Raw genomic sequence first — 60,948 nt, forward strand, 5'->3', positions numbered from 1 at the left:
GCAGAAGGAAGAGGTTGGGAACTACAGGCCAGTAAGCCTAACTTCTGTAGTAAGTAAATTAATGGAAGCGCTTTTAAAACAGAGCTCAGTGAAGTTTTTGGAATCCAATGGCCTACAGGACCCGAGGCAACATGGTTTCACTAGAAGCAGGTCTTGTCAGACAAATCTGATTAATTTCTTTGATTGGGTGACCAGAGAGTTGTATCGCGGGAGAGCACTAGATGTGGACTATTTAGATTTTAGCAAAGCCTTCGACACTGTTCTGTATAGATGACTAATAAATAAAGCGAGTGCCCTCAGTATGGCCCTAAAGTGACTGACAGTGTTAGGAACTGGTTGAGTGGAAGGTGACAGACCGGTAGTGGTAACGGGAGCTCACTCTGAGGAAAAGGATGTTCCCGATGGTGTGCCGCAAGGTTCACTTCTTGAGACAGTTCGTCAACATTTCTGGTAAGCGATATTGCTGAAGGACTGTTGGTAAGGTTTGCCTCCTTGCGGATGATACCAAAATCTGCAATAGGATGGACACCCCTGATGGTGTGGATAACATGAGGAAGGACTTGGTGAAGGGAAAAGAATGGTCGGAATTTGGAAAGATTAGATTTACTGTTAAAAAAAAAATACAGGGTTATGAATTGGACTGCAAATCCCGAGGGAGTGGTCCAGTTTAGGGGATGAAGAATTTTTGTGCACGATAAGCGGAGCGACATGGATTGTGAAGTGTATGTGATGATCTTAAGGTGGCCAAATAGGTAGAAAAGGCAATGGCGAAAGCTAGAAGGAGCTTGGGTGTACAGGGAGAGGAATGGTCAGTAGGAAAAAGGAGGTGATGATGCCCCTGTATAAAAGACAATGGCAACACCTCATTTAGAATACTGTGTACAATTCTAGAGATGGCACCTTCAAAAAGATATAAACAGGATGGAGTAGGTCCAGAGGGCGGCTACTAAAATGGTCAGTGGTCTTCATCATAAAGTGTATGGGGACAGACTTAAAGATCTCAATATGTATACTTTAGAAGAAAAGAGGGAGAGGGGAGATATGATAGAGACAATTAAATACCTAACTATTAGATTGTAAGCTCTTTGAGCAGGGACTGTCTCTCTTTGTTAAATTGTACAGCGCTGCGTAACCCTAGTAGCGCTCTAGAAATGTTAAGTAGTAGTAGTAGTACACAACATAATGCATAGGAGGCAGGTCTCTTTCATTTGAAAGGAAGTTCTGGAACAAGGGGACATAGGATGAAGGTGAAGGGGACAGACTCAGAAGTAACCTGAGGAAATACTTCTTCATGGAAAGGGTGGTGAATTCCTGGAACGGTCTTCTGGTGGAAGTGCTAGAGATGAAAACAGTATCTGAATTAGAGAGCTTGAGACAAGTACATAGGATCTCAGAAGGAGTGATAAGACGACTAGATGGCATGGATGGGCAGACTGGATTGGTCCATATGGTCTTTATCTGCCTACATTTTTCTCTGGTACCATTTGTCAGCTCTTGCCAAACAATGTGGCAGGACTTTGCAAGTCAAGATATCAGGTATGATCACCCCAAGATTCTGTTTCTGTCTGCTATCAGTAGCTTACTCCTATCATGTATTACTACCTTGATTTATATAATATCTGGCAAATTCGCAACCTCTCCTCAAGCTCAGTTCACTCATTGTTAGGGTTGCCATCTGGCTACAGGGTTGATCTAGTTTGATTTTACCCTACTTTTCTTGCATTCTCTAAGAAAAGTGTGACTACAACTGGGAAATCAGAACTACTACCAAGTCCCCACATTAAAACAGGGTAAACTCAGAACTGGATCTACCCTGTTGGACAAGAACAGAGCCATTTTGGCAACCTACTTATTTTATTCCTCATCTTGAGTGGGTTAATAGAGTGGAGACAATCAAGGTCAGCTTACCTCCAACCCATGTCTTGGGCATGCACAGCCCCTCCTTCTAATGTTCCAGGTCTCCCAGACTCAGGCGCTTGGCGTAGAAGTGCCCTACAATCTTCCGAGGACTCTCCATGACCAGGAGCTAATGAAATCATTTTCAGTTCACGTAGCAAGCACTGGCCCCTGGCCCCAGCTCTTCAGCCAACTCCCGGTTCAGGCCCTTCCTCCAGGGAGCCATCCTTTGCATCAATAAATCCACCCGGGAAACCCAAGCATCCATCCAAAGCGCATCTGCATCTATGTAAAGGGCAAAGAAAAAGTGATCAGAGATGCCACACACCCCATTCACACAGCTGCCAAGTAGGGCAGGATCATTCCTATATGACCAGGTAAGGCAACTGGCTCAGGGCGACAGCGGATAAAGGGTGACAAAATCCCACAGTCCAGCAACTCTCCCTCTCTCTTCCCCTTCCCCCCTGGTGGGAGGGGGAAGAAGAGATACTGGACCAGGATTCAGAATTTTGCCACCCGTTATCACCAGCAAAGGGGAGAGGGCTTGAGAGAGGGGGGGGGGGGAGCTACCAGATCACAGTTGAAGGTGCCAGCCCTACACTCAAATGCCTCAATTCAAGAAGAGAGAATCTGGTCAGTCTTGATTTTTTACCTTCCATCCTAGTACACCATAGTACTTATACTCTCTTGCTTTTTAACATGTGAAATCAGTTGAGCAGGTAGTACCAGAATGTACCAAGACAGGGCACTCAAAAGCCTTCAAATCTGCACAGGCAGCAGTAATGCATTCCATGACACCAGTGTTTCACCCCATCAAGAGCTTCTCTAACATCATAACAACATCAAGTGCCAGGACTCTGTACTGGGGACAGCCAGTCACATTCTCAGTCTCACACCACATGCCAGGAACCCCAATAAGCCATCAACCCTGCACCCCCCCCCCCCCCCCCCCCCCACCAGCCACGCTTGTTTTTTGAACTATACCCCTATGCACTTTTATTTTATTTTTAATACCCTGCATTCAAGATTCCCCAACTTCCTGAACCAGCTTGTGCTCCTCAAGGAGGTTAGATTGAGAACAGGAGACGGAGTGAGCTTATCTATACCATTGTATGAGCTGAAGCTGGAGCTTGCCACCATTTTCGCTCACATAAAACAATAGCAAATGCTATTGAAAACAATAGCAAAAGATTAAACCTTTGTAATGGAAGTTGCTTGCTTTCTCTTGTTTCTAATGTTTTTATATTTGCAATAATTCAATAAAAATCTGGGGGGAAAAAGAAATAATGGACTGCCTAAGCATGGTCCATCTATAAAAGTCAAAAGCTGTTCCAAATGGATAGGCAGTGCCTTAAGATAGAGGCCCAAAAGATTTTTTTTTAATTTGACAGCTTTTTAATTAATTTGAAAGCTTCCCATATGTTGATATAAATATCATTAAATAAAAATTGAATATCACTAAAACTGCTTTAAAAATTATTGTAGCTCGTAGAAACAGCAGTTATAAACTCTGTATTTTGTGCTCATTTTCTACACAATATAGGAAGCCAAATTTTAGTGAGGATATCTTGTTTCCCGAAGGGTTCATTTTAACTATTGTTGTAATGTACTTTGGGAAGCCTGGTGTTATAAAGATAGAATATACCAAAATAAAATGGAAGTAAAATGAAACTCTTTCATTGGTGCACATGGAACCACATTTTCATCCATTTTGTAGAAGTGTACATTTTAGATACACGAATGGATTATTCTACTTTGAGCACATTTCAGGGACAAGTGGCTTTATAAATCAAAATAAATATTTTGTTTCAAGCAGATCTTTTATTTAAACATAACTAAATGGGCTATAGGCCCCTAATGCAGTCCATTGGTTTTCTTATATTTTGTTCATGTGATTACTTATACTGTGGCAAAACAGACAACTCTTATCTCTTCTATCTGGTCGATAATAAAATAACTCATTGCAGTGGCGTAGGAAGGGGGGGCCGGGAGGGGCGGTCCACCCGGGTGCACGCGCTCGGGGGGGGGGGGGGTGCCGGCCCCGCTGGTTCCCTGCTCTCTCTGCCCCGGAACAGGTTACTTCCTGTTCCGGGGCAGAGAGAGCAGGGAACCAGCGGGGCCGACGCAGCTCTGAGTGACGTGCACTCGGGGCGGATCGGCCCTCCCGCATGTAAGAATGCGGTCCGGGGGGGGGGGGGTGCGCTCCAGGGGGGGGGCACGCCATGCTGCACCTGGGGGGGAGTGCGCAGCGGCGACCCGCCCGGGTGCCATTAGCCCTCGCTACAGCACTGACTCATTGTGAACGTTATTCACCCTAAAGGTTGTTTTGTGGCTGTATATAAGGCACTATGATATTGACAAAATAAGAATATGTTTTTTGTTCCTAATCATGCATCCAAAGGTTATATAATTGTGAGAAATGTGTAAATATATTGCTTTTTCACTTAACATAATTGCAAAGATAGAATATATGGTTTAGGCCCTAACTATACTTGTATAAGCGCCTTCTAAAATCACTAACAAAAGGAACTCTGTTAGTTTAAAGAGACATGTGCAAATTGATAAGAAGCTGAGACAAGAGAGAGAGAAGGGGGGGGGGGTAAAAAGCCCAAACTGCTGAAACACAGAGAAACAGGAAAGCTTCAAGGACAGGCCTTAGAGCTAAGATAAAATGTAGCCAGGCATGAGACCATGATTGAACATCTGCAAAATAAACTGTGAAGAGAGGGGAGCGGGGGGAGGTGAATCATTCCATGTGCGAGACTGCTAAGGCAGAGCTCTCACATGGAAGTCTCAAAATAAGAAAATGCAAACCGAGAACTAACAATGGACAGAGGCTCAGGCTTGGTCAACGGAAAATGTTAGAGGGGACTGTCATATGATAATTAGCAATGATGCAGTGTGTGTGTGTGGGGGGGGGGGGTGGTAAATGTGATCAATATCCAATGAGAAACTTAGGGGCAGACACTTAAATTTAACCAAGAAAGAAAGGGTATATAATCTGTAAACCTTAAGGGAAGGTGTGCCTGCTTGCTTTTCAGAGACACCCATTCTTGCAAGAGTGTATTTTTGAAATAAACTAATTAAGACTTGCTTCACCAATCTGATTTTGTAAGTCCTTTTTGGTATGGGTTCTCAGGTTATCTGGGGACTGTTTATAACATTATCATTTCAAGAAAGCCGGTTAACTTATTAATGGAACATAACCACAAAGGCATGGTTGGGTCACATTTTCAGTATGGTAATACTAGAGCCCAGGTAAGGAACAGGTTACTTTGAGTTAGTCTTCACTGGACCAAACTTGCTTTCCTTGTGCCATCACCATCCAGCTGGATAAGCAGTGTCTTAAAATGTGGAGGATAAAGGATTTTTTTTTTACATTTATATCCCAAGCAAACTCGGGTTCAATGTGGCTTACATTTGAAATACAGTGAGACAGAATAATAGAATTCAGTTCTATCATGGGAGCAAGTAGATGGATATAACGGTAACGGTACCTAGATACACCATCTAGTGCACTGACAATTTTTCTTTTTATTAAAAGCCAACTGCTGATGTGTTCATAAAGAGCTTGAGGATGTTACTCCTGAGGTTTGTCTGGTCCAGGACTAGTTCCACACCTAGATATACCTGAGCTGGTTGCCAGCAGTGGCACCTGCTATTTCAGAGTCAATTTTAGCAGTTTCTGCTCATTTACATTTTTAAAACATAGTTATGTTTTTGTGTATATCCATGTAGGTTGTTTCCTATAGGTCATTGCAGATTTTAGTGCAAGTTAGATACTCTGTAAGCCGCACTGAACCTGCTATCGAGCAGGAAAGAGCGGGGTATAAATGCTACAAATAAAATATGTCTGAAACATTTAACAAAGATGAGATTAGCATATATATCAAGCTGGGCATTTAAAAATCTGTTCTGTAATGATGCTCAAGGTTCAGAAATCATAGCCACAAGTACAGACAGTTATTCAAATATTATCACATGTATACACAAGAACAGGCATCCATACACACATTGCAAAAGTAAACAACTTTTACAATGTACATCCAAAACTTTATTTTTATTTTCTCATTTCCATCTTCCAAAATTCCAGACAGCAGTCCAAAACAAGTCAGAAACAACACAGTTTATACCTAATTGTTCAAACACCTTAGGATTCACTTTTGGGTTTAAAAAGCAAACCATGTGCATGTACGGACGGGATAAACAAATTAAAACAAAGTTTAAAGCAAATGCCTTTAATATGTAATAATTGGTAGCAATAATGAAACAGTGATGGAATAGTCATATAGCAGGCAGCCATAGAAATGCTAAATAGTAGTAGTAGTAGATAACAGATTTATTTTCCATTGAACATAATGAACTTTGTATGAACTTGGCGGCTAATAGTGTGCTGAACTGGCCAACATTGGCACATTTAGACTGACTAGACAGAACTTCTGCATGAAGGAAGCTATTCCCTCATTATTCAATATCTCTCTGTGAAATGGTAGTAATAAAAAAGACACATGCATTTTTATAATATAATACTGCAATCCACAAAACAAATGGAGCAAGTTCTCACATACCATCTTTTTCTTTTGATGTAGGCACAGGAAAAAAATGTTAAATGCTCCCAGGTTTCAACCTGTGTTTTTTTTTAAACTGTACTTATAAATAGTAAGTTTAATTGTTAAGCACCTGATTCTCATAACATGTTGTCTGTTTTGGTGGCCCTTTACTGGGTGAAAACATCTCTGCATCTTTTTCTTTTGATGTAAGCACAGGAAATGTTTTAATACTCCCAGGTTTCAAACAAATTAATGTTTAATTGTGATATGTGTCAAAAATAAGTAAATAGATAGATAGAAACTCTGAATGTTGAGCACCTGATTTCATAACATGATGTCTGCTTTTGTGGCCATTTACCAGGAGAAAAAAATATCTGCACAAATATAACACATGCTAAGGTGTCCCTATAACCAGCCCCTCCAAATGACACACTGATAACAATTTATAAGCACTTAAGCACCACCATACTGGGAAAAGACCAAGGGGCCATCAAGCCCAGCATCCTGTCTCTGACAGCAGTCAATCCAGGCTTCAAGAAATTACTACTATATATGAAAAGTTATTCCATTATTATACTTCCTCTGTGTACATCCGTATGCTGCAGAAGCTGGCTTGTTTGAAAATCTAAGTGAGATAAATAAAAAAAAAAATGCTACCAACAATAAAGAAGACAACGTGGATGCAGTAGCTCATGGGTGTAGGGCAACGACGGCTGCGCAGGGAAAGGGAAACTGAGATTGACCTGATTCGCTTCAGCGTTTTGACATCACTTCGTCTCATCTTCGTCTACCCTCCTTAGATGTACCTAAATATTCCATACCCTGCCCTTTCTCACCAGTACCACGTGACGAATCGGCACGCGGCCAAACAGTTGCTGGGGCTCGGAGCGTGCAGCAGGACGTGGCCAGCGCGCTTGTATTCCGGCCCCATCTCCGAGCCGGCCCCAGGCGCCGCTTTCCTCACCGCAGCCATACTGACAAGCACGTGAACGATACTGTCTACCACATTCTCACATACGTGTCTGCCCAATCCATGCCACGTGACGCACGCCACCACCTCACAGGTCCACCGCTACTATAGAATAGAGTGGGGCGAGGTCGCCGCCGACAGAAGGATATATCCAATGGGCAACAGGAGGTCGTTTGTGATTGTCCAACTGGAATCGAGAACTGTCATCAAATCAGAATTTCCAGAAGGAAGTTTTGGGATATTTTTTTAGCCAATCAGCATCAGAAATAGGGCATAGCCTCATAGGCTCTTCTTATTGTTTTGCAGGGTTTTTTTTTCAAATAATCTTTACATCAGCACTAGATGATACTTGATACACCGTCGTGGGTACGTTAACTCGCCACCCTCCCCCCCCCACCCCACCCTCCCCCCCCCCCCCCCCCCCCCCCCCCCCCCCCCCCCCCCCACCCCCCCCCCGACAAAAGAAAAAAAAAATGTTTTAGCACACGCTCTCTCTACTACTACTATTTTAACACCCAACAGAAAGGACTTAACAAGGATCTGGGGTTCCTAGTCCATTATAAACCATAAAGCTGTATGTCTCTGTTGATCACCCACCCTGTTAGAATATCAATGATATGCTTTGATGTCCCCATGCATACTTCCTACCCACCCCCCTCCTCCCACCCTGTAGACTGTCATAGTAATGCTTGAATGTTTTCACTTATATACACTGTCAGCTAGCACATTTGCTTATTTCCGAACTGAGGAAGAAGGGCAACCTTCGAAAGCTAATCAAGAAATGTACTAAGTATGTCCAATAAAAAAGGTATCATCTTATTTTCTTTTCCATGTTTTATTTTGTTTGATTTCTATTGATAACCTTAAGAGTGGACTAACACGGCTACCACACTCCTCTACTACTACTATAAATCACATATCGCTACCAGTCGTACGCAGCGCTCTCTCAGTAGTAGATGGAGGTGAGTTACAATCAAGTACAGTGGCTCCCGAGTCTGATATCTCAGGTACACAGAAAATGGGACTGACTTGATATACCACCTTTTTGAGTTTTTGTTTTTGCAACTACATTCAAAGTGGTTTACATATGTTCAGGTACTTATTTTGTACCATGGGAAATGGAGGGTTAAGTGACTTACCCAGAGTCACAAGGAGCTGCAGTGGGAATTGAACTCAGTTCCCCAGGATCAAAGTCCACTGTACTAACCACTAGTCTACTCCTCCACTTTGATTTTAAGCATTTGATCAGGTAAAAGTATAAAGAAATACCAAGGTGGTTTTATGACAGACATCATGACGTAAAAAAATTTGAAGCCGCCTCCCCCGTGCAACCTCCATATTTGCTAGTTTATGATTGCTTCTATGTGTGTATTTTGTTTTGTGTGTTTTTTTTTTTTTACAGCTTATGTGTTTTAAAGTTTCCCATGTGTAACCCAAATTGTTTTTTTCTACCTCGGGGGGGGGGGGGGGGGGGGGGGGGGCACTGGTTTGCTAGAGACAATTGTTAACTATTGAACAATTTTGCGAGCCCATTGGAAAATATGGGGTACAAATGTAACAAACAAACAAATATATACTCAACAGAGCTGCCAAGGTAGGGCTACCGTATGTCCGGATTTACCCGGACATGTCCAGGCAACTGGGCAGGTTTTGCCAATCTGCCCGTTTGTCCAGATTTCTGGACAAACGGGCAGATTGCTAGCCTCCCCTCCCCTTAGTTACTACTGCCATGGTGGTCTAGTGACCTCTTCCGCCTTCGGGGCAGAAAAGAGCCCCCTCTTTCCTGCCTGGAGCGCTGCCCTGCATGCATCCTTCCTGTTGGTGTTCTCGGTGCCGATTCAAAATGGCCACCGAGAGTTGAAGTGGCCTCGCGAGACTTCAACTCTCAGCGGCCATTTTGAATTGGGGCCGAGATCACCAACAGGAAGGATTCATGCAGGGCACTAGACCACCAGGGCAGTAGTAAGGCAAGGGGAGGGGGTGAAGGGGTGTGTGACGGGGGGAGGGGAAAATGTGACGGGGGGAAGGGAGGGCGGGTTGGGGTGTGAAAGGGGGTGGGGCATGTCCTTTTTGGGGGACAAATATGGTAACCCTATGCCAAGGGGTCCCAATTTTGAGAGGGAGATTTTAGTACCTGCCCCACTTTGCCTTGGCTCCACCCACTCAACATGACTCCGCCCCTGGCACACCTCAAACCCATGGCGATTTCAGAACATATTTTAGTTAATAGCCTAATACCCTTTTCAGTTAGCTTTCAGAGGCCAAAACCTCCTGCCTCAGGTCAGTAATGCTGTTATGGTATCCTCTCCTGACCTGAAGAAGCTAATCAAAAATGTTTTAAAATCAGTGAAGGTATCACCTCATTTTCTATTTTGTGTTTTATTTGCATTTATTAAACTTTATTAACACAGCTACCACATTACTTTATCCTAAATTAAAATAAAATTATTTTCTTTACCTTTGTGGTCTGGCCATTTACTTTTTCTAATTGTGTTGCTCCCAGTCTCTTGATTCTGCTTTCCTTCATCTTCTCCTAACTCTTTTGCCAGGGTTTCCTGTCCATTTGTCATTTTTCTCTCCCTTTTCTTTGTTTCTCCACGAGCCAGGGAAGTAGCAGGGTCCCCTCCCTTTACCTGTTAGCCATAACTCCTGACAACCGCCTGCTTCGACCCTGTGGTAGCCAGCCCCAACTCTCCCTCTCTCACCTCCTTCCTTGGAGTAACCCCCTCCGAGCCCAGCCCTCATACCACGATATTATTTGCTGGCCCAGTTCCTTTCCCTTGGCTTTGGCCAGCCCAGCGATATCCATGGCCTTTCCTCCTGTTCCTCTGCCCCTTTCCATTCCATGGGCTCCTTACCCCACCCTTTACCCACCTGTACTTCATCCTCCTGAGTTACTCTCACTCTCCTCCCATTCCCGAATTTCCGGGCCGGGTATTTCAAACTACCCTCCCTGAACTTCTCCTTAACCTCCTCCGGGAGCTGTTGGGTGTGTGAGTCCTGGACTCTGTGATAGAGCTTCTCCAGTGGCTGCTGGGAATCGTAGTCCCGGCTTTTATGGTGTCTTTCCCCAAAGGGCCGCTGGGACTGGTAGTTCTACCTTTCCCCCTGTTCCCAGGGATAAATGCTTTCTCATCACCTGCCTCCTCTTCACAGTTGGTATACTGAGCTATGATGATACTGTTAGATGTGAAGTTTTATATATTTTCATTGTGAGAAAGAAATAGGGGCAGGGGATTGACAGTAAATCATATATCACATTTAGGGCCCTGTTTACTAAGCAGCATTATAGGCACATTAATGTTTTAATGCTCATTAACCATGTACGCAAGTTAACCATGCACGTGCCTACAATATCCCTATAGGCGCCTACATGGTTAGCACGCTCTAAGTGTACGCACGCTAAAAACACTAACGCACCTTAGTAAACAGAGCCCTTACTGTCAGTAAATTTATTGGGAAAAATTTTTGCAGATTGGGATGCAACTCTATTTGTTAAATCTTGGATAAATAGCCAACATAGGTTGGCTACAGATACAAGAGTGTGGCAAAAATCAACCAAAACATTCAGCGAAAATCAATTGGCCATATGGAATTTACAGTAATGTATTAATATTTGTAAATTGGTTGCTACACTCCTTTGTACCAATAAAATGTAGAATAAAGTTACATATATATATATATATACAGTGGGGGAAATAAGTATTTGATCCCTTGCTGATTTTGTAAGTTTGCCCACTGACAAAGACATGAGCAGCCCATAATTGAAGGGTAGGTTATTGGTAACAGTGAGAGATAGCACATCACAAATTAAATCCGGAAAATCACATTGTGGAAAGTATATGAATTTATTTGCATTCTGCAGAGGGATAATAAGTATTTAATCCCTCTGGCAAACAAGACCTAATACTTGGTGGCAAAACCCTTGTTGGCAAGCACAGCGGTCAGACGTCTTCTGTAGTTGATGATGAGGTTTGCACACATGTCAGGAGGAATTTTGGTCCACTCCTCTTTGCAGATCATCTCTAAATCATTAAGAGTTCTGGGCTGTCGCTTGGCAACTCGCAGCTTCAGCTCCCTCCATAAGTTTTCAATGGGATTAAGGTCTGGTGACTGGCTAGGCCACTCCATGACCCTAATGTGCTTCTTCCTGAGCCACTCCTTTGTTGCCTTGGCTGTATGTTTTGGGTCATTGTCGTGCTGGAAGACCCAGCCACGACCCATTTTTAAGGCCCTGGCGGAGGGAAGGAGGTTGTCACTCAGAATTGTACGGTACATGGCCCCATCCATTCTCCCATTGATGCGGTGAAGTAGTCCTGTGCCCTTAGCAGAGAAACACCCCCAAAACATAACATTTCCACCTCCATGCTTGACAGTGGGGACGGTGTTCTTTGGGTCATAGGCAGCATTTCTCTTCCTCCAAACACGGCGAGTTGAGTTCATGCCAAAGAGCTCAATTTTTGTCTCATCTGACCACAGCACCTTCTCCCAATCACTCTCGGCATCATCCAGGTGTTCACTGGCAAACTTCAGACGGGCCGTCACATGTGCCTTCCGGAGCAGGGGGACCTTGCGGGCACTGCAGGATTGCAATCCGTTATGTCGTAATGTGTACCAATGGTTTTGGTGGTGACAGTGGTCCCAGCTGCCTTGAGATCATTGACAAGTTCCCCCCTTGTAGTTGTAGGCTGATTTCTAACCTTCCTCATGATCAAGGATACCCCACGAGGTGAGATTTTGCGTGGAGCCCCAGATCTTTGTCGATTGACAGTCATTTTGTACTTCTTCCATTTTCTTACTATGGCACCAACAGTTGTCTCCTTCTCGCCCAGCGTCTTACTGATGGTTTTGTAGCCCATTCCAGCCTTGTGCAGGTGTATGATCTTGTCCCTGACATCCTTAGACAGCTCCTTGCTCTTTGGCCATTTTGTAGAGGTTAGAGTCTGACTGATTCACTGAGTCTGTGGACAGGTGTCTTTCATACAGGTGACCATTGCCGACAGCTGTCTGTCATGCAGGTAACGAGTTGATTTGGAGCATCTACCTGGTCTGTAGGGGCCAGATCTCTTACTGGTTGGTGGGGGATCAAATACTTATTTCCCTCTGCAGAATGCAAATAAATTCATATACTTTCCACAATGTGATTTTCCGGATTTAATTTGTGATGTGCTATCTCTCACTGTTACCAATAACCTACCCTTCAATTATGGGCTGCTCATGTCTTTGTCAGTGGGCAAACTTACAAAATCAGCAAGGGATCAAATACTTATTTCCCCACTGTATATATATATATATATATATACAGGGTTTGGGGTTGTTTTATTTTCTTTTGGAGAGAGAGCCCATTGTTAAACATTTACCAGCATATCACTTTCTGGGGGGGGGGGGGGTCCCCACAACTAGGCACCGAGGCTCAGACAGAGCCAGGGCCTTCCTTAAAGCTGCCTCCTATAAAAAGCGAGCATTCTGCAGCTCCAAAAACAAGTCTGCCGCTCAAGCGCAACTGCAGATCGTGGCTCACACTCCAGGTCTGCCCCAGAAGTAAAAAAAAAAAAACCCTTTGGATTACATATCAGAAGCTGTCAAATTAAAACACACACAGAGGCAGTCATAAATCTCACAAGTTTGCTATTGTTTTCAATAGTGTCTGCAAATGTTTGGGGTCACAGAACTGGCTAGATAGGCTCATGCCATCTCATGTGCCCCCCCCCCCCCCCCCCCGTCCAGTCTCTTCCCTTCCTTGCCTCCCCCCAACATTCCAGCATTGTTCCCTCACCCCTCGTACTCCCCTGCAATCCTGTAATTTTTACGTCGGGTGCCAGCAACGGCATGAAGTGTCCTTCGGCCAACCCCTGGATCTTCTCTCTGCCACATCCTGCCTCCTTTGATGCAATTTCCTGTGGGCAGGACATGTCAGAGAAGACCCAGGGGCTGGCCGTAGGCCGCCACCACCGACAACCAACATAAACTGTACAGTACTGCAGGGGAGTGAGAGAGATGAGAGAGAAGAGCTGGACCTATGGGGAGGAGGACAAAGAAGAGGGAAAGAGAGACTGGAAAGAAGAGTTGCTTACCTGTAACAGCCATTCTTCGTAGACAGATGATCTTACATCCACACGAGTGAAGTGACTTCACGGTAACGGAGCTGACCCAGCCAGTACCTAGCACAGAAAACTTTAGAAGAACCTTACTTTATCTAATGCATAGACGTGTAAACTGTCAATTTATTTTAACGGCCAGCTTCTACTTGGGATGGGATGGTGGGATTTTGTGGCTGTAAGATCCTCTGTCTATGGAGAATGACCATTACAGGTGAGCAACTCTTCTTTCTCCATAGACAGATGGCATCTTACAGCTACACAAATGAACACTTCCAAGGTCGCAGTCATTAGAAAACACAAAATATTAAAACTGAATTCATACCTGACTGCGACCACCGGAAGCTGGAGGAGGAGGCAAGTTGAAGTAGTTAGACCCCCAACTCGAAGCACTGCTTGACCAAAACTGGAGTCTTAGAGTGACAGCTGGTCAATACTGTAGTGTTTTGCAAACGTGTGATGATGACCAGGTTGCTGCTTTGCAGATATTTTGCAGTGAAGAGTTATGCAAATAGGCCTGGGTTTCTGCCATTGCACGTAGGGAACGAGCTATTACTTTTGAAACACGAGAGTCATTTGGGTCATCCTGTTGTGAATAGCAAAAGTGAATGCATGCTGCTATCCAATTGGAGAGTGTCCTCTTCGTAACTAGATAAGGATTGTCAACCAGGATATATGAAAGGAAGAGCTGAGATGGGCTCTGATGATAGGCAGTTCTATGTAAGTAAATTAACAGTGCCCTTCTGCAGTCCAGAGTATGCAGCTAACCTGAGCCTATCTGAAGTTTGAGGAGGAGGACAAAAAGAAGGTAAAGCAATTGTTTGGTTAAGATGAAAATCCGGCACAACCTTTAGTAAAAAAACACAGATTTGTTCTGAGTACGGCTTTATGTTTAAATCTTTTTTATTAATAGAAATCCATAAAACACATACACAGTATAATGTCAAGCATTCCATGCTAATACACATGTAGCTGCCATTCTTCCTGTGGTCTCAAGTAGCTTTAACACTAATAATTAACAATTTGTATGGAAATCAACATGTCTCATAACATCCACAAATGCAAGACCATATTCAACAGATGGGACAACATTATATCCTCATAACTTTTACTTTTCTCCCCATGTTCCCCCCCTCCCCTTTCATCCCAATCCCCCTTGTCTGAGTACGGCTTTATCATGAAGGATTTGGGTGTAGGGCTTATAGAGTACCAAAGCTTGTATTTCACCTATCTGTCTAGTTGACACATAATCGTTATCAAGAACGAAGTCTTCCATGAGAGAAACTTGAGTTCTGATAATGCTATTTTGTCAGGGCTATTATGATGGGGTACCAGTTTTGGAATCCTTAACAAAAGATCCTTTTGAACCCATGGCATTATCAGAACTCAAGTTTCTCTCATGGAAGACTTTGTTCTTGATAACAATTATGTAAATGAGACTGATAGGCGAAATACAAGTTTTGGTACTCTATAAACCCTACACCCAAATCCTTTATGATAAAGCGGCATCCCATTATAATAACCCTGACAAAATAGCCTTGTAACAAAATACCCCTTGACAAAATCAGCCCCTAACAAAATAGCCCTAGACAAAATGGCCCCTTCACAAAAACAGGTCTTTCAAAATTCTTTTTTAATTACTTAAATTATATCAGCCAAGCCACAATATCTGGTATCAATGCAAAACATATGAGAATGTAAAATAGCAACTTGTTCTTCATAAAACCAATCAAAGAAACTGACAGAAACATGCCATCATGCTAAAAGAAAAATATATGTTAAATTTAAAAAGTAATACTAAATAATAGGCCTTCAGAAAAAAAGTCACAATGTTGTTGCCAAGTTGAGCAAACTCGCCAAACAACAGTCTTTCCTAAAGTCTTAAAAAGACAGTCTTAATACAAAATGGAACAATACGCACAACCACAAGAACATTCATAAAAATATACATAAAAATATGTATTCTTAAATAATGGCACTCCTTCTGAGAAACATGCAATGGAACTCTACATCCTAGCCTGCAATGAACGCTATCAACATATTACTAGCTTAAAAAATGTATATGCATGATGAAATTCTCCTACTTTCTTAAAAATGCCAATAGTAAAAGTAAAAAACGGGGGAATCTCACACAGGTGGAAACGAATGTTATTAAAAAAGCATCAGACACACTGAACAGATTGTGGTATACTCGAGAGATCAGTACAGCTTAAGTATCACAAACAGTAAAATTATGCTTCTTTTAAAAATAATAAACAACTGTAAACAGCCAAAAAATATAGAAAGGCACTCACCATTAACACAAACATACACTGGGAATGACACACCACTAAACTAATTTTTAAAAATGGCACATTTGAGCAGCGCAATTTAAACTGAACCACGTAAATACCAATGGCTCAGTATTGTAAACAAATAGTAGCAGCTAGTAATGGGTAAGTGAGCAGGCCATTTTGTCAGGGGGGTCTAATATGCTGGGGGCCATAATGTGGGCAAGGCCATCAGAGACTATTATGTTGGGGGCTTTTTTTTTTTTAGTTTTTCCAAGGATATTTTTTCTTGTGGCTTTTTTGATGGGACTATTTTGACTCAGTACCTCCAAAATTAAATTTAGATCCTACGCCGGCACAGGATGTTGTACCAGTTGGCGTAGGTTAAGTAGACCCTTTAGAAAACGCTTGACCACCGGATGTCTTATCAGTGGGAGATCACATACTGGACCATGGTATACTGATAATGCTGCTAGATGAGATTTGACTGAGTTGTGAAAAAGCCCTGCGTTTGAAAGATGGAGCAGATAGTCTAGGAGTTTGGTGAGTGGACAAGCAACTGGATCGTGGTGTACACCATGCTTAAAAACGCCGCCATTTCAAAGCATATGATCCATTAGTTGAATATTTACGTGAGGACATTAATACACACAGAACTGCCTCTGAAAAGGAATCTTGCTGCCCAGTTGTGGATGAAGCAACCAGGTTGTCAGATTGAGGGAAGCTAGGTTTGGATGAAGACTCGATGCTGTGGGAGCTCAAAGCCAGTTGTAGTAGGGAACCACGTGGCTCAAATTTGCTGCTTCGCAATGGATTTTCAGCAGGGTTCATGCTAGGGGAGGAATAGGTGGGTATGCATACAGCAGGCCTTGCTGCCACCGAAGGTGAAAACGTCTTCTGCGATCCTGGTCAGATCTGACCACCTGGAGCAATATTTCTGACATTTGGCATTTTGTGGGGTTGCAAACAAATCTATTGACAGGGTACCCCAGAGCTGAAAAAGGGAGTGTGTAACAGTGGTCTTTAAAAACCATTCGTGAGGATCACTTGATGCTATACTAGTGTGAGAACGTGCCTGCCGAGCTCCTGGGCTTCCCTTCATATTTATCAGCATTTTGTCTTGAGCATGGATTTCTCTCATAAAGCTTGCTGAACCTATGGACAAATTTGTGGAGTGACTAACCGATCCTAAACCTGCTAAATCGACCCAAGCAGATCAAGCTCAAAGTAAGCAAGGGAAGGAAAAGATGGTGGCATGAGTACCCGGAGCAGTAACGCAGTTTACAGCATCAGCGTTATCAGAGCTGCAGCAGGCTATTGAACAAGCTGGAGACTCTCTCTTCCCAAATTGCACAATTTGAAACCTTTATGACAGACATCACTAAAGGTACCACAGAGCTACAGACACGTGTCTCTGATATAGAAGATACTGTAAGCAGCACGTCGACAGAGCTAGCAACTTTAAAAATACTATTGCAGTTCGATGATGAGGTTAAAAAAAAAAAGAAAAACACTATTGCAACAACAAGCAGTCAAGGCCTTGAAAACCGCTCCAGATGTAGCAATGTGAGTTTTTTGGGAATTCCTGAGTTTGTGGTGGAGGCGACTCTACTCTCAGAGTTTGAATCTTGGCTGAGAGAAAATTTGCCCCTGTGCGAAGGTGTGGGCCCACTGCCTGGTGAAGAAAAAGGCAGGAGACAACAGACTCAGAATAGTAATTGCCAAGTTTCATAATTACTTACACAAGTCAGATATTATAAGACTATAATATGATAGAAACCCGGCTCGCCTGTTCCAAAATTACTCAGCAGCACTCCAGGAGAAACACAAAGCATTTTATCCGTTATGTGCAACGCTGGCCAAGCACAAGATCTGTTTCCAGTTCATCTATCCAGCTGTCCTTAAAGTGTTTCACCAGGATGTATGGAGTACATATGATAAGTATGAAGCGGCTCAATATCATATGAAGAACATAGTGGGAAAATCACCATCTACATCTTGAAGCTTATTAGGACAGATTGGAAAGATATTAGTATCTTTGAGCCTTGCAAAGTCTTGGAGGCTCATCAAATATAGCACAGTGAAGACTCTGGAAACATTCTATTGGGAAATATGAGACATATGTCCATAGGCGCCCCATTTAAGAGCCAAGCTGTGTCTTTTTCCACCACCCTTCCTGCAGTGGCCCGCCCGGGGACAGCGTTTAAACCTTTTTAAGTTGCAGCGACGGCTCACCTCCGCTCCAGCCTTTCCCTTCTCGCTCAGTGTCCCCGCCTTCCTCTGATGAGGTATTTCCTGTTTCCGCAAGGGCAGGACATTGAGCGAGAAGGGAAAGGCTGGAGCGGAGGTGAGCCGTCGCTGCAACTTAAAAAGGTTTAAATGCCGTCCCTGGGCGGGCCACTGCAGGAAAGTCGGGGAGCTGAGAGGTCGGGCTCAGCGGGGGGTGGGCGGCGGCATGGGGTGTTTAGTGCCAAGTCCGCGAGGCAGAAGAATGAGAGCTGCAAAGCTACAGGATGGCCTCAAGAGGGGATGATTGAGGCTTCGTTGTCTTGAAATGAGGTAGGAACTTGGATACTGCTATAGAATTTGGAGTAAGGAACTATCAGGGTTTTTAGAAGCTGATGTATTTTGCTGTGTGAAGGAAACTGATTAGAAGCCATAGGGAAGCATTCAGCTTAAACTCTAAATATCTGGGCAGGTAATCTGTTCTAGGCACACACAGACAAGCTGGGAAAGGTAACTGCATGGCAAACTGGTTAACACTTCTCCTCACTCAAGATATTTTGTACAAGGAAAGAGCCCTTTAATTATATTATTCTGTACAGTAAACTTCAGTGTTATCACAGTCTTAAATTTCAAAAACTGATCTCCCATGATAACTGTGGGTGCACTGGCATGAGTCTGTGTTATTTATTCGGATTTTTGCTCACATCTTTTTCAGTAGTAGCTCAAGGGATACTAGATTAGCCATTTAGTTTAAGTTTTCTCTGTTGAAAAAATGCTTAGGTTGATTCACTACTACTACTTAACATTTCTAGGGTTACGCAGCGCTGTACAATTTAACAAAGAGAGACAGTCCCTGCTCAAAGAGCTTACAATCTAATAGACAAGTGAACGGTCGGTCTGATAGGGGCAGTCAAATTGGGGCAGTCCGGATTCACTGAACGGTAAGGGTTAGGTGCCGAACGCAGCATTGAAGAGGTGGGCATTAAGCAAAGACTTGAAGACGGGCAGGGAGGGGGCTTGGCGTAAGGGTTCAAGAAGGTTGTTCCAAGCATAGGGTGATGCGAGGCAGAATGAGCGGAGCCTGGAGTTGGTGGAGAAGGGTGCCTTCAATTTGTGAACTCGGGATTCTAGATGTCCTGTTTCCGTGACAGATTATTGCTTAGATTGTTTCTGAATTGAGTATAATGAAGGTTTGAATTGTGCATAGTGTTTTGCAGTTGAGCGATTGTGGTTAGTATATGCTTTCAGCAGCCACTTTATTCTTTGACATATGATACATAGCTAAATTTAATAAAAGGTACTGTGACTTATTTTTTTTTTCTGTGTGTTATCAGACAATTATGGATCTCCAGCCCAGGCCCCACCTCTAATCCCACCTCCTTTAGCCTCCCCAAACAGTTGGGCCACCGACCGCCTATGGGGTGTAGGTTTGTGTGCCACCTCTTGGATCTTACTTCTGAAGGCTTACCAACCTTCCAGCAGGGTTAAACAGAAATGGGATGTATCCAATACACATTGACTGCATTACCTTTAGGCACAACATTACTATACAAAGCTGTTAAAAGGAGATGCTGACTGGATTTGGTTTTACAGTTCTGAAGACTCCCAGTTCTGCTACCAAGATGGCTCTGTGGTACAAGATTGGGAGGGCCCAAAAACAAGCTAGAGACATGGATGGGTTGGCCCAATCTTGGAAAGTACTTTTTGGAGACATGGTGTTATGGTGTCAGTGCAACAATCGGCTAATTTTTTTTTTTTTTTTTTAACTGCTTCTCACTTACCATAAATTCTGGTCTTCAAGAGGTCCAATACAAAGAGCTACATGAAAGCATACATCACAAAGAGTAAAAGGCAAGTGATAAAATTGTGGGACAATGATACCTGCAATAAATGAAGTGCCTTCCTGGGCACTTTAATTAATCTCTTTTTAGAATGTGTTAAATTAGAGTCTTTTTAGACAGAGGTCTTGAAAAAATAACAGAAAGCATTTAAACACTAACAACTGAAGGGACATACAGTAGATTCTGCTTGAGATAGGAGTCAGTCTCAAACTGCAGGGACTGTGTGTATATATATACACAAGGCACTAAAAGCACATCTATTTGCAAAAACTTGTTCTACAAGACCTATGTAGGACTATAACCCCTGCAAGCATGCAAACGTGGATTCTGGTTGGACCCATTCTTTTGTACCGTTCTATGTAAAGTGTCTTTTCTTTCTTGCACTTTTACTCTTCATTTCTAATTTGTCTCTGATATCACCCAGAGATCTCTCTCTCTGGTTTTGTAAGCCCCATTGAGCCTGCATGTTTGGGGGGTGGGGGGGGGGGATAATGTGGGGTATATATATATATATATATATATATATATACACACACACATATATACATACTAGTAAAAAAGGCCCGTTCCCGAAAGAAATGAAACAGGTGCTAGGATAATGATGATGTAATTGCAATTATGTTAACAGTACCATTACCAAAAATCAGGGTGCATAATGAGTGTGTGTGTGAGATAGTGTGCGGGCACTCCCTTCCACATCAATTCCCCCTTTTCCCATCAGTTGCAGGGACGGCCGAATTTCAAGGGGGTGGCGGAGGTACAGCGACGGAGCAGTTGAGGACGTCCAAATTTTGGATGTTTCTGCAATGGGTGGTTAAGGACGTCCAAAATTGTATGTTTCTATGAGAAAGACGTCTTTCTCATAGAAACATCCAATTTTGGACATCCTTAACTGCCCATTGCCGAACCGTCCAAAATGTGGACGTCCTCAATTGCCCCATCACAGAAACATCCAAATTTTGGACGTCCTGAAGCCTCCCTTCGGGCCTCCTTCCCTCCCTGTGTCCCGCCCTTGTCTGACGCAAGTTCCATGAGGACGGGATGCAAGGAGGGCCGAAGGGAGGCATTCTGCTGCCTGCAGCGCTGCTTTCACGGAGATGAGACTGCGATTTCAATGCAGGGGGCCCAGCGGCAGACGGAGGGGGGAAGTGGTGGTGACCTCGGGGGGAGGGGGCGGCGAGGGCAGCAGGGGCCCGGCCTAGTCTCTCGGTGGTCCTGGGTGGGGATGGTGGTGCAAACTGGTAGCGTGGGTGCAGTGGCAATGGAGAGCTAAAGCGGTTCCCGAATTGCTTGTGGAGGAAGGGCTGAAGCTGCTCCTGCAACGTTCCAATGTCTCTCACTGCGTTCGTAACCATCTCCTGACATCAGGCAAGCAGGCTTCTACTGCGGGAGAGTGACGTCAGGAGATGGTTACGAACGCAGGTAGACACATTGGAACGTTGCAGGAGCAAATTATTATATTAGATTGATATCTCTCAAAAGAAATTTTGCTTGTCGCTATATGCATGGCAAAAAAAGGCCATATTAACCAGACGGGTGGAACACAAGCCTCCTCCATAGTCCATTGGAATAGATCTATACTTTTTATGGCAACCTGGGAGACGGGGACATGCACCAGGAACACTGTGCCATAGGGGCAAAGATTTGCAGAATTGTTTCTAGAGTCCTTAGGCTAAGAGAAAGGGTGGAAGGGGGAGGAAGGAGAGGGGAATATAAGTGAAGAATGAACTCTTGGTCGACAAGAGTTAATGGCATATGTGTTTGTACAGAATTCATGTTGCTTAACTTGATGACTTCCGGTCTGCTTTATTCGTGTATGCTGGTGTTTTTGCCAATTGTGACATTGCTGCTTTTGTTGTACATTCTGTTCAAATGTTCTTCAATAAATAAAGTTACAAAAAAATGATATCTAAAATTTTAGAAAACTCAAGGAAGAAAGGAACAAGATGAGATGAGAGAGGAAGGAAAATAAAAGAAAGAAAAACATGGAAAGGTTTGGAAATATATATTTTATTGAACACTAGCAATATGTTACATTTCAAGGTCAGCATCCAAAACAAGGGCAGAGCTGCATGGAACACAAGGGTAAGATGTTTTGTCTGGCTCTTGGGCTCCTGACAATCACACAAGTAGTCCCACTATGTGGCAGAAACATAAATCTTTAGTTACTACTTCAGTATCTGTCATCCTTTCAAGTACTTTCTTCTTTCATCACCATAATTTCAGTTTTGTAATTGAACAAGACAGGTTGTTTGGATCAGAGATAAGTGATTAGCAATGCTAGGTCAACTAATGAGGAAGAGAAACACGGGAAAGATGGAAAAACAGGTGAGGGCTAAAGCAGAAGAGAGGAGAACTGATAGCATGATGGAGGGAAGAGTGTGTAAAAGTAGTGGAGAAAAGTGGAGAGAGGGCAGGAAAGGTGTTAGGGTGGGGGAGAGTGGGGAGTTTGATATGAAGGACTGAGCTGAAGCCCTCCATAATCTTCTTACACTACTTTGTACTTTATTTAGAGGTGTCGGGAATGTCCTCTGCTAACCTATAGCAACCAGTCAGATTTCTCAGCTCAACTGCTCCCTGGCTCAATTGTGGATGCTGAAGGGTGGGTAAGAGTCTCCTCCACCACTCAGCAGCTGGATTCCAAAGAGAGCTCATTTGTTATAACCACTGCAACAGCTGGACTAAAGAGGAGAGGGGGGAATGTAAAAAATTCCTAGGTAATTGTAAATAAAAAGGCTCATGTCACCAGATCCCAGCCTTGGTTTGATTTATCTGAAAAGCAAGTGAGGAGTCATCACATAACATCAGCTCCAGAAAAAAAAAAAAAAGAATAAAAAAATGAACAGGAAAAGAACACTAAAAATGAAACCTGTACTTGCTAATCAAATTCCACTTGCACAGTTCAGTTCCATGAAGTGATGTTAATTCCCAGAGAAACAAAATTTAAGAAAGTGCCAACTGACTTTTCCCAAGGTGATTTGTATTTTAAACAGGTTGTTTACCGAACACGCCCAATGGACAAGGGGAGCATCTGTCACTTGTATCCAAGCTCCGCTCTCCTGTCCCCCACCTGCTTAGGAAGCAGAGTCAGAAGCCTCAGAGCTGTCCTTTACATCTGTGCTTTCAGTGGCCTCGCTGACCTCACTCAGGTCTTTGCTATCCCCACTGTCCTCTGTTGTCCCTGCCACCACACCCCCACACTTCTCATCCCGGCAGCAGTCTCCTGGGTGGCTCTGTCTGTGTTCAGCCCTGTTCTCAATGGATCCTAGTGGCTTTGACTTCTCCTTTGCTTCTAATTGTTTTTTCAATTGCTGAAACAAAATCAAAACACAAAATATTAAAGAGGATTGAAGAAAAAAAAAAAGTACGAAGTTTCCATCTCAGTGTTTCAAGTTTATTCAAATACGTGTTTGTCTAGGAGCACACTCATATCTTAAGAAATCCAGGCGTTATACCCCTCACTGCCCCTTCCACTTCACTCCCCCAAATACTTAGAATCACCTGCACCTATCCCAGACTTTTCCCCCTTTGTTCCTCCCACTGCTAAGGATCCTCTGTACCAATCCCCTTGCTGTCCCTGTATTTTACTCCTCAACACCGTGTGCATGCTTAAAGTTTTAGTCCTCTCTGGCACTATGGGGGTTTTTTTACGTATCATTCTGGCCCCAATAAGAAAATTTCCTTCCCTTGCAAACTCCTATGCTGTTTTGTCATCGTTACTACTACTACTACTATTTAACATTTCTAGAGCGCTACAAAGTGTACGCAGCGCTGTACAAACACAGAAGAAAGACAGTCCCTGCTCAAAGAGCTTACAATCTAATAGTTACCCCAAGAGGGGTAAAATTCTGTTGTGTCTTATTGTCCTTGGTAATCGGAGAATTCCTTTTTATGTCAGTTCAGGACTGAAAGAATTAGCCTGGCTGGGTGTATGAATTCAAAATGACGTTTGGACCCTCCAGTTGTAACACTGTGATGCTCTCTGAATGGTTAATGTGATGTGTCACCAGTTAGCAAGTTAGTGCTCTGGGGTGGTGCTTGCTTGTCAGAAACTACATAGACAAGGGCTTGCCAGATTTTGGTCTTGGCTGGGGAGTACAGTAACATGGTCTGTAGTCAGAATCCTATCCCATCCCAATTCCTCACAGCCTCCTAGGAACTGTGCGTTACTGTACTTGTCTGGACACTGGCTAATCACAGTCCAGCGTAATTAGACAGCTGTTTTCCGAGAACTGTGTGAAAATATGGTTATTTGCATAGTACTGGATTTTCTATGCATTTGGAAGTAATTACAAGAGGTTTTTGTTTGTTTGTTTTTTTTTTGGGGGGGGGGGGGGGGAGGAGATTATATTATCTTCTTTTTTTATCAAGTACTTTGCTTTTGAGATTGTAACCAAAATTATAATTGAATCATTGAATAATAAACTAAACCTGGTGCCCCTATAAACTGCCAGGAAATAGACTGAGGGGCAGGACAGTTGGCCAGAGGCAAGACGGAAATCACTGTGGGCAAGAATTTGCTAGTATAGGGATCTGTGTGCAACTACAGCCACAGTCATGGTGTCTAAATACCCAGGGGTTGGCTTTAGTGCTACCCTTTCCTCTTCCTCCTCCTCACCCCCTCCCAACTACTAAGCTGAATAGAGAACTAACCTCATCCGCCATCTGTGTCAGATCACGTTTCATGGCATAGGCGTCCTCGCCATCAGCATAATATTTAGGCTCCACCTCACTGATCCTGTGTGAAAGGAGAAAGAAGTGTAGAATCAAGCTTCAACAGTAGGTAAAGCAACTCATCTGAATGCCCTATAAATATACAGGGGCCAATCTCGTATAAAGTGCTCCAAAAGTCAGACACTAAGCACAAATTCCATAATGGGATCTAGACACCCAGATTCCATTACAGAACACTAGTCGACATTTACACACCAACATTTAGGCATGCCCACTTACACCATGTCTACAGTAGGCATAAATGTAGCACTTTAGCATATAAATGACACTGTTCTATAAAGTATGTGTGTAACTGTGGAAGATGCCCATACCCCCCCCCCCCCCCTTGCATTTGTGTGCTATGCAACTTGCACATTACAATTATAAAACACTGCTCTGTGTCCAACTAGCAATTACAAGTGAACCTGTAACATCCACCCATGTAAGTGCTAGTATTCTATGAGAGTGCAAATGGCATGTACATTATAGAATGAGGGGAATAAGTCTGCCACAGACCCTGGCAAAATACACAAGCGCATACAAAGACACAAACATGCACATAGGATCCCCCATCTGCTGCTGCTGCAGAAGCAGCAGCAGGCAAGATGGCAGCAAATACTCACTGGAAGTTCAGTGTGTTGGAATACAGGTGCAGAGCTGCCCGGTTACTGTAAGAAAACATTGACAAATGAAGCTAAAATTAAGTGCTAGTTGACAAATGAAGCTAAAGTAAGTGCTAGTTCAGGCTGGTGTTTCCGTGCTCCCTTCCAACTGCTGAATCCAGAGATGCAATCTGCCCTTCCCCACAACCCCTCTGTTTTCAGGCATCTCATCCCACCTGTCTCTCCTTCTTTCTCCTACCTTTTGCGAACATGCAGAGACACATATTTGGCATTGAAGTTCTCAATCATAGCCCTGGAAGCCTGATCCATGAGTTTCTGGGCCAGCCCCAACCGACGGTGCGATCGTTTCACAGCCTGAGAGACGGAAGGTTGAAGGAAGAGATCAGCGCTTCCACTACTCTCACCACGCTCTCATCATAAAAAAAGTGTCGGGTACAGGACTTTTTTTTCAGTGCATTTCTGAATATGAGCTTTCTGTTTAAGGCTTTATTTAAATGGGATCCCAGAATGATTCTGCATGAGGGCCATCGGAGATGGATGAGAGTCTTGGGAACCCCTCGGAGGACTCGGATCGTATGACCTAATTTAAGGAGTACCCCTACCCTCATTCCCTGTGTGAGGCTTCAGGAATGGTGTGGAGTAGCAGCCTAGTGGTTAGAGCACCAGTCTTGACGTCCAGAGGTGCCCGGTTCAAATCCCACTGCTGCTCCATGTTATCTTGGGCCAGTCACTTAACCTTCCATTACCTCAGGTACAAAATTAGATTGTGAGCCCACCAGAGACAGGGAAATACCCAGTGTACCTGAATGTAACTCACCTTGAGTTACTACTGAAAAAGATGCAAGCAAAATCCAAATAAATACAGTTTTGCACTGGTGCACAGAACCTACTTTACCCAACACCAACTGTATTACTCCAGTGGGGTTACTTCCCCAGACTGTCTTAAGTATGTACAGAATGTGAACTCTTTTTTTTTAATCACTCTGTTTGGGCTTGCCCTAAGGTACAAATCTTCTGGGCCAAATTGAAGAACTGTATGATTTTGCTGCCAGGCAGAGGGTTGATGGGTACAGTGTACCAATTTTGTTAAACTCAGGGCATTTAGAGGGAAAGATAAAAGTGCCACTCTTCTATTTCATAAAATATATGTCTTGTTCCATGTAAATGAATTTTACAGTATTGGACCTCTTCTGGCAACCTCCCCTCCCCCCCCCCCCGGGCATACTAGCATTGGAGGAACCAGCTGCATCTTAGATACACTGCGGATCTCCCAAACACAAAAAGCGATTTCTTTTGATCTGGGATGCCTATTTACACACATCTTACACCCACGAGGTTGAAGTTTACTTCTGAATAATTTATAGAGCACAAACCAATACTGCTACCACCGCGTACTAACTGTGTTATCTGTTCCCCATAATCAGGGTTTGGAGTTGAGGGAGGGATCTCAGTTGGGCATCATGTTTCTTTGGTTTCTTCTTTGATTTTAGGCTCAGAGGGTTATAAGAGTTCAGACCCTCCATGGCCCATCTTGGTATGTATTTTCTGGGAGTTGGGGGGGGGGGAGGGGGAGCAGGAAAAAAATGTTTTAGACAGCCCCTGCCCTACAGCAAAAATCTCATAAAGCTCTCCTCAGCTTCTGCTCCTTGGGCTGGCTGAAGCTGGGGATTCTGTGATGGTATACAACAGCAACTACTCAGCTCTAGAATGAATCCAAGCTAGGTATTGGAGGAAGCTGTGGTCTGTTGCTTTCAACTCGAGAACTGCTAATGAGATGTCTGAGATGAATATGACAGGATTAAAAATGGTAAAAAAGAAATCTAATCTAAATATCTGCAAATGAAGGCTCATGGCCCTGGTTGTATGACTGGTTTTGACTGAGAAGGAGGCAAAGTGCTCAGCTGAAATAAATGTGTTGCTGTAACTGCACGTGCTCACACACAGGAGAGTCAGTCCCTGCAACAGATTCAGCTCTGCTGAAAATCAATTAGGGGCCCTTTGTGCATCCTGTTGTATACCTATGGGCCAAGTGGCACTTAGTGAATGCTAAAGTATGTTGGTGCCTGTTAAGCTTAAATAAACAGACCACTTAGATCTTAGCACAAAAAGTAACTTTAAAAGGGCTGAGATAGCGAAGATACTTACCTGTAGCAGGTATTCTCTGAGGACAGCAGGCTGATTGTTCTCACATGTGGGTCGACATCCACAGCGGCCCAGGAATCGGAAAATTTGCAAGCAAAATAAACAAAAGGTTTTGCCAGAGAGTTCTGGCGCACAAATCGCGCTCACCACGCATGGGTGGACGACTTCCCACCCGCCGCGTGAGCCTGCTACCTCAGTTTAATCAAAAAGCATAAAAATAAGCAAACAACAACTCCAAAGGGGAGGAGGGCAGGTTTGTGAGAACAATCAGCCTTCTGTCCTCGGAGAATACCTGCTACAGGTAAGTATCTTTGCTTTCTCCGAGGACAAGCAGGCTGCTTGTTCCCACATGTGGCGTATCCCTAGCAACCAGGCTCACTCAAAACAATGAACATTGGTCAATTGGGCCTTGCAACGGCGAGGACATAACATAAATTGACCTGAAACCATAAACAACTAACTGAGAGTGCAGCCTGGAACAGAACAAAAAATGGGTCTGGGGGGGGGGGGGGGGGGGGGGGGGGGGGGGGGGTGGAGTTGGATCCTAAACCCCGAACAGATTCTGCAGCACCAACTGCCCAAACCGACTGTCGCGTCAAGTATCCTGCTGAAGGCAGTAGTGAGATGCGAATGTGTGGATTGATGACCACGTTGCAGCCTTGCAAATCTCCTCAATGGAGGCTGACTTTAAGTGAGCTACTGACACAGCCATGGCTCTAACATTAGAGTGGAGGAGTGGCCAAGTGGTTAGAGTATTGTCCTTGACATCCAGAGGTGGCTGGTTCAAATCCCACTGCTGCTCCTTGTGATCTTGGGCAACTCACTTAACCCTCCATTGCCTCAGGTACAAACTTAGATTGTGAGCCCTCCTGGGACAGAGAAATATCCAGAGTACCTGAATGTAACTCACCTTGAGCTACTACTGAAAAAGGTGTAAGCAAAATCTAAATAAATAAATAAAAATTATGAGCCGTGACATGGCCCTCTAGAGTCAGCCCAGCTTGGGCATAAGTGAAGGAAATGAAATCTGCCAGCCAATTGGAGATTGTGCGTTTTTTGTGCGTTTTCTGATGGCGACTCCCCTCCTGTTGATATCAAAAGAAAAACAACTGGACGGACTGTCTGAAGGGCTTTGTCTGCTCCACGTAAAAGGCCAATGCTCTCTTGCAGTCCAAGGTATGCAAACTGCTTTCGCCAGGGTGGGTATGAGGACGGGGAAAGAATGTTGGCAAGACAACTGACTGGAACTCCGACACCACCTTAAGCAGGAACTTAGGGTGTGTGTGGAGGACTACTCTGTTGTGATGAAACTTGATATAAGGTGCATGTACCACCGGGGCCTGAAGCTCACTGACCCTACAAGCTGAAGTAACAGCCACCAAGAAAATGACCTTCCAGGTCAAATACTTCAGATGGCAGGAATTCAGTGACTCAAAAGGAGCTTTCATCAGCTGAGTGAGAACGACGTTGAGATCGCATGACACTGGTGGAGGTTTGAAAGGGGGCTTTGACAAAAGCAAACCTCTCAAAGCGAACTAAAGGCTGTCCAGAAATAGGCTTACCCTCTACACGGCGATGAAAACCACTAATCGCACTAAGATGAACTCTTACGGAGTTGGTCCTGAGACCAGACTCTGACAAGTGTAGAAGGCATTCAAGCAGGGTCTGTGTAGGACAAGAAAGAGGATCTCGGGCCTTGCTATCACACCAGATGGCAAACCTCTTCCATTTAAAAGAGTAACACCTCTTCGTGGAATCTTTTCTGGAAGCAAGCAAGACTTGGGAGACACCCTCTAAAAGACCCAAGGAGGCGAATTCTAAGCTCTCAACATCCAGGCCATGAGAGCCAGAGACTGGAGGTTGGGATGTAGAAGTGACCCCTCATTCTGGGTGATGAAGGCTGGAAAACAATCTCCACGGTTCCTTGGAGGACAACTCCAGAAGAAGAGGGAACCAAATCTGATGCTACCAGAAGAGCACAATCAGAATCATGGTCCCACAGTGCTGCTTGAGTTTCAGCAGTCTTCCCTACTAGAGGTATGAGAGGATACGCATACAGAAGGCCCGTTCCCCAATGGAGAAGAAAAGCATCGTGGGCCTGAAGTCTGGAACAGAACTGAGGGACCTTGCGATTGATCTGAGTAGCAAAAAGACCCACTGAGGTGGTGCCCCACGCTCGGAAGATCTTGCGGATTACTCCCATGTTCAGTGACCATTCGTGAGGTTGTATTATCCTGCTCAGCCTGTCGGCCAGACTGTTCTTTACGCCTGCCAGATAAGTGGTTTGCAGAAACATGCCGAGACGGCGCACCCAAAGCCACATCTGGACGGCTTCCTGACACAGAGGGCGAGATCCGGTGCCCCCCTGCTTGTTGGTGTAATACATGGCAACCTGATTGTCTGTCTGAATCAATATGATTTGGTTGGACAGCTGGACTCTGAAAGCCTTTAGAACATTCCAGATCGCTCACAATTCCAGGAGATTTATCTGAAGACCTTTTTCCTGAAAAGGACCAGGCTCCTTGAGTGTGAAGCCCATCTACATGAGCTCCCCACCCCAGGAGGGATGCATCCGTCGTCAGCACTTTTTGTGTCTGAGGAATTTGGAATGGACGTCCCAAGGTCAAATTGGATCGAATCATCTACCACTGCAGAAAATTCAGAAAGTCGGTCAACAGTTGGATTACATCCTTTAGACTCCCCGCAGCTTGGTACCACTAGGAAGCTAGGGTCCATTGAGCTGATCTCAGGTGTAGGTGTGCCATGGGAGTCACATGAACTTTGGAGGCCATGTGGCCCAGAAGCCTCAACATTTGCCGAGCTGTGACCTGTGAGACGCTTGAGCTATGGACACCTGGGACAGGATGTTGTCTGCCCTTGCCTCGGGAAGATAAGCTCGAACTGTTTTTGTGTTCAACAGGGCTCCAATGAATTCCAACTTTTGGACTGGAGTGAGATGGGACTTGGGGTAATTGATCATGAACGCCAGTAGTTCTAGCACCTGAATAGTCATTCGCATGGACTGCTGAGCGCCTGCCTTCGAGGTGCTCTTCACCAGCCAATCGTCGAGATAACGGAACACATGCACTCCTAGTCTGCGTAGCGACGCTGCAACTACTGAAATCGAAGATACTTCCTGTGAGCTGGAAGTATCGAGATGTGTGTGTAAGCATTCTTTAAGTCCAGAGAGCATAGCCAATCATTCTCTTGAATCATGGGAAGAAGGGTGCCCAGGGAAACCATCCTAAACTTTTCTTGAATCAGAAATTTGTTCAGGCCCCTTAGGTCTAGGATGGGACGCATCCCCCCTGTTTTCTTTTGCACAAGGAAGTACCTGGAATAGAATCCCAGCCCTCCTTCCCCTGGTGGAATGGGTTTGACTGCACTGGCCTTCAGAAGGGCGGAGAGTTCCTCTGCAAGTACCTGCATGTGCTGGGAACTGTAAGATTGAGCTCCCGGTGGACAATTTGGATGTTTGGATTCCAGATTGAGAGTGTATCCTAACCGGACTATTTAAAGAACCCACTGGTCGGAGGTTATGAGAGGCCACCTTTGGTGAAAAAACATCAACCTCCCCCCCTGCCGGCAAGTCGTCCGGTATGGACACTTTTACTGAGGCTATGCTGAACTGGAGCCAGTCGAAAGCTCGTCCCTTGCTTTTGCTGGGGAGCAGAATGGGCTTTAGTCACACGCTGTTGACGAGAACGAGCGCGCTGGGGTTTAATGGGCAGGCTGCCGAGAAGCAGGAGTGTACCTACACCTAGAGTAGGTATAGGGGGCACTCCTCCTCCCTCCAAAAAATCTCCTAGATGAGAAGGCAGTAGCAGAAGACACCCGGTGGGAGAAAGAATCTATAGCATCATTACGCTTCTTGATTTGATCAACCAGATCCTCTACTTTTTCTCCAAAAAGATTGTCCTCCCTGGCAAGGAACATCCGCCATCCGCTGCTGGACAGAATGATCCAGGTCAGAGACACGCAGCCATGTGAGTCTGTGCATCACTATACCTTGAGCAGCGATTCTGGATGCCATGTCAAAAGTACCCCTGGCCAGGAACTTGCGACACGCCTTCTGCTGCCTAACCACCTGGCGAAAAGGCTCGGCCAGCTCCGTAGGGAGTGCATCAATCAAGCTGGCAAGTTGACGTATTGAGTCCCGCAAGTGTACGCTCGTGAAGAGCTGGTATGACTGGATCTTGGCAGCGAGCATAGCGGCCTGATATGTCTTCCTCCCAAAAGAATCAAAAGTCCTAGCTTCTCTGCCTGGGGGCGCAGAAGCATAGTCTAGTACTCCTGGCTCTCTTGAGGGCGGAGTCCACCATCATGGAATTGTGGGGTAACTGAGACCTCATCAACCCAGGTTCACCAAGGATCCGATACTGGGATTCAGCTTTTTTTCGGGACCACGGGGCCAGACAGAGGGGCTGACCAGTTTTGCATAAGGACTTCCTTCAGTACCTTATGCAGAGGAACTGTCACAGCCTCTTTATGTGGCGAAGAATAATCCAAGACCTTGAGCATCTCAGTCCTGGGCTCATCCTCAACCTCCACAGGGAAGGGAATAGCCGTAACCATTTCCAGGACAAAAGAGGAAAAGGACAGACTCTCTGGTGGAGACAGTCTCCTTTCTAGTGGAGGAGAAGGATCAGAGGGAATCCCAAAGGACTCATCAGAAGAGAAGTACCTGGGATCCTCATCTGACTCCCACGAATGCTCCTGCTCAGTGTCAGATAAAACCTGAGTTAAGGTGCTTCGACATTGGACCTGCCTCGACGCCGAGGAACAGTGACCTCTACGGCGATATCGAGAGGTCGATGCCCTGACTGTGGTGAAGCTCCCTCCACCGAAGGGGAGTCGACCTGGGTGGCAGCTGACACTAATGCCGCAGGCGGCACCCGCAGTCGGAGACCTCACAGCAGGAGAAGGGCCTGAGTCCGCTGCAGGAGATGGTACCGAAGGCGCAAGCACCTATGACACTGAAGCTGATTGACATAGCAGTCCCTCCAGAAGCTCTGGAAACAAGGCCTGGATGCGCTCGTTGAGAGCCTCCATTGGAGAAGGCTGTGGGGTCGGTGGAACAGGCAGAATCCGAGGAGGTACAGGAGCAGATACCGGGCTGCTGGGAGACCGACGCATTGGCACCTCCTGTATCGAGGGGGAGCAATCCTCTCAGCGTCGACACTTCTCGGGTGCCGAGTCTCTCGACGCCCCGGAGCTCCCGGTACCATGTGTCGAGGGAGAGCGATGACGGTGCTTCTTTGCCTTCGCTCGACACCAGTCATCGAGACTCCTCGGTACCGACGAGGACAACGTGGAATCCTCACGCCTCCTAGGGGCTGGGTCCGATGAAGGCTGGTCCCTGGGGTCCTGCATAACAGGATGCCTTGAGACAGATGGAGACCCACTCAACGCCTCACTGCTCCCAGCACGAACTGGTCTCTGAGCAGCCATTACCTTTGCTCCCAACGTCGATGCTCCTGTCGATGTCGAAGGACCGGACAGAACCCCAAAAAGCTTTTCTCGCTGGGCCTCTCGAGACGCTTGGGTCTGTTTCTTCATACGAAGACACAGACTACAAGCGGCTGGGCTATGGTTGGGCCCAAGGCACTGGATACACCAAGCATGGGTATCTGTACCTGAGATGGTCCGGTTGCACCGAGAACAACGTTTGAAGCCGCTGGGTGTCTTCGATGACGGAAGGAAAAACGGCCTCAGTGAAATCAAACGACGAGATTGTGCCAAAAAGGAGGCGGCACAAAAAGGGAATAAACCCGACCGCGCGGCCCAAAGGCCTGTCACGTCGAAAAATAAAGGAAACTTTAAAGATGGACAAAAAGAAACAAGAAAACTACAGGAATCTACTCAAATTATTATTATTTTTCTTTTTTGTAAAAAGACGACAAAGAAATAAAGCAAAACTAAATCGCATAGAGTAGTTCTCTTTCTGGGCCTGAATGGAGCGCAGAGGAAACACTGCCGCACCTTGCCGCTGAGAAAAAAGAACTGAGGTAGCACGCTTGTGCGTCGGGTGGGAAGTCGTCTGCGCATGTGTGGTGAGCGCGATTCGCGCGCCAGAACTCTATGGCAAAACCTTTTATTTTGCTTGCAAAATTTCCAATTCCTGGGCCGTCGTGGACGTCAACCCACATGTGAGAACAAGCAGCCTGCTTGTCGTTGGAGAAAACAGAGTTACAACAACATTTTAACTGGACAAAAGAGCAGACTCATATCGAATTATGTGTAACTGAGAATATAGATAAATAGCAGGCCGTACCAGTGATGTTATATGTCCATGGGGCACATCATCAGGATCCTCTTCCCTAACAGAGACAGGAAGGGTTAGGAGGTGAAGGAGCAATGGGAGAAAGAAGACAGAGTGAAAGAAAAGTGTTTAATTTCAGCAGACAATGAAATACTTCTACAATAGCTGCAGCCATACCAGTGATTCTGAAACCTCTCCTGGTCAAGTTTTCCTGATACCTACAATTAATACGCAAAATTTATCTCACACATATTCACTGCGCATATCCTGAAAACCCACAAAGCTACTGCTGCAAATTAATCAAACTACCATCCTAAGTGCAATCCCCCCTCCTAGAAAAAGATAATACAGACATTTTAATGTCATTTAGCTAAGCAGCACAGCGATCAGCAGAAGCGCATTGTCAGGAAGAACAGGAGTGCAACTTACATTTTAGCCAGAACATAGCCTACAATCTTCCCATTTTCATCTTCAGCAATGTAGGACAGCTGCAGGAAGAGGAGAGAGAGAGGAGCTTACTGGCAAGCAGGGAATGAAACAAGCCACCCTCACAAAGAAAGAAGAGATGCACCAAATCTTCAGTTCAGTTATCACAAGAGCCATAATAAGCTCCACACTCTTCCAGGCAATATACAACAGCATCTTATGCAAGATTCTCAGAAAAAACACAAACTGTAAATGATAAAATTAATTTTTATTTCCCAAACGGAAGCTGAATTTGAACCCAGGAGCCTTTTTCTCTCTTCACAGATGCTCCAGCTTACAATAGCACTGGCCTCAGGTCAATTTTCAATCGTGATTAGGATTATTATTATTTTTTTTTTTTTTTAACAGGGGAAATGATCAAGATGGGTTGACGACATGACTTAAGGCCCTAATGCAGTTTGATAATTTCCCCGTAAATTAAAAAACACACAGACAAAAAGAAAAAACTAATCGTGACTTAAAATTAACCTGAGGCCTGTGCTATTGTAAGCTGGATCAGGGGTGTCCTTTGGAGGGGGGAAACTGTGTCAGGCACCAGAGGATCAGGCAGTGGCTTTGTGGCCCAATGCTCTCAGGCTGCTGGAATAAACATTGTTTGCGAGGTGGCTCGCAAGCAACGTCATTCGTTTACCATGGTAGTCAGCAACCTGAAGGACTATTATACTGCAGGTTGCTGACTTCCATAGTTAATCAAGCTGCGGTAAAAAATCATCTTTTATTGTACATGTATAACTCCCCCCTCCCTCAGTGTTTATGGAGAAAAAAAAAAATCTCATTGCTGCACACAGTATCTTTCAGTACCATCAACAGCCAGCAAGTAAATAATCCAAGTCTTCATTCCATGTTCTAAAATTTTTCCTTTGAAAATCTTGTTATCCCACTCCTTTCTTGTCTCCCTCCAAAACCTTTTCACAGACCCAAAGAATTAACCCTGTAGTACCTGTTCTCCATGTACTCTTCAAATGGTGACAAGTTATTAAGAAATGCATTCACCTTTTGATGTCAGTTATTTCACTCATTCTATAAATATCCCACATTTAATTGATTTATATTCTCCACTCCAGGAGTTGCTGCTCTCTCTCATGCAAAGCCATCTCTATTTCAGCAGCCAAAACCACATCAATGCCAACGCCTCCGCTGTATCTCCCAATTCCCCAGGTTTCACAATATTATGGTAACATCATCCAGTCTATCTTGAATGTATCAGTCATACTCCAATACACCTGTACTTTGGGATACCCCTACCACGTGTGGAAAGCTGTCTTTATGCTCACAGCAGCTCCAACATTCCTCATTCACATCTTTAAACATCTTACTCAGTTTCTAAGGTGGAAATTTACATTCCATAAAAAGGACCTTGTAACTACTACAAATCATTTCTATAGTGCTACCAGTTGTACGCAGCGCTTCACAATTGAACATCAACATTATGTTACTGTTGCTCTGGAAACCTCTCCCTATTCACGTGTTATGTCTTTCCCAAGCCCTAAGACGAGGCAGGAGTAGCTCTCTGGGCCATCATTCCTTTCGAGTGCCTGATGGAGCTGTAAAAGATGAATACCCCCTTTTCAGGTCTTTTATATCCATTTGGTTTGGATTCTCTAGGACATAGTAGAGAAATTAGATCTTCTTACCTGTTAATTTGCTTTCCTTTAGTCCCTCCAGACTGGCCCAACTGGGTTATGCACTGCTACCAGCATGTGGAGACTGAGAATTTCTGACTTCTAAGTGAGCCTATATCTAAACTGCGCAGTCCTTCAGAGAAGCAGAATACGAAGACACCAAAGTTCCCGTCTCCATATTCTGCTCATCTCTTGCATCACAGATCTGCACTTCAAGCACCTTAGCCAAGCTAGCAGCCAAATAACAAAAACAACAACAAAAAAACCCTCATAATTCAATTTGTCTTGTGAAAGGAAAGCAATCAAACTAGACCAACTCCTTGCAGTTCAATCTACACCAAATGAATCGACAGATACCACATATCCTCCAACAGACTGAACTTTCAAGAGAATACCAGAATAGGGCAAGTTCTGGGCCAGTATGAAGGAACTAAAGGAAAGTCAATTAGAAGGTAAGATCTAATTTCTTCCTCCTTAGTGTCTCTCCAGATCAGAATAGATTGACAGCTAATACCAAAGCAATGGAACTCATGCATGGGACCCCTGGAAGCCTTCAGAAACACCCAAGCATCAAATGCTGCATCACACCATGTCTGATAGTACTGGACAAACAAATGTAAGGATGACACCCTACAAGTGTTTCTGGGAAGAATCAGGGAGCTCTCGGCCCATGAAACCACTTGCCCCCCAGTGGATCCAGCCTCACCTTGGCTTCCCACCCAGGAGATATGCCGAAACAATTGCTTCCTTAATCTACCTAGCAATGGTAGCCTTGGATGCCATGAGATGCTTCCAACTGCCACCAAAGAGTACAAAGACGGTCAGAAATGCGAAACTCTTCTGTCCTCCATATTCCTTCAACACTCTCCTAACATCAAGTCTATCCAACTGAAACTGCTCTTCTGTACCTTTATTCTGTTCCAAAACTGACACAACTTGGTTGACATGGAAAGCTGACACCACTTTGGGAAGAAAGGAAGGCACCGGCCAAAAGAACCACCTTCTCCTCGGAAATTACCAGAAAAGGATCCCTGAAAGACAACTGCCTGTAATTCCAAAACGTTCCTAGCCCAAGGAGATATCATTAATTATGCCGCTGAATAGAGGCTCAAAGGGGGGTCTCACCAAGGATGACAATACCAAATTAAGACCCCAGGAATGAATGAAGGACGGCAAGGGGATTGCAAGAGCCAAACCATAATACAAAAACGAGCCAGATCTGGCATCTTCACTGGCCCCTTCCGCAAAAGATCCTCACATGTCAAAAGTTTCAATGGTGTGTCCACTGCCAAATGTACTATGTCTGCATACCACAGACTTCTTGGCCAGTCCAGAGCCACTAGAACCACTGGGCCATCATGGCACCCTATCCTTTGGAGAATTCTTCCCAGAAGGGATCATGGGATAAGCCAGGAGGCCACAACTGTGACAGGGTATCTATCTACACCCTCCAACTTCCAGTCCTTTATGTGACTGGAAAAAATCAAGGCCTCGGCACTGCAGTATGTCACTATGAGATCCATTATCAACCAACACCACCATTGCACAATGTTGTCATATGCGTCCTGCCCTAGATCCAGAACATTCCTGCTGAGAAAGTCCACCTGGACATTTTTCATTCCCACTCTGTATGAGACCAAGAGATCTGAAAGATGACATTTTACCCAGGCCATAAGGGCTGGTTCCTCTGCCAGAAGTTCAGACTGAAGAGGTCCTCAATGAGCCTCTGAAAGGCACACACTGAACAACTTCCCCCCTGGAAAACCACACACACTGTGGGGAGACAGCCTAAAGAACAATCTCTACTCTTTTAAAATCTTTTTTTTCCCTTTCTTAAAGAGCTACTGTTATCCCCCATGGCACTCAAGTTCCCCTCATACGACAGAGGGGCTGAGACAGAAAAAACTCACTACAACTCCAGACCCCCAGAGGGAGTGAAGGAGAAGTGCTGGGGAGGTAGGAAGGGGGGAGGAACAGCCATCCAACTGTGGCATCCCCATGGCAAGGGAGACCACCATGGATCTCAGCCCCAGGCAGAACCTAATACTGGTTAAAAAAAAAAAAAAAGAAAAAAAGTAGGTTATCAACCAGTAGGTCTCCCTCCCTGGGATCCTAGGCCCACCAAACCAACCTAGACTACACAGATTAATGCATCCTCCACCTGCTGGAGACTGAGAAATACAGATTATCTGAGGGACTGCACACTGCAGATTAGGCTCACTCAGGAATCAGGAATTCTCAGTGTCCACCTGCTGGTAGGTTTGCATAATCCATCAAATCTACTCTGGGCTGGTCTGGAAAAGTGCTAAGGAAGCTTAACCTGCAGGTACTAAAGATGGTTACCTCTTCCCAAATCAATCTGCCTTCTCAGCTCCTCAGAGGGCCTATCATGAAGAGACCCCTCTTTTGCCACACCCTACGGCTCCCATACATCTTTCCTGGTACAAAATTATTAAACCTTATGGAAAGGAACCTAGCAAATATTTTATCCATTAACCTGTCGGAAACCCATATATTCAACATAAGCACAACATATAGGCTGTTGGTCTCTATAGCCTTTTTATTCAAACATAGGTTAAGCTAACCCATTCAGTGGCGTATTCCCCACCTCTGCTTGTTCTATTCATATCCACTGTTCCTCCTTCCCCTAGTGGTGTAGCTACGGGGGGCCATGGAGGCCTGGACTCCCCCAAATTGGCTCTAGGGCCTCCGGTTTGTTTGTCCAGTGCTGGTCTCCGCCGCATTGCCTCCCCTGCTCTTCCCCTTACGTCATGTGCATGCTCATTTTAATTAAATTGAAAACGAGTACGCACGCGATGTGAGAGGAAGAGTAGGTCAGGCAATGCGGCGAAGACCAGAGCTGGACAAACGCTTCAGCTGGAGGAGGTTGGGGACCCCCATCAGCCAAGGTATGTGAGGAGGAGGGGGCAGCGGGCCAAAATGCGCCCCCTCAGTTTGGGCTCTGGACCCTCTCCATGTTGAGGTCTGGCTAGGTCACTGCCTTCCCCATTCCTCTCACATAAACCACCACCTACACTTTGGCAATCAGATAATGTATCTTTACTCAAGGGACCCTAGACCTCCTTTACCTCCTTGGGTAAATACAGGACCCTCCTTGCTACTCTTGGAGGCTATCCCCTAGAAGGTAAAATTATGCCTTACCTGATAATTTTCTTTCCTTTAGTCACAGCAGATGAATCCAGGAACTGGTGGGTTGTATCCGCCTACCAGCAGGTAGAGATACAGAACACTGAAGACTAAGCAGTGACCTTGGACGTCCAGCTCCTTACCACTTCAGTATAGATCTCATCCACAAAGCAGAAGAGAGGCAAAAAGAAGTGAAACAAAAGCCTTCCTCGCAACAATGCAGCAACAGCCGAACAAGAAATTTCAAGGAAAACTATAATACATCTACTTCCGTATCTCTTCTAGTTTCTCTTCGTATCTCTTCTTTCTTTCTTTTTTTTACATGACAGAAATTACTGACTCGAAAGAGAAAAAGAAAATGGAGCACGCGGCCACAGCAAATGGGTAGGGATCCTGGACTCATATGCTAGGACTAAAGGAAAGAAAATTATCAGGAAAGGCATAATTTTACCTTCCTTAGCCTCAGCAGCAGATGAATCCAGGAACTGGTGGGATGTATAAAAGTAATCCCCTAAACAGGGTGGGAAACCGCCGCTCCCCAAGAGAGCACTGTCGCCCCAAAATGAGCATCCGCACGCGCAGCAACATCAAATCTGTAGTGTTTAACAAAGGAATGTCGCGAAGCCCAAGTCGTCGCCCGACAAATATCATCCAAAGAAAGGATGCCCGTTTCAGCCCAAAAAGTAGCTTGTGCACGAGTCAAATGAGCACACAACTCGGAAGGAGGAGCCTAACCCTTGATAACGTAAGCTGAACAAATGGCTTTTTTAAGCCACCAAGCAATGGTTGCTTTGGACGCAGCATAACCTCGTCTAGGACCGGACAAAAGCACAAACAGATGGTGCGAGCACCAGAACTCATTCGTCATCTAGAGATATCGAAGAGCACGACACACATCCAGACAATGAAGAATAGAAAAGTTGTCCGCAAAATCAGACTTCCGAAAGGAAGGTAGGAACAGAGGCTGATTCAAACGAAAGGCTGACACGACCTTAGGCAAAAAGGGTGGAACCGTCCGGAGAATAACCCTCGAATCGGAAAATTGCAGGAAGGGTTCCCGACACGACAACGCCTGGAGTTCAGATATCCGACGCGCTGAGGAAATGGCTACCAAAAACACCGTCTTCAGAGTAAGATCTTTATCAGAGGCCAAACTCAGCGGCTCAAACAGCAACCTGAAAGGCACTCAGCACAAGGTTGAGCTTCCAAGAAGAACAAGGACGCCGCACCAGAGGTCGAAGGTGAAGAGCACCCTTCAAAAATCATGTCACATCAGAATGAACTGCAAGAGATGAGCCTGACACCCACCCTCGATAACAGGCCAAAGCCGCAACTTGAACTCGCAGAGAATTATACACCAAACCCTTCTGCAAACCCTCCTGGAGGAAAGCCAAAATCTGGGAAACAGAAGCCTTAAAGGGGGACCATACTCATTCCGCACACCACGATTCAAAAGTGCGCCACACCCTGGCATAAGCCGTAGTAGTGGAACATTTCCGGGCTCGAAGCAAGGTTGCAATGACTGGATCAGCATAGCCCTTCTTCCTCAGCTTCGCCCTCTCAAGTGCCAAGCCGTAAGACAAAGCAGGAGGTGTCCTCCATCTGTACTGGACCCTGGTGAAGAAGTCCAGGAGAGAACGGAAGACGCAGAGGAGGCTCCACCAGCAGTCGACTCAAATCCGCATACCACGGATGACGAGGCCAGTCTGGAGCAATCAATACTACCAGACCGGGATGAAGAGAGATTTGCCACAGAAGACGTCCGATTAGGAGCCAAGGCGGGAAGATGTAGAGGAGGCCGCACTTTGGCCAGGGTTGTAAGAGAGTGTCCAGCCCTGTGGATTCAGCCTCCTTTCTTTTGCTGAAGAACTTCAGAACTTTGGCGTTTTTCTGATGGGTCTGAAATATTCACAGCTTCCAAAGCATGTGGGATGAGGTAAGGAAGCTCGTCCTGATGAAAAATCCGGACAGACGTCGGATCATCTTGCTCCGCAGGGAGCAGCTCACTATCCTCAAGGTCCTCCAGCCTAGAAGGATGGCCAGAGTACCCAGAACCCGCCAAAATGGAAGGTGGAGATGAGGACCCACAGACCCTCCCTCATGCGAGGACGCTAGTCTCCTGCGCTTAAAAGCAGGATCTTCAAATTGGAGCTGTGACCCCAAATCCTCCTGACCAGAAACAGCCTCTCTGCCCTTTAAGCAGGCTGAATGAGAGAGGTAGGGCAGAGGAGCCAATCCCTTCTTCATTAAGTAAACCTGATGCAACAGTAAAATAAACTCCGTAAAAAACTCCACACTTGACCTGGTAGAAGCAGAAGCATCAGAAAGAGAAGTTCCAGCCAGCCCTGCAGAAAAGAATACCTGCGGAAATAGAAGCAGAAAGGCGGGAAGCATCAGAGGTACAAAACGGCGCTGAATCCACAGCTGCTTCAGGTGCGGCTACAGCGACACGCCCAGCACCGTCAAAAGCGCAGGAAGATTCCCCGACAGACTCTAGGGCCTCCTCAGCGCTGGCAATTGGATCCGAGCATTTCTCTATGCACACCCCCGCTGCAGAACATCGGGAACCACAGCGGGAGCATCTTTTGACACCTTCCTCCGCCATAGCGCAATCCGCCCCTCCGGAGCCAAACACAACGCAAAGCAAAGGTACTCACCAGAGCCTAGGATAAGCTCTCAATGGCGGCGGCAGCTCTCAAAGGGAGTCTAAGCAGCACTCCCACTCCCTACAGCTCGGAAGGATTAAGGCAGGCAGAGCTGCTTTTTTTTTTCCCCCCCTTGCCGGCGTAAGCTGCAATGCTGTGAGGAGAGCACTGGCTTTTTTTTTTTGCAGCAGAGAAAGAACTGGGAGCAGAGAGCAGGGGAAAGACGGGGTAGGACAGGGACCTGCCAAACAAGTATGTCCTCAAGGTGGGCAAACCTCAGCCACACGTCCCCAAGCTCAACTGGCTGACAGCCCTAGAGCTCCCCAAGCAGAATCCAGGAGCTGGAAGGAATCCGTCCACCACCTGCTGGAAATAGAGATATACTGAAGTGGTAAGGAGCTGGACGTCCAAGTTCATGCTTAGTCTTCAGTGTTTTCTATCTCCACCTGCTGGTAGGCGAATACAACCCAGCAGTTCCTGGATTCATCTGCTGCTGAGGCTAAGGAAGTAAAATTGAAAACTTTTTTTGCACTCGCCTAAGGATCTTATTTGGAACCTCTACTGGTAAGGCTATAACAAATACAATACTCTTTTAGTGGCAATTCAACCCAAGCAAGACAAATTTGAACCTACTCAAGTTTCTAAGTCCCTCTGTATGGTCTTCATGGACAATGCTTGCAAAAACCACCTTTAGCTAATTAACCAATATTTTACTAGCAATTTAGGATCTTCATTTGTCAGTGAAATAGGTCTTGTCTGGTCACAACAGTAGTGCCTATGACATTCACAGGCCCAAGGATATCTGTAATTACCAAGTTGAACACTATTTGTGATACATTAGATAGAGAGAGAGAGAGATGGTGTGGTACATGGGTATAAAGGACTAAGACAGGGTTTCCCAAATCCATCACAGGGATTCCACAGCCAGTTTGTTTTCAGGATCTTCTTAATGACTATTCAAGAGAAATGTGTATGTACCGAGTACCCTGTGTATACAACTATATATTCATTGTGGATATCCAGAAAACCCAACTGGCTGTGGGGCTACCAGGATAGGTTTAGGAAGCACTAGCCTACAGTATACTAGGGTTTTAAATACTAACCAGGTTTACAAGTGCAGCTCTTCAAAAGGTAGAGGGCATGGACCAGAAAGACAGGAAGGAGTAAGGGAAATCCTTCTAGAAAGTAGAGAACATTGTGACAGCAAGAATAATTCTATCATCCAGATTTCCTTTCTGCCTGCAAAAATGATAATTGTAAGGAATCTATGATTGAAATCCAGTCGTTGATGAAGACAACTTAAGAATATTGTTGTGATGGCCAAAAATGATTTTTTGGTTTTGGGTTTGTTTGTTTTTTTAATGATCCCTCCACTTGCTGCTTTATAAAGTAACTGTAGTGTTTTCACACTCAAAACGATTATAGTGAATTACAAATATGATAAAGCTTCTGATCAAGAGATTGGAGAGCAAAACACAAAGGTAAACTTTGCAAGAGAGATACTGGGAGGCCTTGCACAGAGGACAGAGGGAAAACAGATGTCCATGAATGACTGTCTCACCTGAGGCCATGACAAACCATGGTAGAAGTAATATTTCATTTGATAGTTCTCAGGCAAGCACAAGAGGTTACAGTGCTGCATGTTCATGAGATCTTCTGGCTGCAAGAAAAGAAATGGAACACAGTCAGATGCAGAAACCTGCCATGCACATCACAACTGTAAGGGGGGAGGGGGTTTCCAATTTAAAGCAACACTTACACTCCATATAACTTTCTAAATTAGATTAGCTGCTGTCATTGCCACTCGTCTTGCCCATCAATTCTGACGGCTCTGGACAGAGGGGCCTTATACACTAGAGAGTTGCACGGGGACAGAAATCTTACCCATCCCCGCCCGTCCCTGCTGGAATCTTACCCGTCCCCACTGGAATCTTACCCATCCCCATCCATCCCCGCAAAAATGTAACCCATCCCAACCCATCCCCAAAACAATTTAACCCATCCCTGTAAGAATTTAATGGTACATAAAAGAAAATTCCAGTCAGCTCCCTCAGTCTCTCTCTGGATTTGAGCCACAGCACTGTAGGCAAGGAAGGAATGGAAGCTGAAACTTGGAACACTCTGGTGTGCACATGTAAGATTTGTCTCTGATTTACTGGCACTGTGTGCTGAGAGGTCACCACATGCATGCGCCAGTAGGTCAGGTGACATCTGATGCTCATGCCTGTGTCAGTGACAGCAAATAAAGACCTGAATGGTCCATCCAGTCTGCCCAATAGTCACACTCATTATCAATTCATGATTAAATCAATGAGTGTGATATTATATACTTGATTATGGTCTTCCTTTTGTGTTTCTGGAACATAGACCATAGAAGTCTATCTGGCCCTATCCTTACGTTCCAACTGCTGGAGTTGTCGTTGAAGCCCATTCCAGTCTATGCGTCTTCTCATTTGTGGGACACATATCGTAAAAATCTGTCCAGAACTGTCCTTATGTTACAGCCACTGAAGTTGCTGCCTAAGCCCTTAACAGCCCATCCTAAAACAGACTTCCATATATTAGATACAGACCATACAAGACTGCCTGGTATTGGCCCTAGTTAATCACAGCCAGAGTCGCCATCTAAGCATTACTTCACACATCCACACACATGCAGTCATTTAAGGTTAGGTTTTTTTATAACTTCCATTTTCTAATTAGAAAATGTGTTCATCCCACGCCTTTTTGAATTCCATCATCATTTGTGACTCCACCACCTCCTTAATGGAAAGTTTTCCACATTTGTGCTGTTAAAGCAAGGAGGAGGAAGACACAGCACTCAAAGAACTTGGTACTTGGTAGATGAGAGGCTGGTGCAGGTGTAGCTTACACTTCCACAGGAACCCCGCAGAACTGCTTCCATCCCCGCGGGAACCCCACAGGAACTGCTTCCGTCCCCGCGGAAACCCCGCAAAACTGCTTCCGTCCCCACGGAAACCCCACAGAACTGCTTCCATCCCTGCGGGAATCCCGCAGGTTCCGCGGGATTCCCGCAAACCCCGTTCTCGTGTAGCTCTCTATTATACACTCCATCCAAAGTTTTAACCCCAATTCTAATCATTCGCATCTAATATTTCAGCAAAGATTAAGATCACTTCATTATAGGCCATTCTGACAAGAACCTATGTAATAAGCATTTATTCTCGAGGACATAACATGGAAGAAAACCTACTGTAAATCCTAGGGTGACAAAACAGATTGAGTGATAAAGAGAGAAGAACAGTACGTGAAATTCACTCCTTGAAAGGAAGAGTTTAGTAATGTGCCTCAGGGATCAGTTCAGAGGCTGGATAGTTTAATCTACAAAAATAAAACTTAAGGTCCACAAGAGCAGACAGACCCGAAGAGAATGAAAAGTGATGTAAAAAAAAGCTTGATGTGGTCAATTGCTTAACAATCCAAATCTAAATGAAAAATATTGAGTTGGGCATCTGGAGTGGAATATGTGAAGGGGTAGAGGAGGGAAACATATTTATTTATAATATCAAACATGGTTTTAGGGAGCTTCCAATAGAAAAGCAAATAAAGACAGTTACATAATCAGATACTAACATAACCATAAAAAAAATACATTACAAACAATAGGTTCGATATTCAAAGTGATATAACCGGACAGAAATGGCTCCTAACTGGTTAAATTGCCTGTTTAAAGTTAACTGCAAATTTTCAGTGGCACTTACCCAGTTAGAGCAGAAATGAAAACAGACTATTTTGGGGGTGTTCCGGGAGTAGAGTCAGAACCTGGCCTGTTAATCTAATCTAATGTGAACGTTTATACTCCACTTAACCAAATTATGACTCAAAGCAGATTACAAAAAGAGAACACATAAATCATATAAAAATATAAAACATCAGAATTCTAAAAGTTAATTACTTAATAAGTAGTGTTCAAAGAAATAAGTTTTCAAAAACATCTTAAACGTAAAATAATCAAAAGCTCTAAAACTGTATGGTAACTTATTCCAAGGTTCGGGTTGTGATCTATGTCTTATTGTAGAATTTGATGGAATTGTTAGTCAAATTCCCTGTAATGAACACAAGGATTTAGTTGAAGAGAAAGAGAAATAGTTGTACATAGGTGCCAAACCATGTAAATTTTTGAAAACAACTAGCAAAAGTTTAAAGTTAATTCTAGTTTTCACTGGAAGCCAATGTAATCTTAAAAGAAACAAGGTGGCATGATCAATGAATTTATCACCAAGAACAAGTTTAGCCACCTCATTCTGCACAATTTAGAATCTATGTAGTTGAGAGTCAAGAATGCCTAACAAAATAATATTGCAATAGTCCAATTGACTCATTATAGTAGCCAGCAATACCGTTTGCAATTCATATGGATCCAAAGGTGGTTTAGTTCTACATAACAGTTTAAGGGCCAGATGCACTAAACTTAAAGAGCCATTAACGAGCAAGTAGTAAAACATGGCATGCACAAAAGGCTTCTCCGAGCCATTTTCCGATCACAGTAGCAGCTAATGAAAACGGAATGCAGATGAGCAAGGGAAAATTAGGTTCTTACCTTGGTAATTTTCTTTCCTTTAGTCACAGCAGATGAATCCATTAACTGATGGGTTATGTCCACCTACCAGCAAGTGGAGATAGAGAACACTGAAAAACCATAGTGCTCTATGGACGGCTAGCTCCATCTGCCTTCAGTATTTGAAACTTCCAAAGCAGAGTGTATCCTCAAAGTAGAATAACATGAACTTTCCTCACAGCGAACGAATGCCCCAGAACATGAGCAATAATCACAGAAAAGAGGGACGACAGGGAATTTACTCGTCTGTGTTTTGCGTCCTTCCAACGTTCAAGGGAATCAGCCAGCCCCGGGCCATCAACACCCAGGAGGAAACCAGGTAGCAGCGCAGTGTCAGACACGTGCGGCAGAGCTCTTTTCAGCATGAAAGCTTTATGCATTAAAAGCATAAACTCCGGGGAGGAACACTCACCCTGACCCTCCATCTCCGAATCAGGAGAAACGGGAACAGGAGCTCCTCTGGTAGCCTCTAACCGAGGCGTCCCCCTGCACTCAGACTCCTCTGCTACAGCGAGGGTCGAGGCGTGCAGCGCTTCCAAAATGGCGCCCACTGCCAACTCCATTGAGCGGGAAGAATCATCGCTCGCCATGCTCGTACCAGCTCTAGCGTCTAAAGAGCACATCTTACAGAGCCCCGCTGCTGATCTACGTTTACCACCACGGGTGCAGCATTTAACTGCTTCAGCAGCCATCGTCCAACTGGACGGAATTATATAAGTAAAATGGCGGCTTCACACCAAAACTTACCCCGATCGGAATGGCGTCTCCGGGACCTCCCCGGAGGAGCTGGGCACCACTCTAACCTCAAAAGACCGAGTCAAACGAGCTCCGGTCACGCTGCATGTAGAAAATAGCCTCAGAATAGCCACACAGAACCAATGCGTATTCCTTTTTTTTTTTTTTTTTTAACACTGTGAGGAAAGTTGGAGGCAGGCAGCAACAGAGGTACTCCGGTAGGCAGGGGGATGGGTAAGACAGGAAAGGGCAAACCTATATGCCTTCAAAGTGGGCACCACCAGCCACAACACCCCTGCTTCAACTGGCAAAAGCACAGGAGCCACCCCAGGCAGAATTTTTCCAGGAACTGATCAAGCTACGTCCACACCTGCTGGGAGACAGAGCAATACTGAAGGTAGATGGAGCTAGCCGTCCATACAGCACTATGGTTTTTCAGTGTTCTCTATCTCCACCTGCTGGTAGGCGCACATAACCCATCAGTTAGTGGATTCATCTGCTGCTGATGACAAGGAACACAAAATATTTGCTTATCCAATTTTACCTTATCAGCTTCTAAGTATTCCTCCATTTCACCTTTGAGTTTCACAATACCACTTTTTGCACTTCCTCCTATCATTAATATATCTAAAAAAATGTTTTGTTCCCCCCCCCCCCCCCCCCCCCCCCCAATTTTACTGTATTGGCTACTTTTTCTTCCATTTGCATCTTTGCTTTCCTGACTACTCTACCAGCTTCTCTTAGCTTTCCCAGACATTGTCACCAGTCTTCCTCTTTTTGCGATCTCTTGTAGTTCATGAAAGCTAAACTTTTTTCATACCTTTTCAGCTACTACTTTTGAGAACCAAAGCTGCCTTCTTTTCCTCTTACTTTTTATTACTTTCCTTATAAAAAGGTTTGTTGCCCTTAAAATAGCTCCTTTCAGTTTTGCCCACTGATCTACTTCTTCTAACTAACAACTCCTTGAGGTAATCCCACATACAAACAACTTTTGAAGTCTAGATCTTCTCCACACCATTCAGTGATCACTTGATACCAGATGATCATCAGAAATACTCTCCCCATCTGTATCCTGAAAGACCACATTAAAAAGCACAGACACAAAACAAATATAAGGAACTAAAATATTCTGCCTGTGAACCCAACTGAATAACCCGCCCACAGCAAAGAGAAATACTTAAAATTCAAAAACAGCACATTGGCACTGCGATTCCTAGGAGCTGGGGTAACCTACAAGAACAGCGATTACAAATCTAAACAGTAGACAGCACAGTTAATCCCAAACTTTAACAAGCACGGGAAGACAGATTTTAATGTGGGAAAGAGCATGGTGGTAGCTTTAAGTATTAATTCTGTAAGAAGCAAATGTGAAGAAAGTAAGGCCTCAAACAGACAAGGTGGTGGAGGTCATCACCCAAACACAGTGGTTCTCAACCCAGTCCTTGAGACACACCCAGCCAGTCTGGTTTTCAAGACATCCACAGTGAATATACAAGAGAGATTTGCACGTTATAAAGACAATGCAGTGGAATATCATGCACATTCATCACTTGACTAGTTGGGTGTGTATCGAGGATTGTGTTGAGAACCTTTACTCTTAACTGATTCTGTGTTTGCTGGGGGAGGATATGGTGTAGGAAAATGGATAAGAGATCAGATAAAAGATACTGGAGAAAGGAGATTGGTGTTGGGTTGCATATGAAATTCATTTGTGCACCCATCAAAGTATCTGGCAATCTGGCTCAAGGGTATCTGATGCTCTAAGCAAACTCTGAGCTATCCTTGGGGGGGGTGGGAATTGCTGAAGACCCTTTCCCCTTCATCTCCCATTCCCTTCCCTCCTCATATCTAGCATCTTACCTTTCCTACCCCTTGTGTGTCCAGCATCCCCCCTTCCCTTGCTTTCCTCCAGGTATCCAGCATCTCCCCTCTTTCATTCCTGCCGGTTGCCACTGCTGGAACTGTGCCGCCACTGCCACACCCTCTATCAGGCCAGCACTATAGTACAGCAAGAGTGGCTGACGCAGCAGCAGGGCCTTTAACAGATACTCACAGTCCCATCTCTTCTGAATGCCTGCTCAGAGAGAGCACATGTCTACTTGAGGCCCCTTACTTGCTACTTTCATTCTGCTTTAAAGCTGTTGGTGATTGTCACATCAGCACTGGCACTATCCCCACATGGACACCTAAGTCTGCCTAGTGACCGGGCCATTCCTGTAAGTTGGGCAGACTAGATGGGCCACATTGGTATTTTTCAGACAACCTTCACTATGTTTATATCATTCAACCAGTTTTCCACCAGATATCATTGAAATAACTACAGAGTCAAAATCGTCGTTACTGTCTGGAAGCGAGTGGAGTTCAGTTTTTTCATGGAAACTGAGGGAACAGGAATGGAGGGTTGTATTATGGAAAAAAAAAAAAAAAAGCACTAGTCAGCCTTTTAAATAGGTCAGCCCCATCTGACTGGGGCATTTGAAAACATAGGAACATATTTTAATTGAGTTGCCACTGCAATGGGAGCTAATCCAGCTTCTTCAGAATCAGGTAGACAAAGATCCACCATATCCTGAATAAAATAAAACTATTTAAGTGCTCTGCAGTAAACTCTGGTATAGGGAAACTGCTGTAGTTGACTCTGCTGGTCAAAAAAGCATCAGTGCAGGCGAGTAGTGGTGAATATTCTGAAACCATGTGGGCGTTACCAAAGACAGACAGGTTTGAGAAGCCCTGATCTATCATATTGAAGCAGAAAGTAAACTGGATAGATCTTACGTTCCTTATTTCTGATTTTCTACTTTTGTCTATTACAAGATTTCCCAATTGCAGGGTACATATTATACTGTTCTCTCGGTGCCTATCCTGTTCCTTGCATGATTTCTCTGGCATTTCCCAGACGGAATTGCAAAATCGATGCCTAATTCCAGTCCTTTTGTAAAACCCTGTCCCCTACATTCTGCTACCTGGAGTGCCGGGTTCTCGTTTTTTTTAAGTGTCTCAATGTGTGGGAGATAGGTAAATTAACAATAAAGAAAAGAAAGGTAGGCACAGCTCAAATTTTTCTTTCCAAGGCCTGGGGCCCAACCACCAGGCAGCATAAGTATGCTTGAAGAAAGCAAATAAAAATATATTTCTATTTCTATTAAATAGAACAACATTAGAAGTTACCAATCTGTCTACATTTGGGGAGAAACGCCTGCATGCTAAAAATGAAGGTGCAATAACAAAAAACAATTGTGTACGTTTAACTAAATACCGACATTTATGGCCTCAAAATAATACAAAAATTCACTATAATTAAAATACATAAGACACACAAGACTAGGCCGCTGCGAAAGCGAGGCCTGCGCCCTCGAGTGACGGGGAAGGGTCCGCTTCACCCTCCCCTAGGCACCAATGCTAGGCGAGCCCGAGGACTCACGGCCTCCCCTCCCTTTTTCTCACCCGGGCGTTGCGGATATTCATTGCAGCAGAATGCGGATGAAACCGGGGCGAGAGGAACACACGCGACGAGCAGCTTCCACGCGCGGCTCTACAACCCGGTTCACTGCCCGCTTCAAAGATGGCTGCCCGGACGCCTCATGTGGGCCCTGCCTCGTTAATACCTACTACGCCTTCTCTTCGCGTAGGTGTTTCATTGCCCATTACAAAGATGGCCGCCGCAAGCATCGGAAGAAGGGCGCACATGTGACCGTCTGTTAATGTCGATTGTATGTTTGCCCTCAATAAAGATATCCGCTTTTTCTTTTCCTACAGCCATCACACCTTACCAGGGGGCTGAAATACCAAGTTACCAATTCCAGGACGGATATTTTTGTCCAGTCTGGTTTTGACCTTACATGTCAAAAAGCAGTGTGGGAAGTGTAGTTCCAAATCCATTCCTGCCCATTGAAAATTGGTGCTTTGAGTGAGTCCCATTATAACGCAACATGATGGAATAGTATAGTCAGAAATCCAGGACTGCCCCAAATCTCCAGCCTGGAGCTAGGTAACTTAGCGCCTCTGCTAGGGGGCTATTTTACAAAAGTGGCAAAAATGTGGCCTGTGTTATTTTTAGTACATGGGTTTCCTGCCTGCTGAGGCCACGTTTAGCGTGGTTGTAAAATGGCAACAATTTCTATTTTCCCATTAATGGCCACATGCAAATTTCCCAATTAGTGTGTGGCCATTAGTGAGCGATGTGATTCTTACCGTCACCTATTTATTAAGTGGTAGGTAAGGGCTCCCGTGGTAGCCCTGCACTAATGGCATCTTGCAGTGATTTAACTGCACTACCCAATTAGCGCTTGGCATGACTAAGCGCTGGGCATGGTAAGCCTTTTCCTCAGCTGAGAGGTGCCCAGCTCTACCACCGGCTGCCTTTCAGGTGCTGTAGAGGACTTGCAGCTCATCTGCATATCCTTTCAGCCTTCTCCGGGGTGACTCCCAGGTCCACTCCGCTCCACTCAGGGCCTCCGCTCTAGGTGCCGGGCATTTTTCTCTTTACATCTATTTTTCTCCTAGTTACTCTATCTGTTGCTTAACACCTCAGTCACTACTCATGGCCCCTATACACATTCTTTTCCTTGCCCTGTCCCTTCCTAATCTTTTCCCCCTCCCCCTACCGCTGTCTACCGCCCATCCATGTCCTCTCCTGTCCTGCTCACTACTGCAATACCCTACCCACCCCCGTCCCTCACCATCTCTCCTATCCCCCTCCTCCTTCCTAGCTGTCAACCTTCATCACTTCCTTCCTGCCATTAACCCATCCCCATTCCTCCTAAGCGCATCCCGTCTTCATCGCCCTACCTCACCCGCCCTCCTCCGCACTCTCTTGCTCCTTCTCCTGCTATCCGCGGGAGACATCAATCCCAATCCAGGTCCCCCACACCTGTCTTCGTCCTATCCATGCAAACGATTCCGGAATGTCTCCAATCTCATGGGGCAAGACGTAGGGGCTCAGGAAGTTTATTCCAGGCGTAGGGTGCAGCGAGACAGAAGGCGCGAAGTCTGGAGTTGGCAGTAGTGGAGAAGGGAACAGATAAGAAGGATTTATCCATGGAGCGGAGTGCACGGGAAGGGGTGTAGGGAAGGACGAGTGTGGAGAGATACTGGGGAGCAGCAGAGTGAGTACATTTATAGGTTAGTAGAAGAAGTTTGAACAGGATGCGAAAACGGATAGGGAGCCAGTGAAGGGTCTTGAGGAGAGGGGTAGTATGAGTAAAGCGACCCTGGCGGAAGACGAGACGGGCAGCAGAGTTTTGAACCGACTGGAGGGGGGAGAGGTGACTAAGTGGGAAGCCAGCAAGAAGCAGATTGCAGTAGTCTAAATGAGAGGTGACAAGGGTGTGGATGAGGGTTTTGGTAGAGTGCTCGGAAAGAAAGGGGCGGATTTTACGGATGTTGTAAAGAAAGAAACGACAGGTCTTGGCAATCTGCTGGATATGAGCAGAGAAGGAGAGAGAAGAGTCAAAGATGACCCCAAGGTTTCGAGCTGAGGAGACAGGGAGAATGAGAGAGCCATCAACAGAAATAGAAAATGGGGGGAGCGGGGAGGTGGGTTTGGGGGGGAAAATGAGAAGCTCGGTTTTGGTCATATTTAATTTCAGGTGGCGTTGAGACATCCAGACAGCAATGTCAGACAAGCACGCTGAAACTTTGGTTTGGATGCAAGGTGAGATATCAAGGGTAGAAAGGTAGATTTGGGAGTCATCAGCATAGAGATGGTAGGACAAGCCATGGGATGAGATTAATGAACAAAGGGAAGAAGTGTAGATAGAAAAGAGGAGGGGACCAAGAACAGAACCCTGAGGTACGCCGACAGGCAGAGGGATAGAAGTAGTAGAGGATCCACCAGAGTGAACACTAAAGGTGCGGAGGGAGAGGTAGGAAGAGAACCAGGAAAGGACAGAGCCCTGGAATCCAAGTGAGGACAGGGTATCGAGAAGTATGCTGTGATCGACAGTTGATGGCTCTCTCATTCAGAAAACCAAAATATGAAAGGGCAACACCACTACGAGAGAAACTACACTGGCTTCCACTTAAGGAACGTGTCACTTTTAAGGTATGCACACTAGTCCACAAGATCATTCACGGTGAAGCCCCAGCCTACATGTCCGAGTTGATAGACCTACCACCCAGAAATGCTAAAAGATCATCTCGAACATACCTCAACCTCCACTTCCCTAATTGCAAGGGCGTGAAATACAAGACGCTACACGCGTCAACCTTCTCTCACATAAGCACGCAGCTTTGGAATACACTGCCACGCAACTTAAGAACGATTTATGAACAAGCTTCCTTCCGCAAACAATTGAAGACCCATCTGTTCAAAACAATTTACGGAAAGTGCCAAAACACATAGAGTCCACACTCACTGTTCATTAATGCTTCATACATCCACTTCTGACCCTCATCCCCCGTAATTCCACATCACTCATACACTTACTCACAGAAATATGTACACCATGAGGCTCATTTTCAAAGCACTTAGCCTCCCAAAGTTCCATAGAAACCTATGGAACTTAGTCTCCCAAAGTGCTTTGAAAATATGCCTCCATATGTCTTTGTGTCTTAATACTGCCCTTTAAGCTTCCCACTGTCTCCCTCCGATGTTTCTATGTTGATGTCCCATTGTTAAATTCCTAACGATACTTTGATGGTCTCGCATAACTTGTACAATGTAACCCATAACCAAGTTGTAACAAATTATTCATATCTTATTGTAAGCCACACTGAACCCGCAAAGAGGTGGGAAAATGTGGGATACAAATGCAATAAATAAATAAATAAAAAGCAGCGGAAAGATCAAGAAGAATGAGGATGGAATATTGACCTCTGGATTTAGCCAGTAATAGGTCATTGGAGACTTTAGTAAGCGCAGTTTTGGTTGAGTGGAGAGGGCGAAAACCAGATTGTAGTGGGTCAAGAATAGCATGTGAGGAGAGAAAATCAAGGCAGCGGCGGTGAACAGCACGCTCAAGTAATTTGGAGAGAAAAGGAAGGAGGGAGATGGGTCGGTAATTAGAGGGACAAGTAGGGTCGAGTGAAGGCTTCTTAAGGAGAGGTGTGACCACAGCATGTTTAAAGGCAGCAGGGACAGTCGCAGTGGAAAGTGAGAGGTTAGCTTATAACTGGCCATTGTCTTGACCTTGTCCTCTCCTCTACCTGCTCACCCTCCAATTTCTGCGCCTCTGCTCTTCCTCTCTCAGATCATCACCTGATCACCTTCACACTTCATCACCCTACCCCTCAGTCCCGCCCAACACTAACCACTACTTTCAGGAATCTCCAGGCTGTCGACCCTCCCACCTTATCCTCTTGTATCTCTAATCTCCTCCCTTCCATCATGTCCTCCGAGTCTGTCGACAAGGCTGTTTCTGCTTACAATGCCACTCTCTCCACTGCTCTGGACACACTTGCACCATCCATCTCCCGTCCCACAAGGTGTACTAATCCCCTTGCATCCGACCCCTTGCATCCGATACCTTCGCTCCTGCGCCCAATCTGCCGAACGCCTCTGGAGGAAATCTCGCACCCATACTGACTTCATTCATTACAAATTCATGCTATCCTCCTTCCAGTCCTCCCTCTTTACTAGATTCCTATGAACTATTTGTTCACCTTTTGACTCATTAAATAACTTTAATACATTGGAGTTTTCCCAAAAAATCTCCACAATCTGGTATGGCTGAGCTTCCCACACATCTTGAATCTTATGTCGTCCCTGAAATCCCCGTCTCCTGAGCAGAACCCAATCCCCTTCATTGAGAGGCTCTGCTCTAGCATGCTTATTATATTGCTCTCTCATTTTTTCATTCTGTCGCTTGGCTGTTCTGCCAGCTATCTCCCGTGCAAACTCCAGTTTTTCTCGATGTTGCCGTATCCAATCTTCCAAACTTCCCCCAAACTCCATATCCTCCGGCCATTCTTCTCTCCTAACCAGCAAGTGATGGGGCAACAAATCCTCCCTTCCCAGGAATAAATAGGCTGGCGTGTATCCAGTAGCTTGATGTATTGAGCTATTGTAAATCTGATTGATTTCCGGGACATATTTCGACCAGCACCTTTTCTTCTCTTCCGGGAAAGCTCTGACTATCTGCAGGAATGTGCGATTGAATCTCTCGCATCGACCATTCCCCTGTGGATGGTACGGGGTGGTCCTGGTTTTCTTTATTCCATATAATTCACACACCTCCTTGATCAGTCTCGACTCAAAATTTGCTCCCTGATCGGAATGCAACTTTTCTGGCAGACCATACACAGAAAACCACCGGGTTACCAGCTCCCTTGCTGTTGTTTTCGCAGACTGGTTTCTGGTGGGGACGGCGTTGGTGAACCTGGAGAACAAGTCTGTCAGCACAAGTATCTGTTCAAACCCCCTGCTATCCCTCTCCAGCATCATATAGTCTATTGCCAAGACCTTGTGCGGTCTAACGACATTGAAGCAGGTTAGCTTTGCTCTTTCTTTAGGAAACAGGTCTCTGGAGTAGCAACATCTCTCACATTTTTGTATCCAATTCTTTACGTCTTTTCTCATCTGGGTCCAAAAATATGTCTTCCTCAAATTCTTGAAGGTTGTGTCCAACGCAAAATGACCTCGTTGATCGTGGTACATTTTCAACAATTCCTCCCTTAGGACATCAGGGACCACTATTTGTAGGACATCCTCTCCCCTTCGTCCATCCTCAAACGCACGATAAAGAATCCCTTTATGCATACGTAATCTTGCTCGGTGCTTCCACAATGCCCGCTTCTCAGCGGAATCCAACTCCTCTGACTCAGGTAAATAATTGTTTTCTAACCAACCGATGACTTTCTTCAATGTCTCATCCTCGTGTTGGAGCTTCCAAATCTCGGATTCCTGTGGTCCCAAGTTTCCACAACTTTTCTTGACTCTCTTTCTTCCCGACTTTGGTTGAACTGTGATTAATCCACAAGTCAATGCCAATAAAGCCTTCTCTTCATCTTTCTGTGGTTCCGGTTCTTCCGAATCTGGTAATCGGGAAAGCACATCAGCGGCTCCATTGCTCCTGCCTGGCTTGTATTCAACCACGAAATCAAGCTCCGCTAGCTAAGCAAGCCATCTTTGCTCTACGGCTTAAACTTTAGCAGTATCGAGGTACTTCAGAGGGTTATGGTCAATACGGACGAGAAATCTTCGGTACAACAAGTACTCGCGAAATTTATCGGTTGCTGCCCACTTAAGAGCTAACAACTCTAGTTTGAAGGCCGAGTAATTGCTCAAATTTCTCTCCGATTTCCGAAGCCCTCTACTTGCAAAAGCGATCACTCGTTCTTCACCGTCTTGCATTTGACTCAATATCGCTCCGAGCCCTTTGTTACTAGCGTTGGTGGTTAAAATGAATGGCTCTGAAAATATAGGGTACGCTAGGATCAGAGCTGCCAACAATTTCCTCTTTAAAGCTTCAAAAGCTGTTTGACACTCCTCACTCCAGATGAATTTTGACTCTTCCGGGACCATTTTTCCTGTGACTGCATGTAAGGGTGCCGCGATCTGTGCAAAGTTCTCCACAAACCTTCTGTAAAAACTTGCGAACCCCAGAAAACTTCTGACATCAGTTTTGGACTTAGGGGTTCTCCAGTCCTGCAGCGCTCGGATCTTCTCAGAGTCTGTTGAAACTCCCCGATTGGAGACAATGTAACCCAGGAACTTCACCTCTTCATACATTAGCTTACATTTTGTAGGCTTCAGCTTCAGACCCACACTCTTCAGTCTTTGGAAAACCAGCTCCAAACGTCGCAGATGTTCCTCAAAACTCGGCTCATAGATTAAAATGTCGTTGAGGTATAGCAGTAAGATTTGGAACACATACTCGGACAAGACTGTCTCCATAAGCCGTTGGAAACTCGCCGGCGCATTGCATAGCCCAAATGGCATACGCGTCCATTCAAACAAGCCAAAGGGAGTGGTAACCGCGGTTTTCTGCAAATCCTCAGGAGCCATACCCAGCTGAAAATACCCTGAGGTCATGTCCAGGGACGAAAACCACCTAGATGATCCTAACGCATCCAGGGATTTGTCTATGCGGGGTAGAGGGAATGCGTCCCGGACCGTCACTGCATTCAACTTTCTATAATCCACACAAAATCTTAAAGAGCCGTCTTTCTTCTTGATGATCACCGCTGGGGAAGCCCAGGGACTGTGGCTCTTTTGTAAAATCCCCTGGTGCACTAGATCATGAACGTGAGTCTTAAACTGATCAAAGAGGTGCGGTGACACCCGTCTGAATGGTTGTTTAATCGGAGAGGCACTCCCTGTATCTATCCGATGGGTGATGATGTCAGAGTAACCAATATCCGCATCATTCACTGAAAAGACTCTACAGTGCCTCCACAGCAGTCTCTTCAAACTTAGAGTCTGTTCACTCATCAGCTTGTCCCACTCAACCTTCACTTTTGGCAGCATTTCCTCCCAGCCATCAACCAAAGGCTCCGACACTTCCGAGTCTTCATCAGGAGTTAACACTTTGGCTTCATGTACTTCTGCAATTTGCGTTCTTCCCCTGATAGTAACGTCCCAGACTCCGACATTAATCATTCTCACAACTACATTTCCCCGATGTTGCTTCACTAGAGTATTCGCAACCAGGATTTTATCCGGTAAATTGATTCTTCGGGATGCTGACACCAACAATTCCGCTGAGACTTTTCGCACACACTGGCACTTGCCTATCAGGATCTTCTCTGACATAGCGGGAACCACTTGCCCCACGTTTCCCCTCAGCTTCACCCAGCTGTCGTTTTCTCGCAGCTTGGACTGCTTCTGAGAGACTTTGGAAAGTATCCTAGCCATCTTCACCGGCTCCAGGGTAAAGCAAGACAAGTCCCTGAACTATCCCTCCAGATGTTGTAGGACGTTCATCCCTATTATACCCGGTACTGGATTACTTTCCACTTTACCTCCCTGGAAGTTGTCTTTTACAATGAAAATACATCTCTCCGGAATTAACTGCCCCAGACACTGGACGTCAGCGTCGATGTATCCTAACACCGGGAGATCAGTTCCATTGACCGCCACTAGCGTTAACTGCCTAGCATCTTGCAAATGTTCTGTATGATCAAAGTTCCGATAGAAAAAACTAGCAAGAAGGGTGGAGACACTAGAGCCCGTGTCTACTGTACACAGCATTTCAATCCCATTTATTTTCACTTTTAAAGTAGGGCTTGCACCAATCGCCCGCTCTCCGAACAGTTTATCCTCCTGCTCTTCTCCCTCCCAAATACTCTTCTGCATCCGAACAGGGGACCTGGGGTCACTCCCTTTCTTCACTTTTTGGGGCTTCAACCCCAACGCTGCCACCTTTCTTGCAGGTCCCACTACAGCTCGGAACCGCCTCCTCCTCTCTCCTCAGCCCAGGACCAGAGCGGGCTGCCCTTTCGCTCTGGCAACTCCGCGCAATATGCCCCAGTTCCTGGCAGCGGTAGCAGATGATTTCTCCAGAGCTGGTTCTTGCTGGCCTCCAACTTCGACTCAGGCCGGGTTGTTCTCCTCTTGGGTTGGAGTATCTCAGCTCATCTCTCTCTCTCCTCTGGCGATCCCCACTCTCGCTCCTGTCGCTCACACATTCGGGAAAACATGTACGTGAGCTGTTGCATCATCGCAACAGTGGCGGATTCACCAACAGGACCATGATCTCCTGACTCTTCCCTACCCCATTGTAAGATCCTTCTCGGCTGATGCTCCCAAGAGGCCAGACCTTTTTCTTCTCCAGCCCATTTAATAGCTGATTGCATAAGCTCAGAGAAAGGCATCATCGGGGCGTCCTCATTCCTTTTGGATATCTCTCTCTTAAGGCTTTCATCCCTCAAGCCTATGATGAATTGCTCCTTCAGCGTTTCTTCAGGGTTCCCTACTCTTCTTCTGTCTCTCTTCATGATCGTTTCCAGTTTCTCTTGTAATCTATAGGCGAATGTTCGAATGGTCTCTCTTTCACTCTGTCGTTGGTTATAGAATTCCTGGATTCTCAATCCGAGCGACACCTTGTCTCCATAAACCTGACGCAAGAGGTCATATATGGCCTCTACTGTGCAGTCTCTGGGCAGAGAGTACTTTACTGTGTCCAGTGCAATGCTCTTCAAGTGGTCTCTAACCACCTCCACCTGGTCCTCAGCCAGTACCCGGAGTATTCTCAGTCTGGATTTAACCTTGTCAATCCAATCCTCGATGTTTAAGTCTTCTGGACCTCTGGGAAATCCATGAAAATCAGGGATTGACCAATCTTGGGGAATGACCACAGTATGTGCCACGATAGGGGGAACTGTGCGTCTTCCTTCCCCTTCCATCTCTGCAACTCTTCAGGAGTGGGTTCTGCTCAAGAGACTGAGACCCCGGAAAACCCAAAAGACTCAAGACACACTCTTTTCAGTATTTTATTAACACTGCTCCACCACCAGTAAAGAGATTCTGTAAAGGAAAATGTTAGCACCACAATTTTATTTCCTCAAAAATTACTCACTTAAATTTCACGTTCACAAAATTTGGTAGTCCCAAATCAGACCGAATCCTGCTGACTATGCCAAAATGTAATCCGGACCCCCTGCTCTGGGAAGCTTGATCTTTAGCTTTTAGGTGACAGAGTTCCCCTTTTACCTGTAGTCAAGCCAGGAGAATGTCAACCACCCCGGAGCAAAGGGACAGGATACAGTTCACTATCCTCGTCCCAAGTCTATGCTAGAGATGGGAGGAAAAAAACTAATTTGTTGGGCTCGGTCAGATTTGAAAGAAGCAAGCTTCGGTGTTTAAAATAAATTTGTTTTATTCAGTTAAAAGCTAAACAAAACAGGAAAATATAACTCTCTTTAAAAACCCTAAATTAAGATCCCTTATTTATGCTACAATATCAGGCTATTATTATACAGCAATGTCAGATTCGTTCAACTTGTGCTTTTGTTGTCAACAGGTTAACCCTTCACCTCTCAGTTGCAAGATATCAGATAAGTATTATCAAATTAACTCTCACTTTCTAAAAAAAATGTGGAATAATGTTCTCTCAAATTCTCAAAGTTTTCAAGAATTGATACTTTGTGTCAACTTCCTTTTGTTTTCAGAATTACACTTAACCCTCCCGAAGGATCCAGGTAAGTACCCCTCTTTTCTACCCTCTTTCTTTCTTTTTGAAAGTCACTTCTCTTTCAGTGCGTAGCTCAGTCCCACTTCTTGCTTCACACCAAAGGTCTTTCTTGCGTGGGGACCCGTTGTTTTTAGATGATGCAGCGTCTTCTGTGTCTTCTTCCTAAACCTATCTTAAATAACTTAAACGGGAGAAAAACCCTAGCTCCTTATCTATATTCCAGATTTCCTTCTCCTGGTGACCTTAAACACTTTCTTTATTAAGGAATACTGGGACTCAAACTAGCTTAAAACACAAAATAATCAAACTTCCCTATCTTAGATCCCCTAATCTATGTACTTTTGTGCCCTATTCTATTAAAGGAGTATTGTGGATGTTTCAGGTTTTTACTCAATCACACGCTTGTACTAACCTAACTCCTACTCAGTCAAACAACTTTCAATTCACATCTTATCACTCAATACATATATTTTCAATAATCATTTAAAAACATTTAACACGCGAACTTCAAAGCATAAAATCACACACTCAAACAAATTCTAGTAAGCCTCACCCCAACAATCCTATTCCCAATCTCCCCCCCTAAACCTTAAATGTCCTAAAAATCCCTAAACCCCAAAACAGTAATACAATCACCCCTTCTCCTTTTATATTCCTTCACTGAACTCCCTTTTAATCAAACACCCCTTCCCAATTCTATCCTAACCTAACTATCCTCCTCTACCTCAATATCCACTCCCACAACATGCATCCGCTCTCTCCGCTGTCCCAACTCCTTCTGCCAACTGCCAGAGACTCCGTCTCCTAGAATACGGAACCTCCGGCAGCATTCCGGCCACCCCCCAGCCAATCAGTTACTTCCCTCAAAATTCTAAGCTTCACTGCTGACCAACGGAATGTTGGCCAGCAGTGCTAAATCTCCATTTTAAACAATGATTTTCCATAGGAAATAATAGGAAAATCATATAATAAAATAAAAACCCTACTAAACATTATCCAAACTACCCCAAAATTCCCATACACAATAAACCTTTTATCCCCTACCTGGCTATATTTTTAAAATTTAAATT

The 60,948-nt window shown here is 45.0% G+C and overlaps 1 protein-coding gene and 1 pseudogene across 2 annotated transcripts; both read right to left on the reverse strand.

Annotated features, from left to right (window-relative positions):
- LOC115462408 overlaps positions 1–7,510 on the reverse strand; it is a 14,263-nt pseudogene extending 6,753 nt beyond the window's left edge.
- Positions 7,511–21,841: 14,331 nt separating this feature from the next.
- LOC115463518 (N-alpha-acetyltransferase 10-like) lies at positions 21,842–50,414 on the reverse strand. Of its 2 annotated transcripts, none has more exons than XM_030194100.1 (8): positions 50,250–50,414; positions 43,053–43,151; positions 34,021–34,079; positions 33,604–33,649; positions 25,426–25,541; positions 25,188–25,232; positions 24,505–24,589; positions 21,842–23,162 (listed from the first exon to the last, which is right to left on the reverse strand). In XM_030194100.1, exons 1-8 carry the CDS (start codon positions 50,268–50,270, stop codon positions 22,926–22,928), a joined length of 708 nt encoding a protein of 235 aa, XP_030049960.1. In that variant the 5' UTR covers positions 50,271–50,414; the 3' UTR covers positions 21,842–22,925. The 2 variants fall into 2 exon arrangements, with proteins under 2 accessions (XP_030049960.1, XP_030049961.1); XM_030194101.1 differs by lacking the exon at positions 50,250–50,414 and adding an exon at positions 50,123–50,207.
- Between the last annotated feature and the right edge of the window lie 10,534 nt (positions 50,415–60,948).

This window comes from Microcaecilia unicolor, chromosome 2 (genome assembly GCF_901765095.1).
Source record: "Microcaecilia unicolor chromosome 2, aMicUni1.1, whole genome shotgun sequence".
Classification (NCBI taxonomy): Eukaryota; Metazoa; Chordata; class Amphibia; order Gymnophiona; family Siphonopidae; genus Microcaecilia; species Microcaecilia unicolor.

What these genes read in the sequence shown, in the direction of transcription:
- LOC115463518 (XM_030194100.1), bottom strand. Translation starts at nt 50,270, where the DNA reads ATGAATATCCGCAACGCCCGG. An exon ending in GGCTATGTTCTGGCTAAAAT is followed by an intron (nt 33,650 to 34,020) that starts GTAAGTTGCACT and finishes TGTCTCTGTTAG; the next exon opens with GGAAGAGGATCCTGATGATG. An exon ending in ATGGACATATAACATCACTG is followed by an intron (nt 25,542 to 33,603) that starts GTACGGCCTGCT and finishes TCCGTCTCTCAG; the next exon opens with GCTGTGAAACGATCGCACCG.